The 72,089-nt window shown below is 39.5% G+C and overlaps 4 protein-coding genes across 4 annotated transcripts; 2 read left to right on the forward strand and 2 right to left on the reverse strand.

Annotated features, from left to right (window-relative positions):
• The first annotated feature begins 10,015 nt into the window (after positions 1-10,015).
• On the forward strand, positions 10,016-10,975 carry LOC101524873 (olfactory receptor 10Q1). Its single transcript, XM_012927016.2, has one exon. The coding sequence runs from the start codon at positions 10,016-10,018 to the stop codon at positions 10,973-10,975; it is 960 nt and encodes a 319-aa protein (XP_012782470.2).
• A 16,464-nt stretch (positions 10,976-27,439) lies between these two features.
• On the forward strand, positions 27,440-28,453 carry LOC101525107 (olfactory receptor 1S1-like). Its single transcript, XM_004585506.3, has one exon. The coding sequence runs from the start codon at positions 27,440-27,442 to the stop codon at positions 28,451-28,453; it is 1,014 nt and encodes a 337-aa protein (XP_004585563.3).
• Positions 28,454-37,651: 9,198 nt separating this feature from the next.
• Positions 37,652-38,629, reverse strand: LOC101533888 (olfactory receptor 9Q2). Its single transcript, XM_004585285.4, has one exon. It carries the CDS (start codon positions 38,623-38,625, stop codon positions 37,681-37,683), a length of 945 nt encoding a protein of 314 aa, XP_004585342.1. The 5' UTR covers positions 38,626-38,629; the 3' UTR covers positions 37,652-37,680.
• Positions 38,630-48,735: 10,106 nt separating this feature from the next.
• LOC101525351 (olfactory receptor 9Q1) lies at positions 48,736-50,605 on the reverse strand. Its single transcript, XM_012927111.2, has 2 exons — positions 50,595-50,605; positions 48,736-49,660 (listed from the first exon to the last, which is right to left on the reverse strand). Exons 1-2 carry the CDS (start codon positions 50,603-50,605, stop codon positions 48,736-48,738), a joined length of 936 nt encoding a protein of 311 aa, XP_012782565.2.
• Between the last annotated feature and the right edge of the window lie 21,484 nt (positions 50,606-72,089).

A 72,089-nucleotide genomic window follows, 5' to 3' on the forward strand; every position in this document is an offset into this window, starting at 1 on the left:
AAAAAATGATCAAGATTACTAGCCATCAGCAAATGAAAATCAAGGTAAAATTCAACCCAGGTACAATGACTATCATTTGAAAATTAAAGTTAATTAATTAATACTTGATAGGATATGGGGGAAAATGGTACCCTAATCCATTGTTGGGAAAGTGCACTAGTACAGTCATTATGAAAGACAATACAGAGATTCCTCAGAAATCTGAAATGGATCTACCATGTGACCCAGTCATTTTTTTCCTGGGAATTTACCCAAAGGAACTGATATCAGACTATGAAAGAGTCATCTGTATCCCCTGTTTATAGCAGCTTAATTCACAACAACTCAGACCTAGAGTCAGCCCAGACGTCCATCAACTGATGACTGAGTCAAGAAATTATGGTGTATGCACACCATGAAACACTCCTCTTCCATAAAAAATGAATGAAATCCTGTATTTCACAAGATGGATGCAACTGGAAACCATTGTGCTTCACGAAATAAGCCAATCCATATATCACATGTTTTCCAAGATTTGTATCCAATGATATACAGAATTCCCAAATGTAATAAATATAAGTGAATTTGAAAATCTTAAATTTGGTTTTTGCGTATGCTCTTGAGAAACACTGGTTTTTCTACTTACTACTTACTGAATTTATTGTTTAGTTTAGGGTTAAACTTGTAATTATAAACTGGAAATATGTTAGTATAAAAATTTTAAAAATAAGAAAGGAAGAATAGATGTTGGGAAGAGAGAGAGGCTAAGACAAGAAGTATACTTATGCTCTTAAAATTTTATATGAAATACACGCAATTTGTTCACTTTACATTAAAAAGAAAAATATAAGGAATTCTGTGAGAAAATCAAATGTACAGGAGAAAATTAGGCTTCTGATACTTTTCATTTGAGTTGGAAAGAAAGACTTGCAGCCATGTACAGAAATTTACAAATGATCATATAAATGGCATTTAAGCTCTCCTCTCCTATTGTGCAACAGTTGGAATTTCTACTAACTGAGTAAATTCAAGTTGTTCTTGTAAAAGAAAAAACAAGACGTGAGGTGATCAATATGCCCATTTTCTTTGCCATACAAACCATTGTAAATCTGTTTGTATTTGAAAATATCACATTTTATGCTTTACTGTGCATGATAAAGATTATTATTTAAAGTAAAACAATTAACCTCCTCCACATTTTCATCCAGTCATTCTGTTTGGGCTGGATTTTCTTTATCATCCCAACATCTAGATGTTGACAGGTCCTAGGCTCAATGTTAATCTTCTCACTGATTTCACTCATACCTTAATGCCACGGATGTTATCATAGTGTAAATGATCAAAGTACCTTGCATAGGTTAATCAGTCAAAATTGATTGGTAATGTTACTGTTTCCACTGATTTGAGTCACTAACTGTAGCAGGCTTCAGAAATTACTATATATTTTTTAAGTTTCATGAATAGTGTGTATTCAAAGCATTTCCATACACATCCTCAAGTTTAAAGCCACCTCTAAACTAGGAGATAACTCATCCAAACAGCTCCCCTTCTAGGGCCCCTAGGGAGTGAGTATGTGTAGGCAACTCACTACCTTCCGATTTTGAAGTTACCGGCAGAATGCAGAAGCTCCCAGACCTGCCTGGCTATAGAATGTTCTGGATTGCAAAAGATGACTTCAAAAACATAATGAAAATGGAATGACCAGGTGTTTATTTGGGAGACAGAAATATTTTGAATCCATTCACAGTTCTAGCAGTTCCTTCAAAGACCCTTCATGTCATGGCTGGTTTTACTGGACTCAAGAAACTGCAGCTTCATCAAGGAATCTAAGGAAAAAGGAAGCAGATATTAATATAAGCTCCATACACATTCAATGGTCTTCATTCAGTGAATGAAACTCTCATTCACACACTCAGAACCAGCCTGGATCTTTGTGTGATCCATCACCATGAATACACCGGGAAAGTCGTTCACGCTCACCATGGACTTTGGATTTTTCTTTCCCTCTCTATGAATAAATTCAAAAGGCTCATTTTGCTTCAGTGAGACCTTTTTGCTCACTTTTACATCTGCTTTAACAACGTATTCCTTCCCCTTTCGCATCTGACAAGTCATCTCGCAGGTCACTACTTCTGCCTCAGAGACAGCTTCTCAGAACACTGTCTGAAACAGCGACTCAGCTGTGACAGTTGTCAGGTTACACGCCCTCTCCAAGCCCTCCCCAAGCTGTTCCCCAGCTTCGTTCATTTTCTATAGCATTCACACTTCTAGCACACTATTAAAAATTAATATTTTGAGGCCTGGCAGGGCAGTTTAGTGGCTAAAGTATTCACCTTGCTTGTGCCCGGGATCCCATATGGACGCCAGTTTCTATCCTGGCTGCACCACTTCCCTTCCAGCTCCCTGCGTGTGGCCGGGGAAAGCAGAGGACGGCCCAAAGCCTTGAGACCCTGCACCCACATGAGAGACCTAGAAGAAGCTCCTGGCTCCTGGCTTTGGATTAGCTCAGCTGTGACCAATGCAGCCATTTGGGAAGTGAGCCAGCAGATGGGGGATCTTTATCTCCTTCTCTCTGTAAATTTGAGTTTCAAATAAAAGTAAGTAAATCTTTAAAATATTTTTTTCTTATTCTTGCTTTCTGCTTGTTACCTTTCTCCTTCCAAGAAAGTAATCTATGAGGTTGAAATGTCTACCTCTCTACAGTGATGTTTTAAAACACTGAGAGGGTCCAGCGTAGTGGCCTAGTGGCTAAAGTCCTCGCTTTAAAAGTGCCCGGATCCCATATGGGTCCCGATTCTAATCCGGCAGCCCCACTTCCTATCCAGCTCCCTGTTTGTGGCCTGGGAAAGCAATCAAGGACCAGCCCAAAGCCTTGGGACCCTGCACCCGCATGGGAGACCCAGAGGAGGTTCCAGGCTCCTGACTTTGGACCAGTGCAGCTGTGGCTGTTGCATCTGCTTGGGAGTGAATCATCGGATGGAAGATCTGCCTCTCTGTTTCTCCTCCTCTCTGTATATCTGACTTTGAAATAAAAATAAATAAATCTTTTTAAAAAACACTGAGAAAAAAAATTATAGTAGGAATTCAATAAATTATTTCAACAAGTTGGATTAAGTAAAGGGCACCTCTTCTGTGAGGTCATTGTAGATAATGGCTGTCTGGGGATCCCAGGCATTCCTTCCTGCAATCTGGAGGCACTTACCAATGCACTGTTTCAGAAAATCTCTCCAGTTGGGTGTTGAAGGAAAATCACCGGGGATGACCCTTAGGGACCCATTAATTTTAAATGTTTCTTAAAGGACACCAAATAATTTGACTCTACTAAAGAAGACTGGACCGTGTATAAATATTTAGATGTACGTTTTCTATTCAATATTCCTTCTCTTCAGGACCTGCGTTTCAACTCTTCTACTTCAACTTCAAAGGAAGTTCTTCACACCCTACCACAGTCCATCACGGATTTTTAAGAAATGCTTTTTCTTCTGAGTGTCAGGACTTTTCCATAATAGCATCTGGATGTCATCAGGGTATTGTATACTGACTATTTCTCTCTGTGAGACGCAGCACAACATGAAAGTCACAGACCTGCATCCCCTTTTATTCTGTAAAAGGAAGTTAGACAAAGGTTTGCTGATAGAGTTCCTATCATCACCAATGAATATATTGAAATTGTCTTAGGTCTTCGATGGAATAAAGCAATTATCAAGGTGGTAAGGAAGCATATTAAGACATTCTGTTTCTTTTGGTGGTTTGACCTTGATTTTCTTTCTAAAAATAATTAAAGCACAAATACTTATGCAATACTTTCCAATGTGAGAGGAATTTAATATTATCAAAAGTAGATGGTGGACCAATGAATGGTCAGAATAATTACTACTATTCCTTTTTTAAAGTACAAAAAAGGCAGATTTGATCAATGGTTAACTTGTTCAGTACCATTTGTCTCATCTGTACAAACCCAGAATTAGTCAGATCTTCTGCCTTCTTGTCCAGTGTTCTTTCCATGAGCCCATCCAGACTGAGCGCTGAAGGATGAGCAGCAAGCTGTCGGACAGCAAGAGGAAGGGGAGGGTCAAAGGCATAAGGAATTGATGCACTTTTCTCCATAATGTCATTTAATAACATGCAGTTCAATGTTGCAGTATAAAAAAAATCTATTCTAGGCTTCAGCAGAGTTGAGGACTTTCATATGTAAATGAGATTGCTTTGCAGCAAAGCCACATAAACACTATAGTGGTGATATGTGAATCTCTAAAAACAAAGTTTGAATTTTGCTCAGTTGATCACCAAAACTTTCACTTCTGGGGTACCATAAAGAATCCATTTTCATAAAGAACATGACTAAGGAGTTTGTTCCTCAGGGACTTTTCCAAATTTTTTGTGTGTGCCATATGCTTTACAAAAATGAAATCAGCAATCACGGATTTAATTTTTTTACATGCCACCATTTAGTTGCATTCAATCCTTGAGTTGGTTAGGGGCACTCGATTGTCCTTTGTCCACTTGGCTTATTTGTTGGTGAGACACAATGATCTAATACATGAGATGAGGAGAAGATATTCTGAAATCTCAGCATAGGAGAAAGATGAAAGTCAGGGAATGACGATACCTGTACCCGGTCTGTGAGAGGAAGAGCATGCAGTCAGGGAGTGTAGAGGACACCCAAGGCGGGGCAGATGGATGGCACCAAGTCTTCAGTGAAAGATAGACAGCAGCAGGAACTGACAGCAACATGGTAGAACTACAGCAGAGAACGCAATACAGAGAAAAATAGCTCTGCAACTTAGCTGTCAGTATAAGTATTTCATATAACAGTCCATTGTAAATAAAAGTGAGCTTCACAGAGGTTCATAACTTTGGCCGTGATTCTAAAAACCTACAAATGGCATATTTAGGCTTCAGAGATCAAACACCTGCCAAAGGTGAAACTAACTTGGCTGTAGTCCCGTGGCGACTACCAGTAAAGTAAGTGATTTGGGACAGAAAATGTGTTGCAAAATCCTCAAATTATTTTAAGAGGATGCTGCCACTCATTAGCCAGATAAAAATGTTAAAGTGTTCAGATACTCTGTTTGTTCTAGTTGACTGGTTACTATGAGTGTAAGAGAACTGGATTTGAATGACATAATTAAATCTAGCTGAATAGTTCAATAAGAGGAAGAATTTCATGTAGGTTGTTTCACAAATCTTGAATGGGTGTAATTGCAGTGATGATACTTATTCTTACATTTAATAAAAAGTTGGAGGAGCTTTACATTTCTACTGCACCATAGTTTACCCTTACAAGCTCCTGCTTTGACCAAATCCTGTATTACAACATGTAATTATTTGTTTTAGCCACTTCATTTCAGCTCATAATATCTCAAATGTTTTGCTCCTTACAAAAAGAAGCCAAACATAACATCTATGTATTGTTTGACAAATTCACCAGAGGAAGTTAAAAAGCCTTTGAAGATAGCCACTGGATAGGAAAACATTAATTCTTACATATAAATTCTTATTTGTATAATATTTAAAAAATAAAAACTTTCCTTTGCAAATATGTGCTGAATCACCTTGCCATTGCCCTTGCTCTGAAAGGCATCGGGTTCCCAATACCGTGTGTCGTGGTTTATCAACAGATTAGACATGTCAGGTTTTGCACCAAATATCAGCTGCCCCCAGTAGGGTACAATGAGGCTCATTTGATGTCCATGTGTTAGTAAAACACAATCATTCTAAAATATTTTCCTGAGCCCAGCTTTAATTATAGATTACTAGATGTCGTTTACTGAACTTTCCTCCTTGGTTTGATTCTTCTTTATTTATTTCTTATTTTATTGTTCTAGGTTTATTAGAACAAGTGGAAAACTTAAGAAGATAAAATTTAAAGAAATCTCAATGTCTGTTCTGCGAAAGATAAGAACTGAAGTGTAAGTATTTCATGGAAATGTACCATATCAGAAAAGAGGTGTAAGTATACTTATTTTAGTGAATGATTGCTATGACTCAGAGCGTGGCACACTTGAAACAATCGTTCTAAATTCCCCTTACAGGTCCATATTACCATTCCCCAATCACACTATAGGGAACCAAGCAATGCTTGTGAAGAGTAAATTATCAAGTCTGGTGCTACGCTTCCAATCCAGAGCTAACTGACTTTGAAGTCCATGTCATCAACACTCAACTCTTCCATTTTTTCATCTATTTTGAACATTTTTCTGATCTTAAGTGATAGAAAATTTTAAAATAATGATGTGGTTGCAAAATTGTGCATGTTTATTATAAAATTCACAAATGCAAGAAATCATACCAGCTTATATCTTTACACATGTTGTTACAAGAACAGGTAAAAATACCTTTAAATTTTGCTAAGTTAAATCACGTTTAGTGTTTTTCCAACCTGAGTCTTCATTAGCCTTCACACAATAATATTACATTTGTGTTTACAACACCATTTTACAATATGGCATAATGTTCCTCTAATAAATAGACCACACTTAACTAGTGTCCTCCTATTATATTTTCTTGATATAATTTTTTTCAGTTTTGTTCACATTTTTAATATGAAGATAACAGATTTTATGTAGTTCATTGCTACAATTCTAATGATATATTTCCCCCTTTCTTTTTCTTTTTTCTTCCTGTTTTTATTGTGACATTTTTCATTTACGTTTAGTCAAGAGCTTTAGGCTCCACTAAAAAAAGAGTTCAACAAATAAAAGATAGAAATGACATTGTTCAGCAGGAATATAGACAAGGGATGAAAATTTTACTGCATTTCCAAGATGGATTGAGGCAATATTTAACTATTACATTGAAAATTAGTCAGTAATTGCAGACGCCTGCTCACTTGATAAGACTAAATTTTTAAATGTAATATTGCAAAGCAGAATCTATGCATTTCATCACATATTTTATTATATATTACCAAACTGCATGCCACAAATTTTATATCCATTTGTTCTTTGACTGACATACAAATTGGAATAAACAAATAACCACTTAAAAGTTTAACAATTCCACAAATTATCTCCTAATCTTTACCATTAATCTCAGAGTAGTATCTCATTTTATTTGTTTGAACATTTAGTGAGATTGTATTTTTATGTACATATTTTAAGGATTTTTAAAGTTTCTATCATTTTCTAATGGTAAGTTTTGATAGGTTTTTTCATTAATTCATGAATGGGTTTCTTTTGTTTGGCTGTGAAACTTTGTTTGCTATTTGATTTTCTTAGTATGTTTCTGCTCTATGGATACATTCATATTTTATTAAGAGCAGTAACATTCTTGTGAACTCTGTCTTTGCTTGTTTGACTGTTTACCCTGAGACTGAAAAAATGTTCATCTTCACAGTCCCTTCTGATTTTCCTCAAATTTTTTTAAGTTCGAATCCTAATCCTAAATCCATCACCAATAGTATATATTTTTTACATAAATATATATTCATTAGGAAATACAGCCCATTGTCCTCAAGGCATATTAGGAGAAAGAAATCTTTTCTGACTGATCATAGTTAATATATATTGAATGTGTACTCTAAGACTGGATTGTTGTAGGGATTTTCAAGTACAATTCATTCAATTCTTACATAAGCCCAAGATGTAAGTAATTGTATTTTAGATGTATTGTACATAGATTCAATATGCTTGTTTTCTGTTTTACATGAAGTTTGTCCTATATCAGAAAGAACATAGACTATTTGTCCTGTTGGGACTGGTTTATTTCATTGAGCATAATAGTCTCCAGTTGGGACGATTTTGTTGCAAATGGTAGAATTTTGGTCCTTTAAATGGCTGTGTAGCATCCCATAGAGCAGATGTAGCAGTTTCTTTATCCATTGCTCTTTCAATGGGCATCTGGGTTGTTTCCACCTCTTCACTATTGTGGATTTTGCTGCTATAAATATAGGGTTGCAAATTGCTTTCTCTTATATTTGCCATGTCTTTAAGGTCTATACAAGTTCACTCCATTATGGTGCTCTTTTTAAAAACAGGCTTTATTCACTCACTATTTCAGTCCATTAACACTAAAATAGTGTGTTTGTCTACTGAATCACACAGGTTCAGATATTCAAAATTTTTGTCAAATACCCTACTTGTTATTTATTCACTGATATGCTAATCATCATTCGTTCATTCACTTATTCACTTTGCTTGTTTGGAGGACATTTTCTTCTTTTAACTTAATATTTTACTTACTGTTTTGAGATAACATTTGATGTACATTATAGTCAAAGGTTTTATGGCCCTACTAAATAAAACATTCAGCGAAGAAAAATAAAAAGATATAATCCTTCAAGAAACGGGGCTAGGGTTATAAACAGTATTCAAATGAACATATTCTAATTGACGCTGTAGATTAAAAACTCTGTTTCCTAGTCATTTTACTTTTGTTTTTGTTATCTTTTTTATTTTTTTTATTTTTTGGTTTACAGTGTTTTACATTAAGGGGTATGGTGTGACATTTTAATATATAGATACAAGGTGGTATGCTCAAATCAGTGTAATTAGCATATTCATTACCTCCTACATCCACTGCTTCACTCCCAGGAATGGTTCAAAGAAAGCAGTTGCAAAGCCAGGCTGAAGCCAAGAGCCAAGAATCTGTGTCTTCCATGAGGATGCCAAGGGCCCATTGTGGCTGCTTTCCAAGGCGTACCATCAGCCATCAGAGAGATTCTTCAGAAGCAGAGCAGCTGGGACTTGAACTGGCCATCGAATACTGGATGCCAGTTTTGCAAGCAGTGTCACAGCAGTCTGAGTCTGACCTGTCTCCAGAGCTTGTGTTAGTGTATTCAGGATAGCAATTCTGGCGCTGTATACATATGAGGTTACAAATTAAATAGAAATCAGTAAGGCTAAGAGCACAGAACTCCTTTCAATTTGTTTTTCTTAAATGTCTATAAAATTGTTCTCTTCCCTCTTTTTTAGTGTTAACATTGCAATCCAAACAATAAGGTATTTGTTGACATTTTTTCCTTCCCAGATATTTCAAAAAAGAGTTTTTCTTCTGATTGTTCTGAGGCATAATTCAACTCTGCTATTACTTTTTGAGTTTCCTTGCTATTTATTTTCTTAGCTCCCAAATCTCCATTTTCATTTCCTCCAACTTAATTCAGTCCTCACTCATTTGAAACTTCTGTTAGAACCCAAATGCTTAGGTTCCTAGTTGGAAATTTTGAGGAAACATTGCTATGAGATGAAATATATGAAAAGGACTGGGGGAGGGGCTTCAAAATGTTCATGGAGTAGAAATATGATCCTTTAATTCCATTTTTCCATGAATCGTTTCAAGTGTCCTCACATGTGGGAAAAGAGACTGGATATAAAGTTGTTTGCCTGCTTTTATAATGGAGTCAAAACAACACGGTACAGCCAAAAAAAAATACTGTTTAAGAAGTAGGAAGAACAGAGTCTTCCCACACCGAATTTCAGAAATAACTCTTGCAGACCTAATGCTGCAACCAATTACAATATGTACCATTGCGTGTAAGTTGAAACTGTTAATATAAAGGGGTAAAAGAATGGTAACATGAAGTGGAGAATAAAACGTTTAAAAAATGATGAACACTCGAAGATTACTAGAATTTTTCCTATTTCTGATGCCTTAATAATGGTCATACTTGTTTAATTAATCTGCAAAAAAGTAAGGTGACCACTTGGGATTCATGAATTTCTATGCATACAAGCTACATTTTGATTAGAATGTTTATTAAAAATGTGACTAACATATCCATATATATGATTAAAAATATCCACAGTTAACAGTTTAGTTTAACTGAACACAAGGAAAGTATTAGCTGTTGTCAACGGGATTATAAATATCAAATTAAAAACAACAGACATTTCACCAGTAACTTCGTCAAGATATTCACCCCATTGGTGAAACATCCTAAAAAACCACACAAGGGGAACTACTGTGAATTCATGTATTACAATAGAAAACTAGATACCAATAGGTGATTTTATATCGAATTTTAAATCTGTTTTACGCAGGTAATAAAGCAATCAGGCATGGGTATTTAACTGCTTCTCGTCTTTTAACAAAGAAGATGTTGACTTGGAAACCTGTCCTCAACCAATCCGGTCCTACGGAGTTTGTCTTCCGGGTGTTCACCACTGTCCCGGAACTCCAGGTCCTTCTCTTCCTTCTCTTCCTCCTCCTCTACCTCATGATCCTCTGTGGCAACACGGCCATCATCTGGGTGGTCTGCACACACAGCTCCCTCCACACACCCATGTACTTCTTCCTGTGCAACCTCTCCTTCCTGGAAATGTGCTACACCACTGTTGTGGTGCCCCTGATGCTTTCCAACATTTGGGGGCCTCAGAAGCCCATTCCACTGGCTGCTTGTGGAGCCCAAATGTTCTTCTTTGTTACTCTTGGCAGCATTGACTGCTTTCTGCTGGCAGTGATGGCGTATGATCGCTATGTGGCCATCTGCCACCCGCTGCACTACACCCTCATCATGACCCACAAACTGTGCATTCAGATGGTGGTGGGATCCATAGGCCTGGCCCTGTTTCTCTCCCTGCAACTCACCGCCTTAATCTTCACCCTGCCCTTCTGTGGACGCCGACGGGAGATTAACCACTTCCTCTGTGATGTGCCTCCAGTCCTGCGTCTGGCCTGTGCTGACATCCACGTGCACCAGGCCGTCCTGTATGTCGTGGGCATTCTCGTGTTGACTGTCCCCTTCCTGCTTATCAGCATCTCCTACGGGTTCATCGCTCGCACCATCCTCCGCATCCGCTCTGCAGAGGGCCGCAGCAGAGCTTTCTCCACCTGCTCCTCTCACCTCACTGTGGTCTTGATTCAGTATGGGTGTTGCAGCCTGGTCTACTTGCGACCACGCTCCAGCACCTCAGAGGACGAAGAACGAAAACTCGCGCTGGTCTACACCTTTATCACTCCCTTACTCAACCCTCTGATTTACACACTCAGGAATAAAGATATCAAAGGGGCACTGAAGAAAGCTATCGTTAGTAAGGCAGCCTCTGGCACCCACTGAAGAGGGGGTAAGGGAAGGCTGGGTGTCTGTTGGATGTCACAGAGCACAAAAGAACAAACAGAATTATATATACTTGAAATGGTAGCACACGTTTGACGTTTTTGGAGTATTTATTCCTTGTCCACAATCGCAGTTATTTTCCTAATTCTTTTTTTCAATTGACTTTTGGGCAAATTCTTAATGGCACCAACAAGTAATACATTCAAAAATGTGCAACCTCTCCTTCCTGGAAATGTGCTACATTTCCCACAGGAAACTAGGAAAATATTATAAAGTACATAATCAAATACAAAGATACCTTCACTCACACAAAGTCAATTTTAAAACAGTCACAAAATCATTGAAAATGATAGTGGCATATAATTTCTACCAATTTGCTGGGCAAATCTTTGAAACAAAAGTTTGAGAAAGTGCTGTTTTTGCAGCAAAGCCCATATGCACAAGCAGTTCTTTCCATGTCTGTCTTGCAGTGTCTGGCTTATTTCTCTCAACCACTTCACTGCAAATGACAGAATTTCACTTTGGGGGGAGAATCAAGATGGCTGAATAGGGTAAGGACACATTTAAATAGATGGGAAAACATTTAATCAGGATGAAGCACAGAGGACACATTCCAGGAAATAGGAGAAGACAGAACAACAGCAGAGGGGTACCTGGAGACTGACAGACACAGGAAAGCAGCTGACACAACGGTGTGGTGTTGCAGTGACTGATACTCCAGCAGCATTCAGCCAACGGCTATCTGAACTCCACCAGCAGCCTGAACTCCACCAGCAACCAGGTGGGAAGAGACTTTCACTGGGAGCTTGGGAGGTAAACCCAGACAAATAACTGTCCTACTGGTCTGTTTGATTTGACCAGGAGCAGAGACAGAGCAGCAGATCCCAGACAGACAGTGTGAGAACAGCGTGGATTTCGCAGCGCAGTCAGCCCCCTAGAGCTGAATTGGGTGCCATTTTGCCTAAGAAGGCAGAGGCTAGGGAAAGGACTGAGCATACGCTGAGCTGGGAGTAAACTCATTTCTGACTCAGTGAACTGCAACAACGTGGCATTCTACAGGTTTCACCCAAGACAGGTCTGGCTAGCCCTCACATCTGATGGCCAGCACATCAAGAACTCTGGTAGTGGCACAGTAGGAACCATTTAGGGCACTGTGGCAATAGCTTTAGGACTGCAGGGGACAACAGTGAACTGTGCATGTGCTGAGCTCATGAGAACTCCCTGAGTTCCGTGGATTGCACTGGTCCCGCAGGAAAATAATACCGACTGTGGCATTGTATGGGTCAAAATAGGCCCACGTGGCACCCAGACCTAACATCTAACAGGTTCCTGCAAGATCAGCGCCACCAACAACCTAGCCATATAGAACACTTGGTGTCTCTCTAATCCTGGGACCCGCCCCAACCGGAAATGGGAGAAAGGTTGCAGAGACAATGGTGCAGCCTCAGCACGGTATCACAGGAGGTGGAGAGTGGTGAGCCAGGAGCTGGGGCTGTGGAGACCACGGTGGAAATCTGACATAAGAACCCAGACCTGGAACTCACTGAAGGTTGTGGCACAAGTGGCTGCAAGAAAAGTTGTGAACCAACCGCAATAAGTAAAATTGCATTGTAGACCTGTGGGTGACACAGCTTAGAAACCTGCCCCAAGGTGAAAATTTTGCTAACCAGAAGTACAATGACCAAGAACAAAAGAAGAGACAAAGGCACAATGAATACTATTGAAAACTCCCCTGCAAAGGAGCAAAACCCTATGCCAACCTCAGAGTTCACTGAGGAAGACATCGAGAAAATGGGGCACACAAAATGCAGAAAACTCATTTTAAAGCTTCTGATCAACAATGAGAAGCACATACAAGAGTTCAAAGAATTTAAAGAAGCCATAAAGCAAATCAAGGCTGATATATCAGAAATTAAGAACACAGTAGAGCAAATGAAAAGTACGGTGGAGAGTCTCCAAAATAGAATGAAGCTGGCAGAAGAAAACATCTCAGAATTGGAAGATATTTTCTGTCATCAAGAGGAAGCAAACAAAAAGCTGGAAGCAGAGCTGGATTAGGCCAAAAAAAGTATTCAAGAATTGAAAGACACTATTAAGAGACCAAATATAAGGGTTATGGGAGTCCCAGAAGGTGCAGAAAGAGAAACTGGTTTTACACATATATTTAATGAAATAATAAAGGATAATTTGCCTAATCTAGAGAAAGAATTGGGAAACAAGATCCAGGAGGGGCACAGAACTCCCAACAGTCCTGATCAAAAGCGATCTTCACCACGACACATGATCATTCAATCGAACATAAGGAAAAAAATCCATAAATGTGCACGTGAAAAAAATCAATTGACATATAAAGGAATGCCAATTAAGCTCACAGGAGATATCTCACAGGAAACTCTACAGGCAAGAAGAGAATGGAGTGACATATTCCAGATTCTAAAAGAAAAAAATTGTCAGCGTAAGATAACGTATCCTGCAAAGCATTCTTTTGTCTTTGAAAATGAAATCAAATTCTTCCACATCAAGAAAAGTTAAAAGAATTTGCTTCTTCCAAACCTGCCCTGCAAAGGATACTTCAAGATGTTCTCTTGACAGAGAACAGGGATAGCACCTACCAAAACCAAAGGCAAATGGGAAGAACATCCCAGTAAAATGACAACAGAAGACTAAACCAAGGAACAACCCATTCCTACAATGACAGGACCAAAGTACCACCCATACATACTAAATTCTGAATGCAAATGCCTTAAGCTCAATCAAACGTCATAGATTAGTAGACTGGATTAAAAACAAAACCAATCCATTTATTGTCTAGAAGAGACACACTTCACCAACAAAAATCAGTGGAAACTATATTGCATGGGTTTCATTATTTTCTGTTAGTTTCCTCTCTTCAAAACACTTTCTTCTGATTAAATTATTCAATGACTCGTAGATCATACAGTAGTATCATTTTCTGCAAGAAGGTTCTTGATTTTCATTTCTTCAGCTACACGTTAGTCATTTAGGAGCATGTTATTTTACTTTATGGTGTTGTTAATTTCTTTTTTCTCCCTGATGTCGATTTTGTTTTGTGTCTTTTCATTTAAGGGGATGTATAGTAGCTGTGTAAGAGACAGTCACATCTAGTAACATGTTATTTAACTTCATGGCATTGTAAATTTCTATTTTCCTTTCTATTGTTGATTTTGTATTATGACTTTTCATTTGAGGGGATGTACTGTAGCTGTGAAATGGAGACTAACATTCAGATGTGAGGCTACAATGTAGTATGCACCTCTACTTCCAGACAAAGATGTACTTACAATAAAACTGTTTACAATATCTTGACAATAGGATGCTGGACTCTCTGCCATTGTCCATGCCCGCAATGATGGACATATGACTGTGTATGAAGAACTGTATTTTAGTAATGATATAGAGGAACTAGGTGGGGGGAGGGTATTGGGGGGGATAAGGGAAATGTCAGGAGTCTATGGAACTGTATCATAAAATGATAATAATAGCAATAATAAAATGTAAAAAAAAGAATTTCATTTTTTATAGTAAAGAATATTCTAATTTGTATATATTGCTTCTGAATGTGTGTGTGAGTGCTTTAACTATTCATCTGGATACATTAGTTTTGGCTACTGTGAACAGTGTTGCAGTAAAAATGGTAGAACAGGGATCTCTTCTATAAAATGATTTTGCTTTTTTTTAGATACATACCCATTTGTGAGATTGCTAGATCATATGGTAAGCCTGTTTTCTAGCTTTCATTTTAAACAAATCTCCATATTTCCCACAATAATCACCTAATGTGATCACCTAATTACATTCCCACCAACAGGGTATACTAATTCCCCTTTATCCACATCCTTATCAGCATTTTTTGGCACTCAACGTCTTCTGGGTTAGATGAGCTGGCTTTCATGTCCCCTGTGTGCCCCTGTTACATGCATGCTGTCCACTGCACAGGAATCAGCAGCTGAGGAAACCCAATCCTAATACATGCACTCCAAGGCCAGACCACATATACTGTGATTTACCGTATGGCTGGGGTTTGAGTCCAGTAGTCTAACTGGAGAGTTTCCCAGGAAACCTTGCCTGGGATTATCTCACACTTGATTCTTTATATGCCAGCCAGTGTGGGGTCAGGTTAGATCCATCACCTGCACCAGCTAATGCACACACCAGTGGATACAGCAGCCTAGTCAGTTCCACCCATACACCCACCTCTCATGTAAACCGATAGGTGCTGCAGTCTAGCCCAGCCCAGCCTGCCAGAGCCCTGTCTTCACAAACACCAACAGGTGCCACAGCCTAGTCAGGATGACCACCCACAACTCCCACTAGGCCTGACCCTAGCTCTGGTGTTTTTGTACGTGTTGTCATGTGTCACAACTTAACCTGGTCCATCCTGCATCCTAACTGACTCTCGTGCACTGAGGTGGCTGCTACAACTTAGTTCAGCTGGACCCAACCCCAGACCCAGACCCCAAATATACAAATGAATGCTGCTGCCTTGACCGGCCTGATCCATCCCCAGCCCTAGCTGTCATGATCACCAGTGGGAGCTAGAGCCCAGCAGAGGAGTACTCACAGTTTGCTACCAGACCAGCACCCAACCACAGATCATGCACCTGCTTTGGGTTACTTTACTCCAGCCTGCTATGACTTGTACCCAGCCCTGGCACTTGCCAGCAGGTGCTATGGTCTAGCCTGGCTGGCCCATGCCATTCTGTCTCTTGGGCACACTAGCAGGTGCAGCAGCCTAGTGCAGCCTGGCCCAAGCCCAGACCAGCCTGCCCCGAATTCCAGCTCTCACACTCACTAGTGAAAGCAGCAGCCCAGCCAGCGAGTCCCCAGATTCCCATAAAAGGCCCACTACCACCCCAGGTCATGCATGTACCAGAAGATGCTGTAACCCTATCGGAAATGGTCCAACCCAGTCTTGGCTTTTGCCAAGAGTTGCTACAGCCTAGCCCAGCCTGGCCCACACTCAGCATCAGCCTTCATGTAAACTGATGAGTGTTGTGGGGCAATTCAACATGGCTTGTACCCCATCCTGGCTCTCACTCATGCCAATGTGTGCTGTGGACTGATCCTGCCCAGCCCACTCCCAAACCTTGCTTGCTCACACATATACCGACTGGTGTTACAGCCCAGCCTGGCCTTATCAGTCCCAGCTCTCATGCTCACAAAGCAGGAGCTGCAAATCTAGCAGGGGAGTTCCCCAAGTTCCACTACCAGATCTATTCTCAGTTCCAGATCTTGCTAATGACATTGGGTGCTATAACCCAGCCTGACATGGCTGGCCTCAAGTCCTGGCACTCACTGGTAGACACTGTGGCCTAGTCTGACTGGCCTACACCCATTCTGGCTCTCACCAGTAGGTGCTACATCCTAGCCTGGCCCACCCCAGACCCGGCACCCATGTGAACCAGCCTAGTCTGGCCTGTGCCACACCCATTTGGGCACTCATGAGCATCAGCAGGTACTGGGGCCTAGCCTAGTCTTGCCTGCTGCCAAGCCCAGCCCCGCCTCCTCCCATCCCTTATTCCCTGGCTCCCTTGAGTGTCAGGTGAAGTTCTGTGGTCCAGCTGTCCATGCAAAAAGCAGCTGCTGCAGTCTACAGAGGTGAGCTTACAGTCTTCTACCAAATCTGCCCCCAGATCTGGTTCTCTCACATTCTCATAGGTGCTGTAGACCAGCCTGAGATGGTCCACCTTGTGCTCCAATACTAATGGGTGGGAATTTATCCACTTCTTCAAGATTTTCCAATTTGTTAGCATATTGGTGTTACATTATTTTCTCATGATCGCTGGCACTTCAATGATATCAATTGCAATATCTCCTTTTCAATTTCTAATTTTATTTGAGCTTTTATCTCTTTTTCTTTGTTAGTCTGGCTAAAGGTTTTTTCATTTTCTTTATCTTCTCAAAAGTCAGCTTTTTGTCTTGTTGACCTTCTATCTGTTCTTTTTTTTTTTTTTTTGGTTCCAATTTCATTTTTTCGGCTCCAATCATTATGACTTCTTTCCTGCTACTAATTTGGAATTTGTTTCTTGTTTTAAAAATATTTTTGAATATTTATTTGTTTCAAAGGCAGAGTTACAGAGAAAGAGAGAGACGGAGAGAGATATCTTCCATCTGCTGGGTAACTTCCTAAACTTGTGACAATAGTCAAGATTGTGCCAGACCAAATACAGGAGCCTGGAATCCAATATGCATCTCCCACGTGGATAACAAGGACCCAAATACCTGAGCTACATTCTGCTGCTTTTCTAGATACATTAGCAGGGAGCTGGATAAGAAGTGGAGCATCCAGGACTTGATCTGGCACCCATACAAGATGCCAGTGTTACAGATGGCAGTTTAACTGACTGAGCCACGAAGGTGGCCCCTAGTTTTTTCTTGTTTTCAAAGTCCATAAGATGCTGACAATGAGTATCTATCACAGACCCTACTACGACTATTACACAACTGAATGGGCACTGAAGACGTGCAACCTAGGAAAACCACATCTATTTCAAAGTCATCTTTTCCCTCTTTGAACTGCTGCTCACTGAAAACCATGTCACTTACAGACACTACGAACATCGATTAAAGTCAAAACTGCTAACATTGATTAAAGATATCATGCTGAGGCTATACTTCTTGGCTGACCTAGAACCAAAGTTGAAGTAACAAACCAAGTAATACACTGCATTCCATATAAACAAAGTCCTTTCCAGTAACATCTGCTCTACAAATAGAAAGGGAAGTTTGCACAGGTGTCAACACAGGAAACAAGCAGAGAACCATGACACCCCTAGGGAAGACCGCAGTTCTCCAAAAATAGGTCCTGATCAGAAAGAAATCTATGAGACTCCTGAAATAGGATCCAAGATGATAGCCCTAAGGAAGCTTAATGAAATACATGAAAACACAGATAGACATTTTAAGGAAATGAAGAAAAAAGCAGGTGACAGCAATGAAACATTCACTAAGGAGATGCAAACTGCTAAAAAATAATCAAACAGAAATGTTGAAACTTCAATCAGTTAAGGAGCAAATATGATTGTGAACTTCAATAACAGAATAAACCAAGCTAGGAAAGAATTTCTGATGTGCATGTCAGGTTATTTTAAAATAACACATTCGAATAACAATAAAGAGAAACGAATTTAAAATCATAAAATGTTTTGTATAAATATTGGATATTTGGGCCCAACACAGTGGCCTAGTGGCTGAAGTCTTCACCTTTCACATTCTGGGATCCCATAAGGGAACCAGTTCATGTCCCAGCTGCTCCAATTCCCATCCAGCTCTCTGCTTGTAGCCTGGGAGAGTAGTCAAGGATCACACAAGGTTTTGAGACCCTGCACATACCTGGGAGACCCAGAGGAGGCTCTTGGCTCCTGGCTTCAGACCAGCTCAGCTCTAGCTGTTGCAGCCACTTGGGGAGTGAATCAGCATATGGAAGATCTTCTTCCCTATCTCTCCTCCTCTCTATATATCTGACTTTCCAATAAAAATAAATAAATCTTTAAAAATTGAACATTTGAACAAAATTTCCCAACATAGGACTTCTGTCTTCTTAGCCCTGTTTTATTTTTGCTAATTATTACTTGAATATCAGAGAGAAAGAGTTCTCCCATAATTTGGCTCACTCCCCCCCAAAATGCTGACAACAGTCAGGTTTTGCCAATGCAAAGCCAGGATCTGGGAACTCAAAGATTTCCATATGGGTGGTAGAGACCCAACCACTTTATATATCACCTGCAATCTCCCAGGGTTGGTATTATCAGCAAACCAAAATCAGAAATGAAACCAGAACTTAAACCAGACACTTCAACACTATGTATTATGCCAAGTGACATACTGACTCACAATTCAAATGCCAGGACCTAACCCTATTTTTATGAGTATCTTTTTAATTTTCATTTCATTTTTATTATATATTTATTTTATTTGAAAACCAGAGAAACAAAGAGAGACATACATCATTTCTTAGTAGTGAGAACATTTAAAATCCTCCCCTATAGCTATTCTGAATATCCAATACATTCTCTTTTTTTAAAAAAAATATTTATTTATTTTTATTAGGAAGTCAGATATACGGAGAGAAGTAGACACAGAGAGGAAGATCTTCTGTCCGAGGATTCACTCCCCAAGTGGCTGCAACGGTCGGAGCTAAGCCGATCCAAAGCCAGGAGCCATGCGGGTGCAGGGTCTCAAGGCTCTGAGCCGTCCTCTACTGCTTCCCCAGGCCACAGGCAGGGAGCTGGATGGGAAGCTGATAATTCAAATGCCACCACTTAACCCTATTTTTATGAGTATCTTTTCAATTTTCATTTCAATTTTATTATATATTTGGTAGATACATGAGAGAGATAAATAAATATATATGTATATATTTGTGTGTGTGTGTGTGTGTGTGTGTGTGTGTGTGTGTGTGTGTGTGTGTGTTTGGATGGGAATGGATGGGAAACAAGGATGCCGGAATTAGAACCGGCACCCATATAGGAACCTGGTGTGTGCAATGCGAGGACTTTAGCTACTAGACCACTGTGCCGGGCCTCCAATACATCCATAATAAAACTTTATGTTATATTTTACAGCATAGAATAAATACGTTCAGCGCTACCTGAAGCACTGTCAGGTCGCCATGGCAATTGTTCTGCCCCAGTGGTGATCATTCTCCCTAACCATGCTGTGAACCAAAATCTACACCAGCAGACATGCTGCCTCCTAAGCATTTAAGAGCAATTTATCTTCTGAAAATGTGCCTTAACTTCGGAATATTCATAAAGGCATGCTTTACTCAGATAAGTAGATTTTACTTTTTAACTGTCTTCTCCATGCATGGCAAGTTAATCTTACGTAATACACCAACCACCTTCATTCTGCAGAACTTCTTTCCTTCTGCCATGCTGGGCAGGGAACAGGAACTAGCTTTCACTGACTAGCACCTGCTCTGTGCCACCCTACCAAGATATCAAGAATACTGCTAGTCAATGCCAGCACTGCCTGCCCCACCTGCGCCAGCCTTCAGTGCTGAATAGTCATCGCACTGCTCTGCTGTTCCACTGGACCCAATACTCCGCTTGCCTTCTTAATGGCTGCTGTTCACGGGTCCACTCAGCAGATGGCACTACTGCCCTTCCACCTCAGCCTACATACTTGATACACTTCCCTGTATCTGTGCCTCAAAACAGCCCACTTCCTTCCCTGGTTCACAACAGATGCTATAGTTATGTCTTCCTATTTATAAAGGGGTAACAAGAGGAGGAAGGTCCCAGGGCCAGCTCTGACCAGGAGTTACCCCTCCTGGAACCCCCAAGACAAGTACAACCTACCAGGCAAGGATTTATTCCTATCCCAAAGTCTGAAGGAAAGAGATTATCTGAAAATGCTTATTAAAACTGTCCTAAGAAATCGGTGTCATCTCCTTAATGCCATATATTCAAATACACAAAGGCATAAACATCTGTATTAATTTCTTTTAAGTTTTTTAAAGATTTATTTATTTTTGTTGGAAAGTCAGATATACAGAGAGAAGCAGAGACACACAGAAAGATTTTCTGTATACGGGTTCACTTCCCAAGCGGCCACAACAGCTGGAGCTAAGCCAATTTGAAGCCAGGAGCCAAGAGCCTCTTACGGGTCTCCCACGTGGGTGCAGGGAACCAAGGCCCAGTGCATTGGGCCGTCCTCGACTGCTTTCCCAGGCCACAAGCAGAAAGCTGGATGGGAAGTGGGGCTGCCGGGATTAGAACTGGCGCCCTTATGGGATCCCAGCACATGTGAGGCGAGGATTTTACCACCATGTCCTCATTTCTTATTCTTATATAGAAAGCATCATCCCAGAAAAATTCTAAATTTTAAAAATATAAGGCTATTATTTATTTACCAAGTGAAAATTAATTAATATTTCATATAAAAAATATTAGATACAAAGATCCAGCAGACATAAAGATACAATCAAAATATTTAAGAGCAAGCATGAAGAACAGCAGTTAAGACATTAATTAGGACATATACATCTCATGTCAGAGAACCAAGCAGAGTGCCAATTTCTAACATCTTGGCATACTCTCGGAAGCAACAATTAACAGATCAGACACTTGAGTCCCCTACTACTTAGATGGGAGACCCACACTGAATTCCTGGTTCCTGTCTTCTGCCTGGGCCTAGTTACAGCTGTAAAGAAATCAGCCAATGAGAGATTGATCCATCTGTCTATCTGTCTATCTATTTATTTACTTACCCATTTCTGTTTTCTGAAATAAACTGTCTCATATTTGAAAAGTATTCATTGCAAACAGAAATAAGAGGATTACATTCTTTTTTTGGCAATAAATACTTTCTATCATCACACTTTAGATGCACCGTTGATACTTTTTCCTTACGCTCTTTTTGATGCTTTTAATTTTTAAGCTGATTTTACATGCAACTAAGGAAAACTACAAGGTGTCCTTTATTGAGGGAATAGTTATGGATTTAACAATATATTGAAAATGCTTGTGCTCTTGCTATGACCTAGAGGAGAGGTATAACATTCTCCAGCTGGCAGGTTGCTTGTCAATCTAATGAGGCCAAGTGACATCAGAACACGAGAAATCAATTTTCTCTATACACATTGTGTCAGGGAGTGTCATGCATGCCAACCACAAAAGTATGCAACTTCATTTCCACAATCCATTCATTATTTAGTTAGTTACAAATCATCAACAATTTAAAAGAATAGGGTAAAATATTGCTCTATTAGGGGAAAAAAAGTATCAATCACCCTGAAGTCCTGGGCTCTCTAAATAGCCTTCCTGTACATTTTCTAGGTCAACAAAATTAGTGTCTTTCCCTTTTTCCCTTATTTTCTTTTATTTATTGTTTAGTTAGAAAATAAAACACATATATTTACGGTGTACAGCATGATGTTTTGATACATGCGCACATTATGGAAGAGCTAAATCAGCTACTTGACATATTTATTACCTCATATTCCTTTTTTGGTGAGAATATTCACAATCTAGGCTTTTGGTAATTTTCAAATTTATAATACATTGTTCCTAACTGTAGTCATCACAATTTACAATGTATCTCTTAAAGTTATTTCTTTGTCTAACCTCAATTTTGTATACTCTAACCAGAATCTCACCAATCATCTGCCTCCCTCAACCCCTGATAACCACCAATTTACTCTGTTTCTATGATATTTGCATTCCAGTGTCAGTGAACTCATTTAATATTTGTCTTTCATGCCTGGATATTTTACATGGTGTTTACTTAATGTTTTCCAAGTTCATTGTGATCAAAAGTGAAAGGACTTCTCTCTTTTACGACTGAATAATATCCCATCATTCACACACATAAACACACGTATCATAGTTGCGTCATCAACTCATCTACTGGGGGAACATCTAGATTAGTTCTGTACCTTTGCTATTGTGAATAGATGCACAAGCAGCATGAGAGTTCCTCCTTTGAATGAAAGACTGTTTCCTTTCTATAAGACTCTTCAGCTGAAGTTATCACATTCTGGAATTAAGATGTAGACTGAAACGTCAGTACACCATCAGTCAGGTGACAGAAATGTCAATTGGTGTCCCCTCCACACAATGTGGCTGATGGGAAACATAAATGGAATTTAAAACACAATAATCTGATAGATTCCCTCCACCTTCAATGCCCTGCTTCTTTCTGCTACCTTCAGAAATCTACCTCCCCTGCATTGAGTCTAGTTATGAAGACGTCTATTGGGACACCTGTACCACATATCAGAGCAACTAGGTTTGAATATCAGTCCCACATCCCTGCTCTCATTTAAAAAAAAAGAAAGAAAGAAGAAGGAGAAGGAGGAGAAGAAGAAGAAGGAAAAGGGGGAGGAGGAAAACAAGCAACAAATACAAAACTAAACAAAACAAACAACAAAAAAGCACCCACCCCTCTTCTGAACTAAGAGGGATTAAGCGTACTGCAAAACACAGCTTCTGACTTCCTTTGTGAACACCAAAGGACAAATAACACAAATTGGAAATTCAACAGAGTAGAGACCTCATGGAATGAATTTTTTGCTGATCGAAAACAAGAGATGAAAAAGAAAAGAGTGTATTAAAATATTGTTCTTTCTCCCATCTGTAAACTTCTCCAAAGTATTTCTCATGATTTCTCCAATACACTGAGCGAACACATCTAATGAATCATCTCTGGCTCCTAGTTGCTGTGTTGAGCCACGACACCTGCAATCATCTATTTCATTTCATGACTTGTATTTGTCTTAACCTCTGTTCCCTCTATTCTTTGTGTTAACCTCTCTTGGACCAAATAAAATATTAAGGCCTAGACCCATGGCTCAAGCTCTTCTTTCTAGAAATCCCTTACTAAAACACTACAAACTTAGAAATATTCCTCCTCAAGACACGTTGCAAAATCTAGAATTCTGATAATAATCTAATTTCTTGCTCTTTTTCAAGAGCAAGGAGTATATATAGATGGAATAACAGCTTTTATTTCCTTTCTATGATCCCCATTATTTTAAACATTAGTCATGAATATGATTAATCCATATATCAAGCTGTATCCTGTTCAGGAGGGGATAGGGGCAAGAAATGACTGTGCAATGTAATAAGCCCTGGAAGCCCTGGAAGAAGGGGTGTGTTCAGTTCAGCTGGGTCTCTGGCTGTGCAGCCTCCTAGGTTCCTCCCATTTTTAGATCTGTTTTTCCAGACTCATCAGTATATTGTGAAGCATTCAAGTATCATTGCAATATTTTTTTTATTTTAAAAATACAGAATTCACTTATTTTCAAATACACTGACTTTAATGTTATTTAAAATTTTGAATAGCAGAAAGAGAGAGAAAGGGGGAGAACGAGAAAATGAGAGGGAAAGAGAAAGAGGGATCTTTAATATGCTGGTTTAATCCCTAACTGCCCACAAAAGCCAAGGCTGGATTAGGCCAAGGCTAGGAGCCTAGAACTTCATGTTGGTCTCCCATGTGGATGCCAATGAGCCTACCAATTTGACATATTCTCTGTGTACATTATCTGGAAGCTGGGTTTTGAACTTTGGCACTTTATAATGAGAGACAAGTGTCCCTTGTAGCACCTTAGCCATCATGTCAGCAGAGTTTATTTCTTTAGCTTGCATTGAGAGAGCTGATTGCTGGAACACTGGGTCTCCAGGGTCTCTCCCAATGTTGATGTTCATTCAAACGATACAGAGGCGATGGCCAATCCCCTGCTGCAGAAGATGGCAATTTTTCTGTCACAGTCATTAGTGGAGTCATACAACCCAATTCAGTTGGCATTTACTAAGTGTTCCCATCTGTCAAGCATTAGAGAAGAAACTCAGCAAGTGCTTGCCATCTCACTGAGAGCATAAAACACACACACAGAGCAAACTATGGACTTTCAATGAAGAATAATGATGAAGCAATTTACAAATAGGAAATGGCGGAGGAGCACCTGTGGACAAAACAGAGCAAGAATAATGCAGAAGTGTCTTTCAATTCCCCCATCACCTTATGAAGACTGGGATGTGAAAATTGCTGTTTGTGTAAAGAAAAGAACTCCAGGGATGCTGTCCCACAGGACTGAAAAGCAGCTAAATGCCCCATGTGAGCCCAACACCAGGACTCCTTACTTGAGTATTTGGGTGAGGAATACTGTTCCAAGAAGCACACGGACGCACTCAGTTCCACCCACTAACCTGATAAGGTCAAGGAAATCCATTGGACCTAGAATCACCTTTATTCAAAGCTGAGCCTTTTAAGAATATAGCATTGATCGTAACTAACAAGGAAGCCACCTCAGGGATTCTGAACAATTCGTGCAGAACTGATAGTCGGTAAGGGGGTAAAGGAGCATGAGATCAGAGATTGTCACTCAGAACATACAGCTAATTCCACTTTCTAGTCAAGCAGAAATCAGTCCAGGGCCTGGTAACCCACAGGACCTTCTAAACTCACTCTGTGTCATTATTCATGCCTGGCAGTTCTTTTTCTCATTTTAGTATTGACATGGAATCTTCTTTCTGCCTATATTTTGCCCTTTCTCTGATTTGAAATCCAACTTCCTAGGGAGAAAAAAAAGAGTCAGATTCTGCTCCATCATCCACTCCCTTTCCATTGTCTAGAATTCCAGGGGAAGTATTTCGTTGCTTTCTGACCTCTTCAGTGGTTATGGAAATAGGTAGAAGACAGAGGGAGGAAGTGAGAGACAGAGCTGAGAGAGAAAAAAATGGTGATTAGCATCTCTTAGCCATAAATTTGAAATTTCTTATGAAACTATAAGGAATATCATGCCAGATTCAAAAGCTCTTGCTTCTTATTAGGTGACAACTTATGAGAAAATCACTTCAAAGGTGTTTCTCTTGTAGCTGTCTGAGTGCCTCTGATTTTACTTTGGTCCTAAAGACCCATTTCTAGGCATTAAAAAGCAGTCCCAGCCCAGCGTAAAAGTTCAGCTTCACTTCCAGTTCAAGGTATGTGTCTCCCTTTGGATTCACTTCTGATGTGTAGATAAAGAGGTCCAGCAGCAGCAAGAAGTAGACATCTGTTCTTTCCTATTCTTTAACCTTTCCTAAGCTGATCACACAGTTATTGTCTTGATCTACTTCTATTATCATTTTTTTGGTTCTACAGGTGCATGGACGAATCTTGAGCATGTGGGAAAAAAGAAACAGAATTTTGGTATAATTCCATAAAATACTAGAAGTTGGTGCCTTATTGTAACAGTCAAGCTTTGGGTTCAAAGCAAATATTTGATTTGCTCCTTCATGTAGATCTCCTGGCAAGGATAACGAATTTTCTTTTATCTCTTAAAGATATCCCTTTCAGTTAACAGCCACCACATGGGTTCTATTACATCCTCCTCTAGACAAGCAAGTTGCTCCTCCTTTTATTTTCGTAAGGATTTAATAATCCCTTTTAAGTAAAAATAAAGTATGGCTATAAGAGGAGAGAAAATATGCAAGTTATTGTCAACATATCTTGTTTACTTGTTTACCTAAGGCCTTATATTTGTACTCGTAAATATAACACCACAAAAACACATGCCATCTGGCTCTCTTAATATGCAGAACACAATAGAGGTCCATATTCCCACATTCCCACATTCGTTGAGTGGGGTTACCTTTGGATGTCTTTACAATCAGTGTAGGTGTGAATTCAAGATGTCCATGAGTCTCTCTCAAGGTCTCTTCTTTCTCTTCAGTATTTTCATTCCTTACATTCTGTATAAACAACTGACATCACGCCATCTAACGCTCAATTTACATCACTTGGCTCATGTCAGTTCCTTGAAATATTCTTACCCATGAATTATGACCTGCACTTTTTATCACAGAAACTAAAAGATGTAGGATCACAACTTAATGAATGTTTTAAATGCAGAAAATGAAAGTTCAGTCACCAACTTAGAGGATTTTATACGTTATTAAGTATTCAATTAGAGTTTCAAGCCTGAATTTGGCATTCCTTTTGATGTCCATGAAGCTTATTTCTTACTTGAGAAAACAGACTTCCTTTCTGAAAACCTTATTTTTTTTATCTTTCTTCAGCAAAAACAGTTTTCCCTTTGGCAAAACTGTCCTGGAAAACAAAATGAATACCTTTTCAAATTAGTGCCCAGGATTTCTATAAACATTAGTAGTCATAAACATAGAGTAGCAGTCTTTAAATTTAAAAAAGCCAACATGATGATGATGGTTTTGGCTATTTTGTCACTGGACTACCGAAGAAAGTTGCCCTTGATTGCTGTCTAACATGGTCACTGGAGTCCAGTGACCTACAGAATTCACTTGACCTGTAGGAAATTTGTATATTCATGGTATGGCTGTGGGTAGTAACTCAAGGTTGCCCTATCATTGTCCTCCATCCCTGACATACTGGGCTGACTCAGTGAACCCCCAGCTTTGAAGTAACACCCTAAACATTCTTAGTTCACCTCAGATCTGACCATAAATTACACCCCTTCTCCTGATCCCTGTTCTTACTCATTTTCCAGTGGCAGTTTTTCTGCTGCCATTCTCTCCTAACTTTATTGAGGAAAAAAAAATACATGTAACAACACATTTTCATGTACTCCTAAGCCTCCACCACTTCTACACTTCCAAACTTTGTTTTAATGATCCTTCACATTTTTCATCTTCCTAGTCTTAAAGGGTAGAAGAGAACAGCGATGAAGATCTTAGATCTCACTTTGTTTAACTGACACCCATAGGCATTATGAACATGTTTAGAATGTGGGGTACGCCTCCTCTCTGACCACCAGTTTGGGTGTTTAAACAAAACTTGAAACCAACGGAAAAATCATATCCAAAAGTATCCACCACATCCGTGACTTTTCATTATAAGGCATTTCCTGAGTTTCGTCACTACAGAAGTAAATCCTTATTAGGTAGCCTTTTGACTCAATAAGAAGTATGAAGTTTACTCCTCTTCAACCTAGAAAAAGAGGCTGCAGTTAAGTGGTACCATGATGGATTTTCCTTGGAGGATATGAAGATGTTTTACTCTTTTCTTCAGATCAGCAGGAATATGCATCAAGGAAACCAAACCACCGTCTCTGAATTCATTCTCCTGGGACTCTCCAGTCAGGCTGAGCAGCAGAAGCTTCTCTTTGTGTTTTTCCTGGGTATGTACCTAGTCACTGTGGTCGGGAATGGGCTCATCATAATGGCCATCAGCTTGGATTCTAATCTTCACACCCCCATGTATCTCTTCCTTGCTAATCTATCCTTTGCTGATATGTCCTCCATTTCTACCTCAGTCCCCAAAATGCTGTTGAATATTCAGATGAAGAGCCAATCTATCTCCTATGAGAGTTGCATCACGCAGATGTATTTTTCTATTGTATTTGTTGTCATTGACAATTTCCTCTTAGGGCTCATGGCCTATGACCGCTTTGTAGCTATCTGTTATCCTCTCAACTACATGTCCATTATGCATTCCAGGCTTTGCATCTTGCTCACAATCATTCCGTGGGTCCTCAGTAACCTTGTGGCCCTGACACATACCCTTCTGCTCATTCAGTTGCTCTTCTGTGACAGAAATACTATCCCACACTTCTTCTGTGACTTGGCTCCTTTGCTCAGAGTGTCCTGCTCAGATACCACTATCAATGAGTTTGTGATGTTCTTTCTGGGCTTATCTGTTATTACCTTCCCCTTCGCCCTCATCCTCTTCTCCTACATCCGCATCATCAGAGACGTCCTGAGAATCTCATCCACCAAGGGAAAGTGGAAAGCCTTCTCCACCTGTGGCTCTCACCTAGCGGTTGTGTTTCTCTTCTATGGGACCATTGTAGGAGTTTACTTCTTCCCCTCATCAACTCACCCCGAGGACACAGACAAGATTGGTGCAGTACTTTTCACTGTGGTCACACCCATGATGAACCCCTTCATCTATAGTCTGAGGAACAAAGATATGAAAGGTGCTCTGAGAAAGCTCCACAGTAGAAAAATGTTCCTGTTTTTGATGCCCCAAGCATCTAAACTCCTTTTCTCCTCATAAAGAAATGAGTGGCTCAGTCAAAAGTTTGTGGCACAGTTCTGATGGTTCAGTTTGTTTTTGATCACCTTTAGGATATTTGCCTTCTATTCCAACCTCTGTGATATTGGTGCTTTTCTCACATAGGTCTGGTCTTGGAAACAAGGCCTCTTTCTCCTATGGTAAGTCGCAATATTAACAAGCATCTTAATTATAATCTGTGTTACCTTAAATGTTCATACTAAATGCTTATAACAGATGATAACAGGTACATACATGTATGGCCTATAACCTACCTTTCATAGACAACAGTCTACAAAATACATGAATACAACAGCTTTATTCAATGTACATTTCTCTATGTCAGATTTCCCCAAGTTTGTTTTATGAAGATACTGTTTGGTACAGAATTCAGCAGTAATAAAGCTGAAAGTTCTCATGTTCAAACAAGTTTTAATTATTTTTATTGTTTTCTGTGATATATATTTGTAGGTATGAAGATTTCCCCTTTGCCCTCCTCTTTCTCCCTTCCCATTTCCCCTCCTACCGTTTCCCCCATATTGTTATAGTAGTATGGCCCTTTACTAAGAGTTACAAGGTTAACATTCTGTTATTTAAATACATCATGTAGGTACAGGTGTGGCCAATGATAGAAAATCTAGTATCATATTGTCAAGGTGTATTTAACTTTCACTGGGAGTCCTCCTTTTAGTAGGGAGTTGAAACGCCTACTGCAATATATCTTCACTCCACATTATACTAGTCTTCATTATACAGTACATCTATGGGAATATATATGTGTTCTTATTCCCCTATACATCTGTTTGCTTTGTATTCTACATGAATGTTGCCTTATATCAGAACATATGATGTTTGTCCTTTTGTGATTGACTTATTTCACTGAGGATATCTGGACACAATTTACCAAAACAAAGCATGAGGTAATTAAAAATCTGAACAGACTTACATTCTGGTCAGAGATTGAATTGATAACGAAATCCCTCCCAACAAAGAAAAACTCAGCACTGATAGCTCCACTGCTGAGTTCTACCAAACATTTCAAGAATAAGGCACTCCACATCCTCCACAAGCTATTTGAAACTATAGAAAGGGAGGCAATCCTTCCACTCTTAACACCAAAGCCAGATAGAGACACAACAGAGAAAGGAAACTGCAGACTGATATCCCTGATGAACAGAGACACAAAAAAACCCTCAACAAAATACTGGCCAGCAGGATCTAACAATACATCAGGCAAATCATTCACCTGGACCATAGGGGATATATCCCTGGCTTGCAGGGATAATTTAACATATGCAAATCAATAAATGTGATACATCACATCCACAAAACAAAAAATAAGACCATATGATCATCTCAATAGATACAGAGAAGGTATCTGATAAAATCCAACACCATTTTGTGCTAAAAACCATAAGAAAGATAGGCACAGAAGGAAAATCAGCATTATACTGAATGGAAGCTTTCCCTCTAAGATCTGCACGTGGACAAGAATGTTCACTTTCATCCCTGCCATTCAACATGGTATTGAAAGTCCTCACTAGAACTACTAGGCAAGAATAAGAAATTAAAGGAATTCAAATCAGAAATTTGAAAATGACATGATTCTATAAATTGGAGAACCAAAAGACTCAATAAAAAGGTTATTGAAACCCATAAGAGAGTTTGGGAAGGTAGCATAGGAAAAAAATCAAATGAACATAAATCAATGGCCCTAGTATACGTTCAAACAACTTTGAGCAATGTTGAGTTAAATGAAGCATGTATACAAACAAGACAACCTATTAAAGTTTTAGCATAGTGTAAATTTCCCAGTGCATCACGGTATGCTTGTCCAAACCATACTTACACAATTATACAGAAATCCATTCATAGCGTAGTAGTTCATGGACCCAGTGCTACTTAAAATACATTTTGGGGAATATAACTCCAGCAACTTTAGTTATTTTCATTGAAACTCACAGAGCCTGGATGTGGAAGTTATCAGTTATAGAGCCCAGCATGGTAGCCTAGCAGCTAAAGTCCTTACCTTGCAAGCCTCAGAATCCTATATGGGTGCCAGTTCTAATCCTGGAGGCCCTCCTTCCCATCCAGCTCCCTGATTGTGGCCTGGGAAAGCAGTTGAGGATGGTCCAAAGCCTTGGGACTCTGCATTTGCGTAGGAGACCCAGAAGAGCCTTCGGGCTCCCAGCTTCGAATTGACTCAGCTCCAGCCACTGTGGCCGCTTGGGGAGTGAATCAGTGGATGGAAGATGTTCCTCTCTGTCTCTCCTCCTCTCTGTATATCTGACTTTGTAATAAAAAACAAAATAAATCTTTTTTTTAAAAAAAGGAAGAAGTGTCAGTTATAGTCTTGACTTGGTCTTCAACTACTTATGAAGATCTTATTTAGGTCAGTTCACCTCCTTTAGCCTATATACCGACCTAGTCAATAAAACCCTCGTTCTCATTATTGGCCATTTATTTCTAAGAAGCCATTGGGAGAATTCTGTCAAATTTCATTTACTGACCCTGTAATACCTTCTTTGTTTTACTAGCTACAATGGCCTTGAGCTCAAATTGGCAATCAAATTCATAAAATACATCTAGAACCAATTTCATTGAGGTTTAAGAAATGATGCAGGAAGCCACACTGCATGTACAGCAACAGAATAGTGAGGTGTGCCTCTCTAGGCCATCTCAGCTCAGGAAAGTGCAGTTCTGACTTTCTTAGCCTTCATCCCTCCCAAGTGCACAATTGCCTCAGCAATGTGAGAAGTACCCATTTTTGGGGTGTGACTACATATCCTTAAATATATGTTACTAGTAATTATGGAAATATTTGCCAGGGAGAATCAATCAGAATTAAAACCCTGAAAAGAGGACTTTAAATGGAGTTTTATGCATTTCTTCCCACACTTCCTTCTGGAACTGACCTCAACTCCAATGGAAGAATCAGTTCCTACATTCTGAAACACTCCTCAGCTGGCAGGCATTTGGCCAGTGGTGAAGACGCCAATCGGGGTTTCTGCCTCCATGTTTGATTGCCTCAGTTTAGCTCCCAGCTCCTTCTCCTGATTCCAGCTTCCCACTGATACAGACCATTGGGAGCCAGTGATGACTCGGTTAATTGAGTTCCTGACACCCACATGGGAAGCCTGGATTGAGTTCCTAACCCCCAGCTTCAACCCAGCCCAGACCAGGGTATTGTAGGCACTCCGGAAGTGACCAATTGGGTGGAAATATCTGCATCTATCTCACTGTCCATCTGCCTCTATCTCTGTTTCTGCCTCTCAAATAAATAACTTTTTTAAAAAATAAAACTCTTTGAGAGAATCTGATATGATAACAAATCAAGGAACCGCATAAGTTCTGAGTTCCACTCCAGCACTGCAGTTTTGTGACTCTAAATGCTATCTGATTAAACGGAAAAAATCTTTCACATGAGCCACTAAAATTCTCTGTGGCTTGGTCAGCATTGTGACGCAGCATGGTAAGCCACAGCCTGGAGTGTTAGTGTTCCATATGAGAAATTCAAGTTCCAAGTGTGCAACTTTTCTTCCCAGCTCCTGGCTAATGTGCCTAGGAAGACAGTGGGAAATGGCCCAAATACTTGAGACCTTGGCTCCTGCTTGGAGAGATGTGGAAAAAATTCCTGGTTCCAGGCTGTGGGCTCCATATCAGCTTAGCTCTCATTGTTGTCATTTAGGGATTGAATCAGTAGATAATATATCTCTCTTTCTCTCTCTCTTTTTCTCTCTCTCCCTCTCTCTTCTTTATTCTCCCTCTCTCCCATATGTGTGTAGGTCACTCTGTCTTTCAAATGAATCAACTGTTTAAAATTAAAATGATAGAATAGTAATACCATACACTGTAGCTGGTCAAAAGAGTGTTGTCCAAATTATCTTAATTATTTCCAACTTAGTAGCCGACTATCACTAATGAGTTTATAAATTTTTCTCTAATAATTGTGGTAAAATAAAGAGGAAAAAAAATTTGATCCTAAAACTTGCCTTTGCAGCAGGTTGTGAACCACCTATGTCACCTAAGAGAATTATTTGAATATCGAAACTGATTTTCCTTATCTGCAAACAGCAACAGTAATCCTAACTTCCCAAACCTATTTGTAACTAAGTGAACATAGATATGAAACAGCTGTGATCATATCAACTATATAATACTCATTAATAGCTAAGTATTTCTTCTTTTTTTAACTGTCTAACTCTATGGATTTCAACTGTAATGTATTTGTCCCAGCAAACTAGATTCATTTATCTTCAACATAAGCTAATTTTCACTCTTCTTTAAACTTAGAATCTACTCTCTTTACAAGCAAATATGTAACCAGCATCTTGCTTTTCTCAATACCATCTGAAACTTTTAAATTTCATTTGAATTCTCAGTAAGAATGTAAAATTTATCTTCTTTTGGATGAATTGCCAAACTAGCCACTGAACATCCTTTCAGTCCACAAGTACCTTTACATTTATCCTATTCTACAAACAGTTCCAGCAAGGAACATCAGAAATTCTGCTTTTAGGATTCTACATATTTTAGTAGAAAACTCTTGGATTCCCAATTGAGAGACAAGAGTCTGTTTTACATTATTGATTGGGCAATGGTGTTCTTTAAACAATTCTTAAAATTAGAAATTTTTTTAAAAGTCAGAGGCAGAAAAATAAGACTGTAAGGTAGATTTCCGATCAGCCTTCATCAAAATTCTCACAGAACTGTCCTTTTGACAATGAACCTCAGCACTGAGAGGTGGAAGACTCTCAAGGCTCTTTAAGGCTTTTTTTCATAAGATATATTTTATCTTATTGGAAAGTCAGATTACAGACAGAAAAAGAGACAGAAAGAGAAAGACTTTCTATTTGCTGGTTCACTTCCCAAATGGCTACAGAAACTGAAACTGAGCCAGTCTGAAGCTAGGAACCAGGAGCTTCTTCCTGGCCTCCACGTGAGTGCTGTGTCCCAAGGCTTTGGGCCATCCTCTGCTACCTTCACAGGCCACAAGCAGGAGACTGGATAGAAAGTGGAGCATCTGGGACCTGAACCCATGTCCATATGGGATGTTAACACTTATGGGTGGAAGACCAGGCAGTGAGCCACCACACCAGCTCCTGCCTACTTTTCTTAAGACATTCTCATAATAAGGGCATGTTATTGGTCTTTGGCCCACAAGAAAGTCAATAAGCAAAAGGCTTTGATCATCCTAAAGAACTGCTGCCCTGACCTTTGCTTTTCACCAGGTACCTTCGCTTTAAATAAATCATTTCCATTTTTTGGCAGCCATTTGTGGGTTATGTCCAGATCTTGATCCCACTTGTTTACAGTTTCCATGGAAATTTCCTGCCTAAAGCTGGTCTTTATGGAGCAGTGTTGGCACCCACTGAGCAGGGAGTTGTCCATTTTAATTTTGTAGTTGTGATTATGCAAGCAATACCAATTGAGATGCCTGGGGGGTGGCTGCTGTATACTTCTACTATATAATGGGCAAGATTAATTTATTCCATGAAAATTTATATGGATGATCAGCCCCATAAGGGCTTCATTTTCAACATCATTCTGTCCCCTTTTTAGGCAAATCTTCCGTATAAAAAATAGCAACAAATGAAAAATGAAGAGTCATTCATTTGTGAACTGTTGATTTCTTTGAAGCATTGTTCCCATAAACTTTTTTAAGGCATCATTTATTTCATCATTTTTCTTCCCAAGCTTGATTATAAATTTGATGTTTGTTCTTCCTTCAGTTTTAATAGAATTCACGTACTTCTGATAGGGGTTACTTACAAACTAGTGTTTTATCTTAAATGCTTCAAACTAGATTATATTCAGATATGTTGTACAAGCTATTATAGGTTTATTTTGGTGCAAAGTATTTTTAAATCCATGCATATTTTTTCATAATATATATTTTAAAGAACTCTTTGAAGATTGAAGATCATATATATATATGTATATATATCACTGTTGTAATTATTTTTTGTTGGGTCATGGAGTAAAGTAATTCATATTACATTCTACATTGCTTTAGCATTTTACAGTGAATGACATTTTAAAGAGGAAAAAATTCTCATATATAATATTAAGGAAATTTAGAGGGCAGCTCAGTGGCATAATAGGCAAATCCTTCTCCTGTAGTGCTAGTATTCCATATGAGTGCCAACTCATGATCTGGTTGCTCCACTTCCAATCCAAATCCCTGCTTATGATCTGGTAAAATAATGAAGGATGGCATAAGTCCTTGGACCCCCTACTCCCACACTGAAGACTCAGAGAAAAGCTTCAGGTTTCTGGTTCCTCATTATCCACAATATCTGCATTTCAAAAATAGATAAATACATCTTTTTAAATTAATGAAATTTATTTTCTTTTATACTAAACCACCAAGCTTAACATGGCACCAGAAATATCTCAGTTACAAATCAATTAGATTGATCTATAATTTTATCTCCATTTATTCTGAATGCATCTATTCTACTTTATAAGATAAGAAGCATCATGTTTGGACCAAGGTCATATGATTTAATTTTTTTTATCCATACCTGCAGATCTGTCCATTCGTCCTCTCTAACCTCTGGGTTGAGGATTCTGAGGGATGCTGGAAGGTGTAGCTCCATCTGTAAGAAGAAGCCTGATTTGGCCACAAATAGACTTATATACAAATAAAGAACAGCCCTAATGACAAATAATTAAGAAAACAGAAAATCACAACCTGTATAAAGATCTTAAGAACATAAATAAATATGCATCCACATACTATATTTCATGAATCATTCTTCGATTTCACTCCCAAGCACCATTTCTTAACATCCTACTATTTATCAGTCTCTGATTTGGGCCCTGGAATTCAAATAATGAATTATTTACAGTCCATAACTTCAATGTACTCTAAAACTAAAGAGAAAAAACTTAAAAATAAATAAATGTAACACTCGTAAGATTTGATAAGCAAAGGTGATGTTTGGTCAATAATTGATGTCATTGAAATTGAAGCAGCATAAAGATTTTATACAAAACATAATCCACTGAATTTTCACTATTACTCTTTTGTATGAGCCATATCTGAGAAAAGAAATATGTGATTTTATGAATAAACTAAATAAAACTTCCATCATATAATTGTAGCTAATATAAATGCAAGAAGAATGCATAGAAAGAATAAAAACATTTACACATTAGGTATGAATGTCTCATTAAACTTAACATATAAACTTTGTACAATATATGTCAGCAAATACTTATTAACTCAACAAAAATATAGCATTTATTGAGCATGAAATAGAAGTAAGTCAATATCAATTAACTTCTTTGCTTTTCTTTCATAGTTTATGAGACAGATAATGATTGATGATGAATTGATACAATAAGAGGTAGTAAGAAGGTACAAAGTAAAGCAGAGATGGAGTCAGATAATGAAAGAGGAGGGAATAGCTGTTTTAGGTGGAAGGATCCAGGAGTTGGGAAAAGTCTGTCTGAGGAAACTAGACTGAGACTTGAGTGAGATGAGGGGATGAGTCTTGAGAAGATCTAGAAATACATTCCCAAGTAAAAGGAAGAGTGGATTCAAACTTCCTGATGTGGGGTGACAGTGGTGTAGTGTGTCAGGCTAACCCTCTTCCTGTACTGTTTGGGTGCCCATTTGAGTCTTTGCTTCTGCAGTTCCAATTCAGTCTCTTACTATGCTCCTGGGAAAGCAAAGGTGGATGAGTCAAGAATGGGAACCCTGGTATCCATATGGGAAACCCAGTGAAGCCCCTGGCTCCTGTTTTGGCCTGATCCAGCCCTGGCCACTGTGATCATTTGGGTAGCGCGTGTGAGAACAGATTTGGCATCCTCAGGGCATGGCAGGTGGACAGAACTAGGGCAGAGTAGGCAGGAGGTGCATCAACATTGTCACGGAGGTACTTGGAAACCCTTCCAGGATGAATCTTGTAGCCCATGGTAACTTTTATTGAAGTCAGGAAACGAAATGAAATGATCAGAGAAGTAAATGCATAGAGAAAGAGTTGCAACTAAGCCCAGGCAGACTCCAAGTATGAGGGTGAAGTAATGCCCAAGACAAAAAAGAGAAAAATTTTCAAACAAAGAGGCAGCAACTGTTTCAAACACCATAGATAAGCCAAGATATTACTGCTGGGAATTGTCTGTTCAGATCTGTATCCTCCCCAGCTAACTGGAAAGCAGTTCTTCTTTTGCATCAAAATCCAAATAAAACTGCCTCTTCAGAATTCTTCTGTCTCTCACTGGCAAAGTTTTTCCATTTTTCTCTGCATTGTCATTTAGCAAAGGAACTTAAATGACTCAGAATCAAAACCTCTTTTAAAATCAGCATACAGCTTTACACAGTACCATATGTGAATTTTTTTAATATCTAAAAGTTACCTGAACTGTCTTCTGCTTCCTTTGATTGTATAAAGAATAATACATGATGTCCAAGTGTGGTTCATTTTAGAAATAAAGGAAAAGTTTATTGCAAATCAAATTATATTATTCATATGCTGCTAAGCAAAAGTAAAAGTATATGATCATTTCAATAGATACATAAAATAGTTTAATAATCTAAAGCCCACTCTTGTTTTTTAAAACACTCTCAACCAAGTAGGAATCAAAAGGACAGCTATTAAAAAGTCTGCATGATAAATATGTGTTCATATGTCCAAACATGAAACTATGCAATTAAATATGTAAATCTTATTACATTCAGATAAACCTCAATAAAGCTACCATTTTTATTTTAGCAAATCAGAATTTCAACCACATCTTTTGAGTAATATCTTTTTTATTTTTAATTTTTGGTTTGATGATGATTACATAGTTGATCAGGGTGGGAAGGATCAAGGGTTTGGGAAAAGTGAGCGTGATCATAATTTCCAAGTTTTCTATTCTTCCTGTTTCTGAGGAAGTGGGGGAAACAAGAAGAGAAGCCACACCCAGCCTCCCAACCACCCCAGTACCTGGACACTTTCCCAGTCACTGGCCATACAGAATGAAGTCCATAGATAAGAATGTTTAGTCTTCTGTAATATACTATCCAGTTGTGAGGATTAAACACTAATTAATACATATATAATTCACATGCTACACCACATGGCAACAAGTTTTATATAGAAAAATAAGCCAGAAAGAAAAGATGGGAAATTTGGATGCAACTTTGAGCAAGGTTGTCAAGAAGAGCTTTCTCAAACTGACAAAGAAGACGGAGAGAATGCAGAAACTAAGGAATGATACATTTTACATTGGCCCTTCTACACTGCTCCAAAAGGCTTCGATCTGCTCAGGGATTTCATGACAGCCTCCTTCACCTCCTTATTCCTCAGGCTATAGATAAAGGGGTTCAGCATTGGGGTCACCACTGTGTAGAGCACAGACACCACTCGGTCTCCTTCTGAGGACTGGCCTGAGTTATCCCTCAGGTACATGAAGATGAGGGTGCCAAAGAAGAGTGCAACAGCTGTGAGGTGAGAGGCACAGGTGGAGAAGGTCTTGGCCCGGCCCCCAGCAGAGCGGATCTGCAGGATGGCCATGACGATAAACAGGTAGGACACCAAGATCACCAAGATGCAAGCCGGCATGACAAAAATGGCAAACACAATGATCACCACTTCCTGGGTGTAGCTGTCCCCACATGTAAGTTTTAACAGAGGAGGGAGATCACAGAAAATGAAGTCAATCTTATTGCTTCCACAAAATGAGAGCGTGAAGGCTGTGACCGTGCGAACAAAGGCACTGGAAAAGCCAGCCACATAAGCTCCAGTTACTAAACCCCAGCGAGCCCTCTCTGTCACAATGGTCACATACACCAGGGGCTGGCACACAGCCACGTAGCGGTCATAGGCCATGATGGCCAAGAGGTAGCAGTCAATGGAAGCAAAGAAGGTGAACAGGAAGAACTGAGCTGCACAGCGAGCCTGGGAGATGATTGTGCCGTGTTCCCACAGCACAGCCAGCATCTGAGGAACGATGACAGAGGAGTAGCAGAGGTCCACAAAAGAAAGGTGACCGAGGAAGAAGTACATGGGCGTGTGGAGCCGGCAATCTTTGTGGATCAGGATGATCATTCCTGCATTCCCCACCAGAGTGATGAGATAGAAACTCAGAAATACCAGGAAGAGAGGCAGCCCCCACTCAGGATGCTCAGTGAATGCAATAAGGAAGAACTCCGTCACCAAGGTGTTATTTATCCCAGCCATCCATGGAGCAGCTCACCTAGATATAAGAAAAGTTGAAGTCATTTCCAGTGATACAGCTTTAAACAGTCTGGCCCGTAGATACTCAGCTTCAACGAACTCTTCAGTCTCAAGAAAAAGATCAAGTTCACTATAGCATGAGATAAAAGCGGATGAATGATTCTATTAGAGTAAGAACAGAGAGCAGGTGCTTTTTTTTTTTTATTACAAAGTTAGATATACTGACAGGAGGAGAGACAGAGAGGAAGTGGAGCTGCCAGGACTAGAACCAGCGGCCATATGGGATCAAGGCAAGGACCTTAGCCACCAGGTCATGCCGCCAAGCCCAGCAGGTGCTTCTTAATGTTTCTGGTCACTTCTTGTTTTTTCAACTCTGTCCCTAATTAGCTGCTTGATATTACACAGACACTTAACCTCTCTAAATCACAATTTCCTCCTCTGCCAAAAGGCAATTACACGTGGGCTTGGCAGCGTGGCCTAGTGGCTAAGGTCCTTGCCTTGATCCCATATGGCCGCTGGTTCTAATCCCGGCAGCTCCACTTCCTCTCTATCTCTCCTCCTCTCAGTATATCTGACTTTGTAATAAAAATAAAATAAATCTTAAAAAAAAATTCATATCTCTTAAAAAAAAAAAGGCAATTACACGTGCTTATGAGATAAGGTTAATGCACAGATTTAAAAAGGCACTATGGAAAGCTGCAAGCACTCTACATATACATAATGACTATTTAAATTTCAAAATCACTACTGTAAGGAAGGAAATTATACATTCTGTCCATAAAAGAGCATGAATAAAAAAAACAATTCATTGGCAATCAGTAATGGGCTTGATGATATGAATGCCTCTACTCGGATCTAGCAATATGAATGTTTAGCAAACAATTGTTATCCTAAGTAGAGCTGGCTGGCTTATGAAAGGGGTGTGTGTGTGAACAAGCATGCAAACATAAGCTTCCTTAGACACCTGATGAACCTCCATTAATCCTGCCTGGTTATTATAAAAATCCATCCTAAAAGCAGTACTTTGGTAATAAAAAAGCATACATGTTTGAATATAAGAAGGAAGCAGAAATATTTCCAAAAGTCCGGTGTCATCTCTGTTTTATTTGAAGAATCAGACACAGAGTTCAAAAGCAGGGTGGTGAGGGAGGGCTTTGATCATTTTGGGATATTTGGGTATCCAGGCCAGTATTGAGCAGACCTGTCGGAGACTAACAGCAAAGAAGAGAAATCACATCAGGAAGCCGTTAGCTGGACATGGACCATCCTCACCTGAACTCAGCTTGGTAGTGTCTTCTGCGTGTAGTGCCACCTATCCAGAGGATGTGTGGGTTCCACTTCACCCACACTACATGTGTGACACTGGGCAAGTCATTTTATGCAATGGGCTTCAAGTGCCTTGTCTTTGCCCGTTTCCTTTAAACAACAACCTGGTAAGTATCCATAATGACAGCAAACTGACCTAGATGGCACCATTTCCAGGAATACTATGCCTTCTTCTCAATGCTATTAATCTCTTTCTTTGCTCCACCCTTAACAAAGCAACTCTTTCTTCGCATTTGAATTGCTTGTGATTTTTTTTTTCAGTCTCAGCTTAATATAAAAGGACTAGAGGACCAGTCAAGCTTCTGCTCCAGCTCTGGACCTGTTGGTTAATTGCCCATGCATTATTCCCTTATTAACTCCTAAGTAATCTCTCTAGGGGAACTTCCTCATCTGCATGTGTTCTCTCATGAAGACCTCTGCTTACACGCGAATCCCCAAAGCCCCAACCCGTTCTTTTCCATCCTTTGGTATGATCTGACAAGGCTGATCCCTAGCCCTGCCATCTTCTTGCCTTGTATCAGAAGGAATTTAGTTCTCTGGAGGTGTCCTGTATCTCAGCAGGAAATGTTGTCTAGCACTGTAACAAGCCGTGACTTGATCCAAAAGAGACTGTTTCCTATGCATGAACTCTTTATCCCCATCATCATCTCCATGACATGCTGAGAGATCAACACTTTGCAGAAGCAGGGACGGTGCACAGGAGCATGGTGAGAGGAAATGTCAGAGAGGCAGATGTGATCAGCCACTAGCCAACAGGAAAGCTCGGGAACATCTTAATGATGAACAGCTCCTCCAACACATCATGGGTTCTTAAAACTTCAGTGTGAGAACCTGTTAAAATGTGAGTGGGCAGTGCCCACCCAGACAGACTCAGACATAGTGCCTTAGCCTTCAGGGAACAATAAAAGGGTCTGCATTGTTTACAAGCATCCAAAGACATTCTGACTCTGATATAAAAATTGCATCTAAATGCAGCACCTTGGGAACTCTCTTAGGAACTCCAGCTCTGCTCCTCCTGGGCTGTGTCCTAAACTAAAAAATATAACAGTAGTTTCTTAATTAGTTTTATGTTGGATTCACATGCAATAAGTTTACACATTTATGGAGAAGACATTTCAATATGTGTATGATGCATACGGTAACCAAATCGTGTCAATTAACATTCAAATTCCTTGTCTTTCTTTACATGGGAAAGCCGTGAGCTTCTCCAAGCTTTTCACAAGATATACAAACTTTCTGTGGACTAAACTGCCTGACTATGCCGCGAAACACAAGAACCTGTTCCTTCACACTGTTTTGTGTTTTTGTTGTTTATTTTGCTTTGCTTGGTTCTGTTTTTTAAATATTCAACTATTTTTATTGCAAAGGTAGATTCACAGAGAGAAAGAGAGACAAAAAGATCTTCTATCCACTGGCTCACTCTCCAGGTGGCTGCAATGGCTGGAGCTGAGTCTATCTGAAGCCAGGAGCCAGCAGCTTCTTCCACGTCGCCCACGTGGGTGCAGGGTCCAAAGGCTTTGGGCCATTATCTACTGCTTTCCCAGGCCACAAGCAGGGAGCTGGATGGGAAGTGGAGCAGCCAGAACACAGACCGGCACCCATATAGCACCCATAAAGGTGAGGATTTAGCTCCTGAGCCATTGCACCAAGCCCACAGGCTGTGTTTTGGCACCCCTTATTCAACACCCTTCTAACCTCTTTAACTCCTCACTCTTCTCAGCCTCCGTTTGTCTCTGTTGCACATTCAAATCAACTTTTTTAGCTTCCCCCTGTGAAACAGAATGTGCAGTATTTATCAATAAAGACATATTCTGGAAAAGTGTGTTTTCCCAAGTGTTATCCATGTCTTCCTTCCTCACAGAAGACATGAAATACGGTCAGTTTCATGCTTCAGTGTATTATGAATTTTTTAAAAACCAACAAACGCATAACTTCTTGGTAGCAAAAAAATTAAATCATTAGAAGCAGATCAGCTTTCTCTGAACTAAGCATATTCAGAAGATGGAACAAAACAAGAGGCCTCCAGGGCACTGGTATTCCAACTTCGCTCGACAATAGAATCATCTGGGGAGCTTCTAAAACCCCAAGGCTCAGACTGCACCCCTGATCAATTAAAATTAAATCAGGATGTATGAGTGTTGAGCCAGATACCAGCACTTCTTAAATTCCCAGGTGATCACAGTGTGCAACAAAGTTTAAGACTCTCTGGCTGAAGGCTTCTGCTTTCTCCCAAGTGTCTAAGGTAGATGTTGCAGGAGGAAAATAGGTCATCCACTCTCGTGAGACTGGAGATCACTGCATCCTATGGTTCTCACATGGGAAATCGCACTGCATATCAGCATCTTAAAGGTTCTTCAAAATCTTATCATCAAGAAATCTCACCAACTTTCTCTAACCCACAATCTCCCAAAAGGGTTTGGCCCCAGAACCTCTTCACTAACATTCTACAAAGCTAAAGTTCCTAGGAAAGGATGCTTCTTTGGGCAAGGCAACTCTAAAGGGGCTTAGAAGTGGCTCAAATGCCAACAGCAAAGCAGTAATTATTGCAGCAAGCATCACATCCTGCTGATTCATCTCAGGATCTGTTTCTTTAAGTCTCAGTCAGACTAGCTTCCCCAAGAGCAATCACTCCTACTGAGAAAGGAATATGTTGGGGGATGGCATCTTTCCAGGTGGATCCCTTAGGAGCTGCGGAGGAGGGAAGCACCTTGCCCTACAACAAATACTTTTCTTTTGGTGATGAAATGGGCTTCACATCTGAGACAGTTGCAGTCCCATCGCATGAACAACACAACTCTCCACACCCTCATCCCCAAGTGAAATGGATGTTGAGGCCATCAGCAATAACTGTTTTTTTATTATTATTGTATGGTGTTTGTTATTGCTTCAGCTTTTTGAATTACACATATTTATGGAGTGCAGTGCAACAACTCCTCACCTATATTCAACGTTTGAAGATCCAATCAGGTTAGTTAGTGTTTCCACATTTTTAAATACTTAAAAGACTTCTTTTTATTAATATCTCATAACTGCTCACATTTATGAAGTACAGTGTGGCATTTCAATAAATACACACACACACACACATATACATATATATAATGTATAGGTGAAGTTGGAGCAATCAGCATTTCACTTTCCTTGTCCTTATTTGATGATTGAAGCCCTGGAGTTCCTATCTCCAATTTACTCAGAAAATATGTAGGGTTCTTATGAATTACACATACCACATTATTTTCATTTAACACTAAAACTTTTTCCTTCTATTTACCTGTCTTGAGGTATCTTCCCTCTTCCTCTTTCTCCCTCCACCATTCCAGCATGGTCACACTGTTCTGTCTTCAGAAACTTGTTTAGTTTCCACATGCGAGGTGGGACATGCATTATTTGTCATTCTGTGTCTGACTCATTTCACCTAACATCATCCTCACAATAGCCATTATATTGAATCAACCAAGATGCCTGTCACCAGATGGATAGAGAAAGAAAACATGGTTTATATACACAGTGAGGCTTCATTCAGTTGCAACAAAAAAGAATAAAATCTTGCCACCTGCAGAATCCAATTGAAATTGAATCACAGCCTCCTGAAAAAAGATTTCTAGTGGTTTCAGCCAGTCTATCTCATTATGCTGCTTAAATCTCTCAACAATATATTTGTAGATCAAACTTACCTCACTCTCCATAAATAGATCTATTTACTTTTCAACTAAAATTCTCAATTTTTTAGAAATAGTTTAAAAAATACCATCACAAAATGATCATTGAATGATTAAATCACCATATGGTCAGCCCTTGGAAAGAAGCAGAATCAATAGCAAATAGTAGAAATTGTGAATACACTACACATGCTTAGTAGTACTCATCAGTAAAAAAAGTTTAGACACTTTTTGCTTAATGTCCACAGATGTGACTGAAATTTAGAATCAATTCTTCTTTCTATCTCTGTATGGCTTCTTTCTAGCCCTTCAGAAAAAAATAAGCAGAGGACTTGGCATAAAGATAGGACCCACGTTACAGAGTAAGCATATTGCGATAGAAAGTTCCTGGGACATCTGGCCAGACCTTTGTTTACTCTACAAAGCATCACTGAGTCACTGGTGAAGGGATGGATTTAGCTTCCACTGCAACCCCAAGAAGTTTTGACTTTCTAGACAAAGCTGATCAAACAAAAGCATGACTTGCTCTGAGTCTGCTGCAGGAGATAATCCACTCTTAATCACCAAAAAGAAAAAAACTATCTTACTGAACTACTTGAAATAGATACCTGTTTTGACTTACGTCCTGGAGGATGCCCCAGGAATGATGTAAGAAGAACATGTTCTCAACTCTTATTCTAGAATCTATGCTCACTATCTTTCCCCGTCAAGACTCAGATGGATATCAGGCCAATGCAGAGCTTAAGAACACCTAGTGCCTATAAAATTTGTTTCAGAAGGGCTTCAATAGACTTACTTGTATACAGAAATTACCCTCTTAATTCATCATTAGTATCCCTGCCCTCACTTCGCATATATTCTGAAACTGTGATTTTTTTTTAATGGGCTTTCATAAGATGACAGAAGCAAAAGAGTTGTTGCTGACCAGATAACCCACACTTTCCAATTCACAGAACAGAGTGAACACTTAACAGCAAAGCTGCAGGTGTTGGATCAATTCATTTGATTGCCAGATTCTAGCTTTTTAAGACCAAATTAGTGAGCATTTTGACCAGTAATTCCTTACTGCTGTGAAATTCAGAAGAGACCCCAAATAAAGATGATTCAAATAACCAAGTAAATTCATCTCGACCCAATTCTGTGTACATCTGTCTTTCCAATCTCCCAACATCTCTCAGACTTTTAGTTCAGGGACACATTTCCTCCATTTTGCCCTATGAAATGTCTCCAAGTTTTTCACAGCCTCCATCCAACTGCCCTGAATGATGTCATCAGAAGGAACTTAGGAACCAGTTGTTAATAATGCTGCAATGGAAATTATGCATATTTTGGAGAAGTAGTAGAATTATACATATTAAACAGAATACCACATATTCTCTCTCATCTAAGGCAATCTTCATGCAAGTTGTAAGATCAATAACCCTTTCCATACTGTTTTTGTTGCATCCCATGTGTTTTGATGTTTTGTTTTCATTTTCATTTCTTCCAAATAGCTTCTTTTCTCTTGTCAAATCCATTACTGGCTCATGGATTGCATGGTGGCATCATTTTATACAAGAGGCTTTTGTGTTTTCTTTTCTTCACCCATGTGTTGGTTATTCAGTGGTGCATTTTTTGAGTCCATGGTGCTGTAATTTTTTGTTTTAACTTCATACCTGTTTTTTACTTTGTTTTGTGGTTTCTCATTTTTAGGAAATATATAGTGATGGCATAATAGAGACTATTATATTCAGATGTGAAGAGACAATGCAGTATGCATCCGTACTTCCAAATCAAAGAAGGACTCCCAATGAAACTGCTAGACATATCTAGACAGTGGGATGCTGGATTGTCTGTACCAGCAATGTCGAGGCACACCTAAAAAACAGATTTATGGACCTATGACTGCTTATGAAGGGTGGGAATTTGGGGGTGTGGCAGCTGTGGGGAAACCCTAGACTTTATGGGATTGTACCACAAAATTCAAAATTAAAAAAAGTAAAATAAAAAACAAAAGTAGGATTGTTGAATCATGGGATAATTCCATTTATAATTCAAAAAGATTTTCAAATTGTTTACCCTCAACTAGAACTTTTGAAATTAAAATAACTAAGGAAAAACAATCACATGTTTCTTTCTACAATGTAATGATTGTTGTCCATGCTTATGGACTGTTGTGAAACATTTCGATTTGTATAAACAATGTGAGCTGACCAAATTAGAGTAATTAGCATTTTTTATTCTTTGATGTTACTTTCTGATTGTAAATCTGCAGCCCCTTTATTTACTCTTTCTTAAATCAATAATGGATCATTATGAGATGTAGTCACCCTAATATGCTGTGCAATACACCAGGAACTTTTGTTTCAATCTAATTCTGATTTGGTATCCACTGTTTTCATTTCCTTTATACCCTCGACACTCCTTGCCTCTTATAACCACTGTTTGGGAGACAGACTTAGAGTCTGTTTAGCTTATTTGAGTAGTTCAAAGCAAGGCATTGAAGTAAAGAAATATTAAGACCCATGTACAATCCAGCAACCATCCTATTAACAACTAATTTTCTTAATTCCTAATTGAACCTTGTGTTCCCTTCTATACATAGGTAGACTGGAAATTTTTAATTGTTCCTGGATTCTTTTCATAGACTGAAAAAGCATGCGGAGTCTTATACTGAAGCTAGGACTTCAGGACATCTTTTCTTTTGCTATTGCTTGGGTTCTTTTTTCTTAAGATTTTTTTTTTTTTAACTTGAAAGTCCAAATTAAGAAGAAAGAAGGAGACAGAGGAAAGAGAAATATCCATCCACTGGTTCACTCCTCAGTGGCCACAAAGGCTAGAGTTGGGCTAATCCGAAGCCAGGAGCTTGTTCCACATCTCATACGTGGGCACAGGGGCCCGGGGACTTGAACTTTCCCAGGCCAAATGCAGAGGGATGGATCAGAAATGGAGCAGCTGGGTATCGAACCAGTGTCCATATGGGATGCATGTACCCCATGCAGAGGATTAGCCTGCTATGCCCTATTCCTCACTTCTTGAGTGAACATCTTCACACACCTGCTTAGAATTTAGTCAGAAGGAAGAATTAGCTTGCTTTCTGAAGCCTGACAATTCATTCTGTTAATACTCCCTTTTGAGTTGTTAGGGAAAAGAACCAACAACTCCTCAGCATATTGACTTTATTCACACAGACCAAATATTCTTTTACAACCAGGAGGGAATTTCATGTAACTAATTCAAACTTTCTAACTTCTTTGTTAATATTCCTCACTTCAGTAATACAACTGAAACATGGCCTGTTTATGAACCATCCCGCTTTGTAGAGCTATCAATTTTCAACCTGAGTCTTAATATTAGGGCAATACACTTTTAAAGAATAAACTGTTCTTGAGGAAAATTACAATGTGCTTTTAAACTGCCCTGTCTTTGGACCCAGCACAATGGCTCATTGGCTAAATCCTCACCTTGCAAGTGCCGGGATTCCCATATGGGCACCAGTTCATGTCGCAGCTGCTCCACTTCCCATCCAGCTCCCTGCTTCTGACCTGGAAAAATAATAGAGGACAGTCCAAAGCCATGGGACCCTGCACTCATGTGGGAGACCCAGAAGAATTTCCTGGCTCCTGGCTTTGGATTGGCTCACATCCAGCCTTTTGGTCACTTGGGGAATGAACCAATGGAAGATTTCTCTCTGTCTCTCCTTGTCTCCATAAATCTGATCTGCCTTTCCAATAGAAATAAACTTCTAAAAAATCTTAAAGTGTCCTATCTCCTATAATAAGCATAATGTCTTTAAAGATTTAAGATGTGCTTTTATTTTATTTCACTTAATGTTAAAACGAATTTCCTCTGGCTCCACATACTTTGAATCTTCTATGATCTATATATTTGCTTCTTTGAATGTGAAATCCTTTCTGCTGGAATTTCATGTGTGAAACAGCATTTTCGGTTGGCCAGGTTTTGAATCATTCTGTTTGTAAGACACTGCTACTCCCAAAATACCACTGCCACAGCTGTTTACATCATTTATATACCTAAGATTGTGTTGTTTTGGTAATCTGAGGGGGGTAGGATGAGAAATCATTTTTAGCTTCAAGAATAAGGATTTAAGAAAAATGCAAAAAAAAGATGAATATACTTCACCTGTTTCCTTCCAATGCCTTGAGTTTGATAGAGACAAAGACTGAGAAGAATTCATGGGACTCAGTCACAGGTGACCAATTGCAGAGCACAAGAACTCAGACTAAAGAATGATGCCCCTTTGCCCACCTGTTCTGGGACTGTAGCAACACTCTGCCTCGCAGAGGACAGAGGCGTTAAGAACACAGGGAGTTAACAGTCATACTATAGGCACTCAGCTGGGATAAGTGAAGAGGAAGAAAGTCTACGCCATTTTTCCAGCGGTGATAGGTGTTGACATTTCTGTTACTGAGGATCGTTAAAAATTTGTGTGAAGCAGTTGAGGGAACTACCAGGAGATTCTAAAGACTATCTTGAGCACAATCAGCTTTGCAAATTGGGCCTTGAAACCACCATAACTGGACCATTCTAAGTAAATGCATGAATTTCTAACTGATGATGCAATTCTGAAGGGGTGAAGGGTAAGAATGTTTGTCTGCAAGTCACTTTGAAAATGAATTAAAACATAAGAAGATATGATGGGTGGATTAATCAACGAACTGGTTTTATATATATGTACATGTATGTATATATGTATGTATATATATAATGAAGTAAACACAACAAAACATTAGCAAGTGCAAAATCTACATGCTAAATACAGAGCTTATCACGTATTATTTCTGACATTTGTAGAAGATAAAGTGCTGCAAATAAATGACAAAATTGTTCAGCTGGTGTGATCTTTCCTAATCACAGATTGATGAGGTGTGTCTCCATCTGAATCACACAGGATTTATTTCCAAATTCTTTTGTCATTGATCTTGAAAGTCATAGCTCTCAAGCCATCCATTTCTCAGGTTGCCGCCTCATTTTCTTCCTTCTTTCAAGAGTTAATAATTCTGGATTCCTTGTTAATACAATGCACCATGAACTATTCATTTAAATATGCAGTGTCATAAATAATCAGTTTCCTTGAGGTTTTTTGGGAAAAGTCCTACAGAGCAAGATTTCTCAACATATGAAATTCTTAGGACAACTGAGCTCTGCTGAGAACTTTCCATAGAGCCTCCTTCACTTCTTTGTTTCTCAGGCTATAGATGAGGGGATTCAACATGGGAATCACTGTGGTGTAGAACACAGACACCACTCGATCCTTCTCTGAAGACTGGCCGGCGTGGTCTCTCAGGTACATGAAGATGAGCGTGCCAAAGAACAGAGATACAGCAGTGAGGTGGGAGGCACAGGTGGAGAAGGTCTTGGCCCTACCTCCCACTGACGGGATCCTCAAAATGGCCACCACAATAAACAGGTAGGACACCAAAATCACCGCCATACAAGCAGGGATGACAAAAATGGCAAACACAATAATTATTATTTCCTGAGTGGAGCTGTCCCCACAGGTCAACTTTAAAAGAGGAGGGAGGTCACAGAAGATAAAATCAATCTCATTGTTTGCACAGAATGTGAGGGTGAAGGCAGAGATGGTCCGCACCAATGCGCTGAAGAGGCCGGCAGTGTACGCCCCAAACACAAAACAGAAGCAAGCCTTCTGCGTCATGATGGTGACATAAAGCAGCGGCTGGCACACGGCCACATAGCGGTCATAGGCCATGATGGCCAGGAGGTAGCAGTCGATGGAACCAAAGAAAGTGAACAGGAAGAACTGAGCAGCACAGCGAGTGTAAGATAAAGCGGCCCCATGCTCCAACAGCACCACCATCATCTGAGGAACAGTAACGGATGAGTAACAGATGTCCATGAACGACAGATGACTCAGAAGAAAATACATGGGTGTGTGCAGCCGGCGATCCCCACGAATCAGAGCAATCATCCCCGAATTCCCCAGTAACGTGACGAGATAGATCAAGAGGAAGAGGAGGAAGAGAGGCAGCGCCCACTCCGGGCAGTCAGTGAATGCAATGAGGAGGAATTCAGTCACCATGGTGAGATTTCTCTGCCATGAAGCCAGTGACTCCTGCGAGATCTAGAAGAAGCATATTCAAAAGCCGCAGCCAGGATGTACCATTACTTCTAGTTTGCTTTTATTGAATATGTACCATACACAAAACATGTCCAGTGTTTCTGTCAGGCTTCATAGATAACTGACACTAGTCCCTGCCTTCAGAGAAAGTCTTACATAGAGTCACCTTGCATATGTCAAGAAAGCAGGTGCAGGGAAACATTTTTGGGACAGAAGTACATCCTCTGCCACCTCTGTTGTTCAGTGGCTGTATGAACTTCGTCAGTCATTGTGAACCAAAAACTCTCCACACCTCCAAAAGGAGTAGCCGGGATCCTGCCTATCAAGAAACTGTCCGTCTCACAGCTCTATTCTTTTTGGTCTGTGACCACAGCTCTGCCTCCTTTCGAACTCTAATCTCTTGCCTTCAGATTGGCTTCTTGCTCCCTGCTGTGGCCATAATAATGTTCCTAAAGCTGTGACTTAATTACATCTCAACTGTCTGTTAAGGTGCCCCCTCACGGATAGGGTACTATTTAGACTCTTCATCATGTTGGCGGTGAACTCCGTACCATCTTTGTTTGCTTCCTTACCTTTCAGATCCTCACTTGCGTGAACATACCTCACTGTGCCACACTATTCTTCAGTCACACTGAGTAATTGTTGTCAGATCCTCTTTTGTGCAATGCCTTCCGCATAGATTATCTTCCCCTTCCCACCTTTGAGACAATTCCCAACTCCCACCCTACTTTCAGACCTCAAGTAAAGCTGTACCTTAAGTCTCTTCCTATTTTAAGATATATTTGTTTGAAAGAGATACAGATAAAAACAGGTGAAGCTCTCCTATCCACGGGTTCATCCCCCAGATGGTCTCAGGATCCAGGAGCTTCATCCAGGTCTTCTATGTAGGTGGTAGGGGTCAAAACACTTGGGCCATGTTCCACTGTTTTTCTCAGGCCGTTAACATGGAGGTGGATGCAAATTGAAGTAGCCAGGACACAAACTAATGGGATGCTAAAGTTTCAGTCAATGGCTTTACCCACTATAGCATGCCAGCCCGAAGAAGTTTCTCTCAAGTCTGACTTATCATGTCTATACTGCCCCAGAATTCACCACATGATAACTGCTCAATGGGTTTTTCATGGAACAAAATTGTCAAATGAGATGTGAAGCATCTTGTAAAAGCAAAACCATTGTATATATTTCTAAGTGGTCACTTTTATTTTTGTGGAACTGTTAAAACAGAAATGGTTAATGTCTAAGAAATCACCAAATTCAATGAACAATCACAAAAGTCAAGCCATGCTGGGGTTTTAACCTTGACCTAGCATTGTGTGTCACAGAAAACGGAAAGCCTCTGCATTTAGCAAAATTAGATTTTGTAAGAGCTGCTACTATCATAAATAATTGAAACCATATAGTTAGATATTATTCTACTTGATTTGGAAATCATCCCGTTTACTTCTTATGGCTACTTTGTGGTGTAAGAATTGTTCTTATCCTAATTCTATGAATGAGAAGACTCAAAAAGTTAGAGTCACACATGAAAAGTGGCTCACCTAGTTGATGATGGAACTGTCACTGAGAACAAAACACAGAAGCACAGTTTACCTGGGAAGAGATTTCACATACATCACATGGCTATTCCAACAGCCCTGACTCAGCAAGTGTACAACATTAAATAAACAAACATAATCACCAGCACTGCAAGTTATTAATACCTAAAAACTAAAGGAGGCTTTTGAGCTAATGGATAGCATGTCCTTTGGCAGAGCTGCAGCAATGGGATAGAGAGGATATTTGATCATCTTTAAGACGTAAGACTTTGGCAGCTAGTGTTGGACAGACCAATCGGTGAAATGATAAAGGAAATTTGATCTGCAGATCTGAATTGAGCATGAACCAAAAAATTTTTTTTAAAAAAAATGTTTTTTCACTTTAATTTCACCTCCCTCTTGCGTGACTGGTCTCTCTGTGTGTCTAATAATTTTCCTTAGTCACTAAAAGAACATTTTTCTCCCACTGCTTTGAGAAGCACCTTAAGAGTGTAGGGGAAGGGTCCAGTAAATGGCTAAACAGACTAACCCTCTGCCTTGCAGTACTGGCATCCCATATGGGTACCAGTTTGTGTCCCAGCTGCTCCAGTTTCAATCCAGCTCTCTGCTGATGGCCTGGGAAAGAAGTGGACGATGGCCCAAGTCCTTGGGACCTTGTGCCAATGTGGGAGATTAGAGGAGATTCAGAAGAGCTTCCGGCTCCGGCCTCTGACTTCTGACTTCATATTCGCTCAGCTTCAGTTGTTGCAGCCATTTGAGGGGTGAACCAGTGGGTGGAAGATCTCACTTTCTGTTTCTCCTTCTCTCTGTGAATCTGCCTTTCAAATAAATAAATAAATAAATCTCTTTTAAAAAATGTTAAAGGCCACCAAAAAAAGAAAAGGGGAAAGCATTATGCCCCAATCTGGATATCTTGCTGCCTTCCCATGCCTGCTTAGTTATGATGCCAAGTAACTTCATGAAAACATCTATGTCCTTTTTCCCCTCCCACATTACACACCTGCATACATGCACAGAGTGAATGCCTTAGCTGCCTAAAAGTCAGGTCCTCTACCATATGACCTTCAAAAACCTTACAGTCAGTTCTGTTAAGGACTCATCTCACTTACTCTTTCTGTTTCCATGTCTGCTCCAGCTAGTTAGGATGCATTATTCACCCTGGTCCTTGTTCATTTCCAACTGAAAAAAACAACAATGCAAATATTTGAGAAAAGTCTCTTCCTACTGGTTTCTATATCCAGTACAAGTCTCTTTGGAGCAAGCACAAATCACTGCTAGGAAAGGTCGGCCTCTGAGGTATCCCCCTGTCAGCAGCTAATGTGGCCTCTGAGGAAAATCAATTGCTCACATGATTTCCTAACAAAACCCTAACTCAGAGGGAAGGGATTCAAAATGTGTGGTCCACAGGGAGTCAGGCTTTCTTTTCTTCAGTCACATTGGCATCAGAAGCCATACCCTGGCAGACATCAAGTTTTGATCTGCATTATCAAGAGGGCCACTTAGAAACACTACTCAGAAATTGCAGTAAGACTCAAGTCCTCTGTTTGCCCTCTCTTGAGATTCAAATGTTTCATTAAATCTTTCCTGTTTGTCTCCAGACACAAATTAAAGCAGAGACAAAACCAGTGTCTGGGAGGTGGCCCAGGAGGAACTGGCAAGCTATTTTCCTTGGCATGGCCTTTACTTAGGCTCTGCTTCCTTGGCACAAAGTCTTCATCTCAGAGGCATTTTGTTAAGTCACAAGATGTCTCAACTCAAAAACAGAAATAAGGGCAATGAAAAAGAACAGAGTAACCATCGTTTTTGACAATCATGAGAATTGACAAAGTACAGGACCACACAGTTCAATGATTCATCACCATGATAAAGGTTTTCAAGGAAGAGTACAAGATTCAAAAGAATAAAAGAATAAAAGAAAACTCAACTGTTTCTATATGGAATATTCAGCCTAGTGAGTTGAGATAATCATCTAGAAGACAACAAGTGCTCACCTCTTCAACAAAGTGTAGGTAAAATTACCGACAGGAGGGGTAGATCGCAAACAGCTGCCTAGAGATGGACTTTGACAGTCCACTTAGAGTTCAAAGTGAGAGGCAAAAGTCATAGGCAAAAGTCAGGAAGGGCAAAAGTCAGTATGACCCCAACACACGGGAGCAAGAGTGCTCAGGGACAATTAGTGGCAATTGAATGGCAGTACAGAATGACATCAGGCAAGCCATAGCTAGGACTAAAATGAGAAAATAAAGGTGTTAGTTTAAGTGCATAAGCTAAAATGGCACTAAAAACCTCGGTAAACAATATAAATACTATTTTATTTTTTATTTATATAAAGGGAAGACATTTCACTTATTTCATACACACAGATATAAGGGCATTATATTTCCAACCTTTGCCTTCCTCTCTCCCTAACTCCCACCTACCTTCCTCCTTCTTTTCTTATTTTCTTTTACTTTTAACAATTACATACTTCAATACACTTTATAATCACAAAATTAACCCTCCACCAAATAAAAAAATTCAACAGGTAGTAGATAGAGAAACCACTGTTTACACTGTTTGTACTCTGTATTTAAAAAAACAATAAGTGAAACAATGATATTTGTCTTATTTCCCTAAGTCGGATGGTTTCAAGCTGTGTCCTCTTTGTTGTGAAAGACAGGATTTCATTCTTTCTTATGACTGAGTAGTATTCCATCATGTATTATATCATAATTTCCTTATCCAGTCATCAGATAAAGCATATCTAAATCATTTCCTTATGCTAGCTATTGTGAGTTAGGCTGCTAGCTCCTCTATCAAAGATAGAATTTCCTCTTGTCAAGGGCCATGGGCCCCTGCACCAAAATGGGAGATCTGGAAGAAGCTCTTGGCTCCCAATTTCAGACCAGCCCACCTCTGGCCTTGGTGCTCATTTGGAAGCAAATCAGCAGATGAAAGAACTCTCTCTCTCTCTCTCTCTCTCTCTCTCTCTCTCTCTCTTTTTCTCTCTGGTTTTCAAGCAAAATAAACTCAAGGATATATAACTCCTAAATCAAAACAGTTTCTATTTTGTCTCAGTCAACAATGTTATTTAGCTGCCTGTAGTTAACCAGGAAACAAAGGCCATTATTAGGTTTAGCACAAGAGCACAGATTCTAGTGCCAGTTGGCCTAGATGTGAATTCTAGCTTTGCAATCTTGAAAAAGAGGCAAATTTCTCTCTGTAGTTCAACTGTTAATCTACAAGTTGGGAATCATAGCACCAAACTCAGTAAGTTATGGAGAAAATTCAAAGAAAGAAAGAAGAGGTTGGCATTGCCATGCAGCGGGTTCAGCCACTGTGTCCACTGTGACACTGACATCCCATATCGGACTTCCAGTTCTGATTGCTCACTTTCTGACCTAGCTTTCTGCTAATGCACTTGGGAAGAAAGAAATAGGGTAATGGTACAATTACTTGTCCCCCTGCCGGCCATGTGGGCCACCAGAAGAGGGTTCCAGGCTTCTGGCTTCAATCTGGACAATCATTGAGGAACGAACCAACAGATGGAAGGTCTCTATCTTTCTCTCTGTCTCTCCCTCTCTTTGTCACTCTGCCTTCCATGTACAAGAAACTCTGATCATCACTAATAAGAAAGGTGCTTCCTCGAAAACTTATTGAATCCAACCTTTCTTCTTATGCACAGATCTAAATATAATTTATTCAATGCCATTATAGAGCTAATACCAACTAATTCTTTAAATAACAATGCAACCTTCTATCTGTATTTTCATTAATTTAGAATCCACTGATAGTAATTGTGATAACGTGTTTAAGTGCCCGCTGTATGTCAAACACCACACCAGGCATATCAGAATTAACTATTCACTATACATCTTCAAGATAAATATAATAGGAGAATAGGAGGAGATGTTCTTCTATACAATGACTGTTTCTTTGGATGGGAGTCTTCATAAATTCTGCAACTGTGTCTTCATCCTTTTCTAATCACATTTTGTTTTCTGTTTCAAGTTTAATGACACTACTGATGTAACCCTTCCATGTTGTTGATGTTACGTATTTTATATTCAAATATCTATTAATATTTCTCTCCAGTAACATATAAAATTCACTTGCTGACATTCTATCTCTGTATGACATTGCATTTCCTATAACTAGGTTTAATGGGAAACTCCTTGTAGTAAAATTCTCTATCTCTGGGTCCCTGGTTTCACGCCTAGTATACTGTGAACACTTGCAAATGACAAGAGCCCAGATGGTTAGTCCAACAAATTAGTTTGTTTATGAACATCTTGCAGAGCTGTGAAGATAATTAGAACAATTCAGCTTCATTAAGAGATTTCCTCATGGCCTGCTTCACTCCCTTGCTCCTATAAAATTGGAAGGTTCATCCTGAAGATCATAACTATGTGGAACACATAGACTTTACCTGCACCAGGGACTTGGCTAAATCATTATACACAGATTAAAGTTAGTATCCTAAAGATCAACTACACTGCAATTATATGGGAGGCAAAGGTATAAGAGGTCTGCCTAAAGACAAGGTTTGTGTGTATTCAGATGGTGTTCTTTACGAACAGATAAGGAAACAGGGACATGGGGAGTCTGGCTAGAATTGTACTGAGAATAAACAGGGAAATCAGCAGCTGCTAGAGAATGGTAACTCCAGGACCAGCACTGTGGCATAACAGGCAAAACTACTGCCTGCAACACTAGCATCCCCTACGGGTACAAGTTCAAGTCCTGGCTGCTCCATTTCTTATCTAGCTCTATGCTAATGCACCAAGGAAAAGAGGCCTAAGATGGCTGAGTGCTTGGGTCCCTGTACCCATGTAGGAGACCAGAAAGGAATTTCTAGTTGATGGCTTGCACACAGTCCAGCTCCAGTCATTGCAGCCATTTGAGGATAGAAAACCAATATATCTGTGTCCACCTCTCTCTGTAGTTCTGCCTTTCAAATAAATAAAAGTAAAATTTAAGGGGCCCAGCATGATGACCTAGCAGCTCAGTCTTCACTTTGCATGCCCAGAATCCCATATGGGCACTGGTTCGTGTCCCAATGCTCCACTTTCCATTCAACTTCTTGTTGTGGTCTGCGAAAGCAATGAGGATGTTTCAAAGCCTTGAGACTTTGCACTTGCTTGGGAGACCTGGAGGAAGCTCTTGACTTCAGATGAGCACAATTCCAGCCATTGAGGCCACTTAGGAAGCAAGCCATTGGATACAGATATTTTTCTTTGTCTCTTTTTCTCTGTAAATTTGTCTTTCCAATAAAAACAAATAAACCTTTTTAGTAAACAAATAAATAATTTTTTTAAAAAAGAAAGCTACCTCCCAGGTGAGCTTCAGTGTCACCAGGGCTCACAGAAAATAAAATTAATCAGTAAGAACTCACTCCAAACGTAAGTTCAAAGGTGAAATCTACAGATAGAATCATGTTGTTAAACCCTCTAAGCTGTGTAGTCACTACCTTCAAGACGTCTTGAGAGCCAAGATAGTGGCATAAGTCAGGGATTTACAATGTCACAGGATAGTCAAGTCAATGTTTAAGTGGTATTTCTAAAGATGATGCCATAATTTAGGCCATTTTCAGAATGTTAAGTTCTGCCTTATTATCACCCAGAGGCATCTATTTCCACCACCACCTCCATCCAACAGTCTATGTTCCTGAGAGCCCTTGATTCACCCCCATGATTTAAGATGTAGTGATTGTTGTCCTACACCTTCTGTTTAGGAGTGTGTCTGACACATCATGGAACAGAACCAGTTGACCTTCTAAATGGGTTGTTAAAACTTACTTTATTTATATAAAGTGATTATAGATTTCACTGATTTCTTAATGGATATCTTAACATATTTATGAAATATTCATCTTCACACAAAGGCTTTTAATTGCAAATATTGAAAAGGCAAATGTGAAGAACATCCCAGTAAAATAACAACAGAAGACTAAATGAAACAATGAACAACCCATTGCTAAAAATGACAGGACCAAATTACCACCTGCCCATTTTAACGCGGAATGTAAATGGCTTAAACTCATCAATCAAATGTCATAGATTAGTAGAATGGATGAAAAAGAACAAAACCCATCTGTTTCCTACAGGAGACACATCTCACCAAAAAAGATCAGTAGAAATTACATCTCACAGATTTTGATATTATTGCTTTTAGTTTCATTTTTTCAAAGCAACTTTTTCTCATTAAATTCTTCACCGACTCACAGATTATTATTTTGTTGAAGAAGATTCTTAATTTTCTTTTTCATTTCTTCAATGACACATTAATTACTCAGGAACATATTATTTATTTAACTTCATGGCATTTTTAATTTCTTTTTTTCTCCCTATTGTTGATTTTGTTTTGTGGCTTTTCATTTAATTGGATGTATAATAACTATGTAACGGAGACTATCATATCCAGATGTGAGGATACAATGCATTGTGCATTGGTACTTTCAGATCAGAGATGGACCCCCAATGAAAATGTTAAATATATCTTGACAATAGGATGCTGGATTCTCTGCTATTGTCCATATCTGCAAGGATGGACTTATGATTGTTTATGAATGACTATATTATTGTGATAAAATAGGTGAAATCAATAGAGAGGTGAGTATTCGGAGAAGAGTTAAGGGAAATCCCAGAGCTTATGGAACTGTATCATAAAATAACAATAATTTTAAAATGAGAAAAAAAGAAAAAAGCTTTCCTTGGAATTATCCAACATGGATCATTTAACATGAGAAAAGTAATTGTGGAAGAGAAAAATTTAAAAAAAAAATTGCAACGTGAGCAGAAAATTCATAACATACTGAAGAGTTATTTTCTTACTCAAAATGAAAGAATGTTATCAGTAGGCAGGAGAGTACAAAATCTGACAGTATCCCTCACTTAGATCACAGAGGTAAGAAAGGACCATTACTCCAATGCCAGTCAACCCTAGATGAGACCTCGAGGGGTCATTAAACTTCATAAGAAGCTTCTAGAAGAGGAGCTCCTCATGCTTCATTTCCCAAGGTAATGGAAAGACTTCTTGGAATTCTTTGCACTCTCCTTGGGGCAGAACAGCATATGCACAATGATTGGCAAAGGTGTCAGGGCAGAAGGATCAAGACAATGTCACAGAATCCTGACACCTTGAAATCAAAGTTGCTCCAAAAATCAGAAGGTCCCTCTGGCCACACAAAGAGAACGTCTCTTGGGAGAGAATCATGGCTTCTATGGACAGCAGAAGTCAACAGGTGTGCATGGCATTAGGAACCAGAAAAGATGAGCTACATCTGCACAGGGGGTAATGAAGACAGAGGAAATCAGCTGCACTAAATGTCGTGATCCCAATCTTTAAAAAATTAAGAAGATGGTAACGATCAGTAACAGAAATGTTTAAAGGTATAACAAAGCAGGATATAATAGATAAATACATTACCAACACAAGGAAAAAACGGACATAAACAAATAAATGTCACTAGGACTGAGAAATGTAAAAAGCGGTTTTATAGTGAGAAACCTTTGGTTATGGGAAAGAACAGCTCACACTTTCTGCCTCCTGGAAATGCAATAGAACATGGCCCAAGAACTTGGGCATCTTCAACCTACAGGGGAGATTAGGATGGAATTCTGGCTCCTGGCCTCAGCCTGGCTCAGCCCCAGCCACGGTGGCTGTGTGGGGAGAGCATCAAAGTGCCTAATAGCTGTATGTGGCTTTGTTGTCATATTTGGAAAGCAAGATTTTAGATATTCACAGTTGTGATTTTTAAATGTTTTCTTGCATATCAAAATTACACTAAGTATTTTATTAGATTGTTAATCTGATAATACAATTTTATTATATTGCTAAATTGACAATTCTTCAGTTGGTACCCTAGTTTTCCTCCACTGGTAATATTTATATGTAAGAACCCAAACCTGGAACTAGCTGGAGGGAGTAGCACAATTGGCTGCAAGCCGAGAGTGGTGTACAACTGAAATAAGTAAAATCACATTGTAGATCTGTGGGTGACACAGCTTGGAAACCTGCCCCAAGGTGAAAATTTTGCTAACCAGAAATACAATGACCAAGAGCAAAAGAAGAGACAAAGGCACAATGACTATTACTGAAAACTCCCCTGCAAAGGAGCAAAACCCTATGCCATTTAAACAATTGACAAGTTTTCTAGCTTTTATGTTGGTTTAGACCTGCAGAAAGCTGTTTCATAGTCACTGGGAGGAGAGGTTACTTAATGCTCTGTGTGATGGTAATGGAAGTGTCATTAGTATTTCATTGTCTTATGTGATTTCCTAAGAATACCCATCCTTATCAGCATGAAGAAGTTTATGCCTGCCTCTAATTTTTAATCTTACTATTGTTGTCTATGCTTCAACATAAAGATAACTATTCAATTTTATTATTTTTGGAATATATTGCCATGAGCATATGATTTAAGAAAAGAAGAAGGGAAGAAGGAAATATTATATTCTTAGAATTATATCTTTAAGCTATATTGAATGCATTAAAAACTAAAAAATAAATATTAAGATTTTATCTCAAGATGTTAAGAAGGAAGGAAAGAAGGGTGAAAGAGTGAGAAAAGGAAAGAAAGAAAAAAGAAAAGAGAACAAAAAAGAAAAAAAAGAAAGAGGAAGAGAGATTATCATATTCTTAGAATTGCATCTATGAACTATGTGGAATCTGTTAGTATTGCATTAACATGAGAATTGATGGGAGTTATATAGCAGTACTTATTATCTGATGTGCTTGTTGTGATCCTGAGAATCTATTCTACTAACACATTTCTTCTAAAAAGTAAGCCAACAAATCATGTTAACAAGTATTCTAATGCTGGGCCATCTTTGTATCCTTGTAATAAGACACAAATTCATGTTTTGTAGATCAATGGACTCAATCTACTCAGAGTTTTTAAATTTCTAGATGTGTGAAAAGATTTAATCAAAATATGGCTTGATGCACAGTAGAATGGAGATGCATGAGCCTCCAACTCAAATTAAAACCATTATAGACTCACCTTAAATGTAGAACCATAAAAGCTTATTGTAATAGACTAATGCATTATTATCGCAACAGTTATTGAAGCATTGATAAAAATGACATGTAACAGCCCAGTGCAATGGCTCAATGGCTAAATTCTCACCTTGCAAGTGCCGGGATTCCCATATGGGCACCGATTCGTATCCCACTGCTCCACTTCTATCCAGCTGCCTGCTTGTGGCCTGGAAAAGCAGTGGAGGATGGTCCAAAGCCTTGGGACCCTGCACCAAAATGGGAGACCTAAAACAACGTCCTGATATCTGGTTTCAGATTGGTTCAGCTCTGATCACTGTGGCCATTTGGGGAGTGAACCAGCGGATGGATGAGCTTTCCCTCTGTCTCCCTCTGTCTCTCCTCTCCATAAAATCTGATCTGCCTTTCCAATAAAATAAATAAATAAATAAACTGTTTAAGCGAAAAGTTAATTCAATTTATCTAGAACACTAGGCATACTTATTCAGCTTCTTCCCTTGCATGCCATAAGAGGCAACAGATGACAGCTCAGGTACTTGGGTCTCTGCCACCAACTGGAAGACCTGGATGGAGTGCCTGACTCCTGACTTCATTTATAAAACATTTGCTAAAACTAAATTAAAATGCTTTGGTCCATTTTACACTATTACAATGAAATACCCGAAGCTAGTTCATTTCACAGGAAAAGGGACTTGTTGAGTTCACAGTTCTGGAGGTGCCTGAACTGTGGTGAAGGTCTCATGGCAATGACACCACAATATGTGAGAGAGAAGATTAATGACTACATGTTACAGAATGAGAGTTGCAGTGGTCACTCTCATTCCAACCCTAGCACCACTCTTTTAAAAATGTTATTTCTTTAATTTTTGTTGGAAAGGCAGATTACAGATAGAGGGAGAGGCAAAGATTGCCCGTTCTCTGGTTCACTTGCTAAATGGTCGCAATGGGCAGAGCTGAGCCAATCCAAAGGTAGGAACGTCTTCCGGATCTCCTATGTGGTTGCAGGGTCCCAAAGTTTTGAGCCATCATCTGCTGCCTTCCCAGACGATAAGGAAGGAGTTGGATCAGAAGTGGAGCAGACAGGACACCAACTGGGGCCCACATGGGATGCTGGTGCTTTCAGGTAGATTAACCTGTCCTACCTTACTCCCAACTTCTTTCCAAATTTCATGTAAAATGTCTTTTGTGGCCCACCCTGAAAAATTACACAATAGGACAAACTATGGAAAATAGAAATCCAGCAAGGATAAATTAATCCACTACCAATTTCACTTTCAACTGATCAATTTCACTTTAATGGATCATTACGAAGAGCGTGAATGCATACTTAATCACAATCCAAGATACTTATTGCAATTCTGTCACGAAGGGAATTAGAGAATTAGGGAATTAGAGGGATAGATGGATAAATGAGGATCCTTCCATACAATGGAATACTATGCAGCCTTTAACAAGAAGACATAGCTGTAAGTTGTAAGAACACAGTAAAGCAAAACGGCAAATTACAAAAAACTATATGAAACATGATATATTTTGGTGGGGAGAATCCCAGTACCTATGAAACTGTGTCACATAATACAATGTAATTAATGAATAAATTATTTTTAAAAAACAAAAAAAAATAAGTAAATGTTTGATGAGCATAAAAGAGCAATAAAAGACCAATATTCTCTGTTTTACTTTGTATATTTCTGTATTCTTTAATTTTATCATAGCAAAATAGCTTATTTTTATAATAAAAACCCCAATGAAATCTTAAGTCTAAGTTTCTAAAAGCATATATCACAGGAACTGACAAAAGCTAACACAAATTTGAGACTCCTAAGCTGTGCCCTCGACATTTAATCACATCGAATCTATTAAACAAAATAAAATTAGAACTTAGTTCTAATAATCATAATTATTGACATTTTTATTTCAAGGAGATTTTTGTGCTGACCCTCTTGCCTTTTTCCTCAAAGCTGAAAGAATACAGAGAAACAGTGTTCAGAAACAGAGAAATCTGGGTAACATATTGTCAATTTTCTGTGTTATTGAGCAAGTGGGAGAATTTCTATGTTCAGTCTCATAACTCCAGAAGCTATATCACTTTCTAAATGTCAAGTCTTCATATGAAAGAATTTCCCAAATGATGCACTCGCTGAAGCACATCAGGGAGGGAGCTTCCGTAAAAGAGCTCCTCAAGTGACAGAAGTCAGAAACATGTTTTAATCCTGCCATAGCGCTGAGGATGATTCCTGACTTGGTAAACAACGCTCCTTCACTGTCTACCACAGGTCAGTGGGCTGGAAGGCAGGAAGCCACAATAAGCAAGGCTGACACACCCTGCCCTACAGAAACATTTAAAGTTCACCCAGAAAAAGATAGGTCAACCAAGTGATGAGCGTTTTGAGAATTTCAAACAGAGCAGTGAGGACACCACAGCAGCCAATGACCAGCAAGCTTAGCCTCTTAAGGGAATCAGAGAAAAGTTCCATCCTATCTGTAGACTTTATTAGAGAATGCTGAATTTGGAAAAACTTATAAATATGAAAACTGTTCACAAAAGAGATCAAGAATTTATGAAGCCTCAAAGGTCATACTAAATGATCAAACCGTTTTAAATGGAACTCTTGGTACATTAAAAAAAAGTGTGTCTTTTATTCTATCAAGCATATGTGTCAGGTCAGACATGTTCACAAAATGTATCCGACGTGGAGGAGGACAGTCACGCATTGAGCATTTATTCCACAAATATTTACTGGGTGCTTCCCATCGGCCAGGGACTGTGTGAGCACCAGGGACAGGAGAGAACCCAGTCCAATGAAGTGAACACTAGGAATGTCAAAGTAAACACCAGCAGATGCTGACACCTTAAACGGAGTGATCAGAAAATGCCTCATTAGGAAGTGATGTCTGAGCGAAGACTTGACGACAGCAAGACAGCAAACTACAGATATCTGAAGGAATTGGAGTTTAGCAGGAGAAGACCAAATGCAAAGGTTCAAAGGTAAGATCATGCCTGGGTTTTTTGTTTATTTATTTGGTTGTTTTTGAGACATGGAAGGAAATCCATTGTCTATCAAAAGAAAAATTATGTGAAAAACAATTATATAATTCAGTATGACAGGTAAGACTGCCAGAAATTTTTGCAAATTAATTAAGGTAGACTGTGACAGAGTTGTAATGCTAGGCTGCAGAGACAATGTTTGACTATTCTGAAAGCCCCTGCGCAGCAGGTTCAATGTTAAACAGAGCCGTTGTCCATATGAGGGTATTCTTTTTGAAGATTTTTTTATTTACTTAAAAGTCACAGGTATAGGAAGGGAGGGAGAGACAGAAAGAGCTCATCCTTTTGCTGGTTCACTTCCCACACCTGAGCCAGGCCGAAGACGGAAGTCAGGAACTTCATCCAGGTCTTACACATGTGTAGCTTGGGACCCAAACGTTGTACCATCTTTTGTCACTTTTCTCTGCCTGTTACTAAGGAAGTGGATCAGAAGTGAGGCTTCCAGGACTCAAACCAGTCCACATGTGAGATGTCAGTATCACAGCTGGCAGCTTTATCGGACACACCACAATGCCAGACCCATGTGACACTTTTTAAGAAAGATTTATGCTATGTTTATTGGAAAGTCAGATATACAGAGAGGAAGATTTTCCATCCATTGATTCACTCCCCAAACAGCCGCCATAGCCAGAGCTGCACTGGTCCAAAGCCAGGAGCCAGGAGCCTCTTCCAGATCTCCCATGCGGGTGCAGGGTCCCAAGGCTTTGTACCATCCTCAACTGCTTTCCCAGGCTACAGGCTGGATGGGAAGCAGGGCCACTGGGATTAGAACCAGTGCTCATATGGGATCCCAGTGCGGGCAAGGCGAGGACTTCAGCTGTTAGGCTACCATGCTGGGCCCCCATGTGACACTTGTTCAGAAACTGATTTGGCAGCGTTGTTTTGAGTGAGGATTTGGTGAACCTAATCATCTTCCTCATGTGAACCTGCTTCCTCTTTCCTTGAACATTTCCTTTCTCTCCTCAATCAGGGTTTTTTCTCTGTCCTTAGCTGTCTGCTCTTCACAGGATGGAAATGAAGCTCCAGATACCTGCCCTCTCCCACCACCGCCGTTGACTGGCTGTGTAATCCTACACTTTCTATTTTATTTTTATATTATTTTCTATATTTATTTTTTATTTATTTGAAAAGCACAGTTATAGAAAGAAAGGGTTAGACAGCGCAAGAGGTATTCCATCCACTGGTTCACTCTCCAGATGGCTTCAAGTAACAAGGGCTGGGCCAAGCAAAAGCTGGGAGCCAGGAGCTTCTTCCAGGTTTCCAACCTGAATGGCAATGAACCAAGCATTAGGGCCCTGGCAGGAAGCTACATCAGAAGTGGAGCAACTGGGATGTGAACTGGCACCCATGTGTGAGGCTGGCATCATAGGGGGCATCTTAATCCATAATGCCACAACACACGCCATGTTCTCTCTCTTTTTTTAATTAACTCCAAAAAAAGTATGGATAATAAATCTCTGGAAGACAGCAACCTAGAGAGATTGATTTTTAAGGTTCTTGTCCTTTATTCCTTTCCATAGGTGTCCACGCGCACATTCTCCACTCAGACAAGGACAGAGAGCAGGCATGGCGCTTGTCCTGTTCCAGAAACAGGTACTAGCTGTGTGCTCTGCTGTAGCCAGTAAATGACAGATCTGGGTCTGGGCAGAGAGGTTATGGCTCATACTGATGATTTTTACATGCAAATGACACTTTTAATGTGAGAATACATGGAAATTTTCTTCCGTGTATGCCTTGCTAAATGCCATAAGAATGATGGAGAGTGAGAAATCCAAAATGACTTGACAGGGCGTAGTCACACTAACTTAGGCTGCTCTGGGATATGAAAAGAAGAAAAGAAGGACTACCTTTCCAGGGGTCTGACTGATGGACATTTTGGGTGGAGCAGTGAAATAAATAAATAAATAGATAACAAGAAAGACTCCATGCGCCAAAAGGAGAGACAACAGCCACCACTACAGCCAGCTGCCAGATGTGAACCACCACAAGACAGAAAGAAATTCCCTTGCAAGTGCTGCTTGCAGTCTTAGCTGAGAGTCACCCACAGACTTTCACTTCAGCATGAGGGGCTGAGTGGAATCTGGACAACCACCAGGCTTGAGCTGCTTTCCTGTACTTCCCTCCACTAACCACAAAAAGTGCCATACTCAGTAGTGAGGAGCTGCACAGAGCACCTCAAAGCAGAGTCAGGGCAATGTGTGTGGCAAGGTGCAGATCCCCTGCACCCTGCTCATGTATTCTCTGTTAGCTGGCAGGGGCGGGGGGTTGCCTCAGCTTCTGAGGAGCTAAAACCAGAAGCAGCCCATAAAAGAAAAAAAAAACTTACAATGTGTAAGAGTGGGGTAATGATCATACTATATCCTTCAACATCAGAACCAAAACAACGCATTCTAAATTTCTTGGTGCCACTGGAATCTCCCCGGTGAGCATAGGGACAAGTCTACCTGCATTCCAGCTTTCTCGACTCATACCTTCCAGAGCAAAATCTCCTCTATACCTTGTAGTTACTCTCAAGGACTGCAACAAGTTTGAGTTCAGATCCACTTATCCTAAGACTAGGGCTGTTAGTATTAGAAGCCACAGCACCAACTGGGCTTTCCTAGCAGACATGGAGGAAGGGTCACACTCCTAGAGCCACAGCAATCAGTGCCATAGGCCACAGCATCACTCAGACATGCCAGTAGGTCAAGGGAACAGCCATTCTGGTCTCCCTTGACACCAAGAACAAGCTCCTGGTTATTCCATTCCCCAGGAAGACAGGCACCTAACTCTCCATAGACCAAAGAAATACATCTAAGGAAATCCTTGGCTTTCTCAAAGCCACACTTTTATCCATATGAATGGTAGTATTTTAAGCCACTGTGTCACTTACATATTAAAGAAATTAGGGAATCAAAATACTACTAGCAAGCTAGAACTCATGAACCAGAACCAAATACAAATGTTGGAAATGAACATGAAATAAAAAAACAGAGCGGAGAGCTTGAGTGGCAGAATACATCATGTAGAAGAATTTCTGACCTCAGCGACAATAATTCTGAAATAACCTGATTAGATAAAAATTTAAAAGATAATTTACATCAGGTGGCCTTCCCCAATTCTTGGGTATTAATGCGGTTGGGTTGCTGGGAGTGACCCTTCTCTTTCTACCTTCCCAAGATACGAAAGAAAAAAGGAGATTGAAGGCAGTTTTATCATCTGCTTTCCCCTATTCCTCGACCCTCCCCGCCTTAATTGGGGGTCCACATGGACATGCATCCCCCTCAACTACATAAACATCATCAAAAATAAAATGAACTTATTACTAAAAATAAAAATAATAATTAGAAGAATGAAAAGGTCTACTCAAACCTTACAAGAAATTCCAAAGGAAAAAGGAGAGAAGTGTCAACACCAAATTAATTAACACAGCAGGTAGAATCATTATTGAATTAACAAAACAGCAAGTCTTAATTATTTTTTTAAGTCTTAATTCTTATCTATCAATACTCTTTGCATGGATTAAATTCTCCAAGAGAACTGGGTTATCTGACTAGATTTTTTAAAAAGGGATTACAGCTCCTTTATACACTACCTACAAGAAATTCATTTCTCAGGGATACACACACAGACAGAGAGTAAAGAGTTAGAAAAAGATATACCAGGCAAATGAAAACCAAAACAAAGCAGGAACAGCTATCCTGTTATCATATAAAACCCAGTTTAAATTTTAAAAAAATGTAAAAAATGATACAAAGAAGGATATTGCATTTTAATAAAAGGTTCAATTCAGCAAGAGGAATAGCAATCATAAATATATATGCACCCAACAAAGCCCACCCAATCAATGCAGAAAATACGATTAGAACTAAAGGGAGAGATAGACTCTCCTATAACCATATTGGGTGACTTCACACTACACATTCACCAGTGAACAGATCACCCAAACATAAAATCAAAGATACATCGGAACTGAAGCATGCAAATGGACCTATTAGACATTTACAAAACAATTCTCCCCACAGTAGAACACACACTCCTCTCATCAGCATGTGCAACTTTTTTAGGATGAATCCCATATTGGAATACAAATAATTCTCAGAAAATGCACAAAGGTTGAACTCATACTTCGTATCTTCTGAAACCAGAAAGGAATAAAACCAAAAATCAACAGCAAAAAGAGCAGCAGGACACTCAGCAAATATTTGGAAGCTAAGCAACATGTTATTGAATGATCAATACGTCATTGAAGAAATTAAAAGGGAAATCAAAATCTTTCTTTACATAAATAAAAAACACATGCAAACACCAGTGGGATTCAACAAGCATAACATTAACGGGAAGTTTATAGCATTAAGAGCTAACATTAAGAAAGAGAAATCTCTTTACAAGTGTTAACAATGCATCTTGAAGATTTTGAAAAACAAGAATAAACTAAATCCCAAATCATCAAGAGGGGGGAAAATAATAAGAATCAGAGCAGAAATAAATAAAATTGAAACTAAGAAGATCAAAGAAGTGATCAACAAAGCAGACTAACAAAAAACCTCAAATAAATAAAATTGTAGATTAAAAAACAGACATTAGAAATCACACACACACACAAAGAAATGACACCAGTGAAATACAAGGATCTTAGAAAACTAGTCTGAATAGCCATGGCCAAAAAAATCTAAACACTATACCAAATAGCTGTTTGAATTGATAAACCAGATTTGTAGGTTTCAAACTAAACACACAAAAAAGACAGTTTATAATAATGTTACAATACTAGAATTTTAATGACTGTGACTACTAGAACATTTTCCATATGTGAGTAAAATGGTCATTTTTCCATCAATTATTGTTGATAGTCATTGTTTGTGATATTACTATACTAGAATCTTTTTGCTTTTTACTTCTTAAGCTTCTTATTTGATGAAGTATTAAACATTTTTACAGGAATGCAAATTTAAGTTATCTCAAAACCTTTTTTAAAAAGAGAACCAGAGAAGGAAGGATGGTGGAGGTGGAGGAGGAAGGAAATATTATGCTGTCGTAGTTATATTCCCAAACACATTGAATCTAACTAAAAAATAAAAATTTTAAAGAATGGTTGAGGGACCCTGAATTCCAGGTCTCACTTTTCCCAAGAGGAAATATGCATTTTCAGGATTTATTTCCTTGGTTAGATTAATGCCATGAATCATAGGTTATGGCACCCTTGTCAGCTGTGACCCCTAAGAGAAAGAGGGCTCTGGCATCCTTCACCCAGAAGCAGAATAATGGGAACATGCTCATCTACAGGAAAAAAAAAAAGCCCCGTTATAGCTACTAGTTTGCCTTCCTGACAGTCAGGTGCTTCATCAGGTTTCTTCTTTTAATCTTTAACAAAAGAGAAACACTAGTGTTTGGGGGAATAAGCAGAACAAGTGCATTGCTGGGAGAAGCAATTGGCACAGTCTGCAGGTTGGCATGACCTTTGCCAGCTCTCTGAGGCTGAGAAACTGTGGCAATTATTCTTAGCATCATATGCACAATTTTTCTTATGAATCTCAGAATGTCCACACAAGCATAAAGGACAAGGTCAGGAGGACAAGGTGGGATCAGGAGGAGGACAGGTGAGAACCATCTGCGGATACATTTTGTCATGTTTCAGTTTGGAAGAGGTTCTGGAAGTCCTGAGTGAAATTTACACACACAAATACACACACACTCAGAGAGAAACAGACAGACACAAGCATACAAACTTTCTGCCTTCAGAAATTGTATAGGTCATTTCCACACTGGAAGGGCCATTCCCTGTAAATTCCAAAGTGGAGGCATGCAGCCTGAACCTTGACTCAAAATCAACACTTCTGTTCTTCTTGCCCTGACTCAATTTTCTGAAATGACATGTAACATCCTCACTATATTTATCCTATAGTCCTCCAACCCTAGGTAAAGCCTGGCCTCATTTTCTTTCCACATACCCCTTCTACTACAGAAAAATGCAAAGAAAGAACAAGTCGTAATCTCTTGTATTCACAGAGCATCTTTGACTTTTAAGAACAATAAACCACCCATTTTCTTCCTAAGAACCACAGAGATGGTGTGGCCCTCCCCACTCTGCAGATACATAGATGTGGGGGGAGGGTAATGAATGACCCAAAGACACTCGCCTAACACCCACCTCCAGTCTTGCAGAGATGTCATTACAATCTCAGCTGGCATACAGAAAGCACTCTAAATCATGTCTGTCCTAGCGTTTTTTTTTTTCAGAAAGCAGATACTGAGTCACCTTCTTGGTATTGTGTGGTACCAGCTGGCACTGCGCAGCTTGTGTTGACCCCTTTGTCCTTCCTGCTCCTTACAGTGCCAGAAAACAAAATCACCCTTCCCCTAGCACTGCAGCTCTAACAAAGACTCAGAAGAGGCTTTTACCAACTGCTAGAGCACACCACAGCCAGTGTCACTACCCAAGGCTCCCTCTTACTCCTTGCTCTGAAATGATTTTAACAGCATGTATTCACAAACACATCTCCAGCATAATGGCAAGCTAGCATCCCAGTCTTAACACCCTGACAACCCATTATTAGAGTGATATTCTCTGTATCATTACCTAAAACACGCTCAAATAAAACATAACATTTCTAAAAGATGAAAAGTTCTTTGTTCATAGTTGGCAAATTTTTATTTGCCATGACTTTTTGTTACAACAACTGAAAATAATGACTTTTGGCACGTGATCCAGTTACAAAGGGGATTAGAATAACTGCTAGAAGGTTTCCTCAAAGACACCTTGACTTTTCTGTCTCACCAAGATATTAGTCAAAAGGTTCCCACATAGGAATAGCAAAAGCAAACTACCTGAACACTCACCCATTCCCCTATACAGGGATCAGTACCCAGTTGTCAACTGGCACAGCAGGTTGGATCTATGCATACAGGTGAGGCCAAGTCTGGGGTGCTCCAAAACTCCACAGTTTGATCTCCCTTCCAGCAATGCCGTTTCAAGGAGCCTTGGCATGGTTGTTGACTGACGGAGAAGCGAGGAGGCTCTTATTGATTGTATGCGTCAGTTTAGACTCTTTGGTTGAAAGCAACAAAAAACAATTCGAATAAGCATTTGTAAAATAAATGAAGTTTATTAGAAGGATATGTGTATTCAGAATCTAAGCCAGAATTATTACTACTGGGCTAAAGAAGAACAGGAAGTCCTGTGAGAACTCCAGCAGTGATTTCTATGCATCTAGCTATTCCTTTTAATACCTGTGGGTATTCATGTCCCTCATATAAAACGGTGTAGTGTTCGTGCATAACCAATGTGTATCTTCTCACAGACTTTAAATCATCTCCAGATTACTTACAATCCCTACTATCTAAATGTGTTATTGTTTAGGGAATAATAACAAAAGTCCTGTATATTCATACAGATGTGGGGTTTTTAAATTATGTTTTGAATTTGAATTAGCTGCATTCTGATCCCTCAAATATACAGTCAATTGTGTCTGTGTCTGTACAACCACCCCCTCATTCTGTATGTAGTCTATCTCTCTCCCTCTTATTTTCTCTCCCCCTAGCCCCCTTCATTCTCCCCTTCTCTCTTTCTCTTAGAAGAGGAAGAATCAGGGTTGGTTTGACCTAGCAGTTAAGGATTATCACACCCAATACCTGAGCACCCAGGGTCTAAGACCAGGCTCCAGATCCTGACTAGAGCTTCCTAGTAATGAAAACCCTGGGAAACAGGAGCAATTACTCAAGTAGTTGAATCCGTGCCACTTACATGGAGATATTGACTGAGTTCCAAGTTCCTGGATCCAGCTCCAACCTAGTCCCAGAAATTGCAAGCATTTGGGAAGTGATCAGATGGGAGCACTCTCTCTCTATCTCTATCTCTCTCTCTCCCTCTCTCTCCACAACACACACACACACACATACTCACACACATGCACACACACACACACTTTCCCTCTGTTTTCCTCTCTCAAAACAATAATAAATAAATTTTTAAAAAGAGGAAGACCCATTGATACCACTTCTTGATGAAGGCCTGTATCAACATGTAACATCATATGATAAGAAGAGAACATGGCATGAAATCTAATTCATTGGGCCCGGCGGCGTGGCCTAGCGGCTAAAGTCCTCACCGGATCCCATATGGGCGCCGGTTCTAATCCTGGCAGCTCCACTTCCCATCCAGCTCCCTGCTTGTGGCCTGGGAAAGCAATCGAGGACGGCCCAATGCATTCGGGCCCTGCACCCGCGTGGGAGACCTGGAAGAGGTTCCTGGTTCCTGGCTTCGGATTGGCGCATACCAGCCGTTGTGGCTCACTTGGGGAGTGAATCATCAGACAGAAGATCTTCCTCTCTGTCTCTCCTCCTCTCTGTATATCTGACTTTGTAATAAAATAAATAAATCTTGAAAAAAAAAAAGAAATCTAATTCATTGTTAACTACACTATCCACCTGCAAATCTAGTTAATTCTGCCTGCAAAACTTATCTTGAAGTTGACTTTCTCACTGCTACCATCCTGGACCAAATGACTAGCAAATTGTTTTATACCATGGCAACTACTTTCAAATTGGCCTCTCTTCTTCCATTCTCAATTTCCATTCTGACCATTCTTTCCACAAAACCCAAAATATCTTTCTACTGTCCTACTACCTCATCATCCTCAGAATTAAATGCAGCCACACTCAAGAAACACTACTGCTAAAGAACGACTAAGAATATAAAGTATTCCTCCTCCATCTCCCTGCTCTCCTCTCTGCACATAAGCTTCATATTTCATTTTGCCTGAAGAACTGCTTTCTCTTGCAGCTTAGTCCCTGTGGCAATATGGTCAACCACAACTCCCAAGCAAATGCACCTCACTTCCTTACCACTTCTGTTCGAG

Source organism: Ochotona princeps, chromosome 4 (assembly GCF_030435755.1).
Source record: "Ochotona princeps isolate mOchPri1 chromosome 4, mOchPri1.hap1, whole genome shotgun sequence".
NCBI lineage: Eukaryota > Metazoa > Chordata > Mammalia > Lagomorpha > Ochotonidae > Ochotona > Ochotona princeps.

What these genes read in the sequence shown, in the direction of transcription:
- LOC101525107 (XM_004585506.3), top strand. Translation starts at nt 27,440, where the DNA reads ATGAAGATGTTTTACTCTTTTCTTCAGATCAGCAGGAATATGCATCAA.
- LOC101533888 (XM_004585285.4), bottom strand. Translation starts at nt 38,625, where the DNA reads ATGGCTGGGATAAATAACACCTTGGTGACGGAGTTCTTCCTTATTGCA.
- LOC101524873 (XM_012927016.2), top strand. Translation starts at nt 10,016, where the DNA reads ATGTTGACTTGGAAACCTGTCCTCAACCAATCCGGTCCTACGGAGTTT.